The sequence below is a fragment of the Camellia sinensis genome, chromosome 6 (assembly GCF_055761805.1).
Source record: "Camellia sinensis isolate YWXY chromosome 6, ASM5576180v1, whole genome shotgun sequence".
Lineage (NCBI taxonomy): Eukaryota > Viridiplantae > Streptophyta > Magnoliopsida > Ericales > Theaceae > Camellia > Camellia sinensis.
This window is the reverse complement of record NC_138966.1, coordinates 144,696,875-144,768,963: the sequence shown is the minus strand read 5'-3', so window position 1 is coordinate 144,768,963 and position 72,089 is coordinate 144,696,875. Positions and strand designations below refer to the sequence as shown.

The 72,089-nt window shown below is 36.7% G+C and overlaps 4 protein-coding genes across 4 annotated transcripts; 2 read left to right on the top strand and 2 right to left on the bottom strand.

Moving 5' to 3' along the window:
* Nucleotides 1–12,394: 12,394 nt before the first annotated feature.
* Nucleotides 12,395–27,257, top strand: FTA (farnesyltransferase A). Its single transcript, XM_028228959.2, has 5 exons — nucleotides 12,395–12,838; nucleotides 22,642–22,751; nucleotides 25,534–25,654; nucleotides 25,845–25,940; nucleotides 26,600–27,257. The coding sequence occupies exons 1-5, from the start codon at nucleotides 12,605–12,607 to the stop codon at nucleotides 27,029–27,031; spliced, it is 993 nt and encodes a 330-aa protein (XP_028084760.1). The 5' UTR covers nucleotides 12,395–12,604; the 3' UTR covers nucleotides 27,032–27,257.
* Nucleotides 27,258–32,528: 5,271 nt separating this feature from the next.
* On the top strand, nucleotides 32,529–33,885 carry RBL13 (RHOMBOID-like protein 13). Its single transcript, XM_028228958.2, has one exon. The coding sequence runs from the start codon at nucleotides 32,675–32,677 to the stop codon at nucleotides 33,488–33,490; it is 816 nt and encodes a 271-aa protein (XP_028084759.2). The 5' UTR covers nucleotides 32,529–32,674; the 3' UTR covers nucleotides 33,491–33,885.
* Nucleotides 33,886–38,709: 4,824 nt separating this feature from the next.
* LOC114285876 (ENHANCED DISEASE RESISTANCE-like protein (DUF1336)) lies at nucleotides 38,710–43,846 on the bottom strand. The gene is made up of 3 exons (XM_028228957.2): nucleotides 43,688–43,846; nucleotides 41,450–42,414; nucleotides 38,710–39,034 (listed from the first exon to the last, which is right to left on the bottom strand). The coding sequence occupies exons 2-3, from the start codon at nucleotides 42,396–42,398 to the stop codon at nucleotides 38,982–38,984; spliced, it is 1,002 nt and encodes a 333-aa protein (XP_028084758.2). The 5' UTR covers nucleotides 42,399–42,414; nucleotides 43,688–43,846; the 3' UTR covers nucleotides 38,710–38,981.
* A 1,939-nt stretch (nucleotides 43,847–45,785) lies between these two features.
* On the bottom strand, nucleotides 45,786–61,863 carry LOC114285875 (putative disease resistance protein RF9). Its single transcript, XM_028228956.2, has 2 exons — nucleotides 59,679–61,863; nucleotides 45,786–49,046 (listed from the first exon to the last, which is right to left on the bottom strand). Exons 1-2 carry the CDS (start codon nucleotides 61,775–61,777, stop codon nucleotides 46,061–46,063), a joined length of 5,085 nt encoding a protein of 1,694 aa, XP_028084757.2. The 5' UTR covers nucleotides 61,778–61,863; the 3' UTR covers nucleotides 45,786–46,060.
* Between the last annotated feature and the right edge of the window lie 10,226 nt (nucleotides 61,864–72,089).

Sequence of the window (72,089 nt, the reverse complement as noted above, 5' to 3'; positions counted from 1 at the left end):
GCATGTTTTTCACGCTCGAGCGGTTGCGCTCGAGCGGGTATGTTGGCGCTCGAACGGGTAGTGCTTTGTTTGTGAAAGTTCTAGGAGGGGGGAATCTATACTCGAGCGGACTGGTTTTTCGCGCTCGAGCGGATGTACTTTATTCTTGTGTCTTGGCGCTCGAGTGGGCATTCTTGCGCTCGAGCGGACCCAGTTTTTTATTCTTGACACTCGAGCATTGCGTTTTCCGCTCAAGCGGACCTGTCGTATATCAGAAGGCAGTTGGGCATTTTTAAATCACTTTTTACAACTTCTCTCTCTCTCTTACTTTTCAAAAACGCCATTTGAGACCTTCTCTCTCTAAAACCCCCACTTCTCTCTCAGTATTGATCTAGCTAGGGAAATCTCTCACCTTTTGGCCTTTGTAAAAAAGGTGTTGATCGTCGAGGGCTACACTTTGATCCAAAAATTTCGGGATTTGGAGCATCTTCATTTTTGTAATCTCCTTCGTTGGGTTTCATCTTTTGAGGTAGAGATTCCTACTCACTCTTATGGGTTTTGACCTAGATATTGAGTATTTTGTATAAATAGTTTTGGGTTTTGGAAACTAGGGTTTCAAATGTATATTTTTGAAAAGAGGGTTTTGATTATTTTGGACCATAAACATGTATTTGGGTTTCAAAATGAGTAGGTTGATGTTGTTGGTAATATATGGACTCTTGGAGTCAATATTGAGAACAAAGGGGAATTATGCCATGTTTTGGTATATTTGGGTCATTAGTGTAATTAATGACATTTGGTGAGAAATTGTGGAATTGAGTTGAATATAATGAAATTGGCTTATTATGAGATGGATTAGTGAAGTCGGATTTATTAATCGCTTACTTTGGAAAATATGGATATTTTATCTGTTGGTACTTTTATTATCTGTTTAGAAATAATTGCTTTGGGCTACCGGTGGAGGGTAGTTTTGATTGTTGTAGACAATGCATGATGATTAGGCAAACTAAAACTAATCAATTGGATGTGTCATAGAGTATGACGGTTGAAAGAATACATTAACTTTATGTATTAATTTATTATGTATATGACCTTTGTGTATATACGTTGTGTGTGGGGGGGGGAAGAGATAGGGGATGTACTCCACGATTTAAGGGAAGATATGGGATGGACCTCTAAACCGGATATTGTTTGGGAGGAGATAAGGGATGGACTCCGTTGATACAGCTCATATGCTTATCAATTAATGTGTTGATATAGCTCATATGCTTATCTATGGAAGTGTTGATATAGCTCATATGCTTATCTATCGAAGTGTTGATATAGCTAATATGCTTGTCTATTGTGAAATGGGAAATGTTTAATATGAGTCACTACCTCATGTAAAGTGTTAGCCAGGTTCTGAGCCGTTGCTGTGAATTGTGAATTTGATAAGATATGGAAAGTGAAATGAAATATGGACACTGTGGTCATGAAATGAAAGTGGTATATGAATTGGTTTATATAAGTCAAACATTTATCAATTGCTAATGTCTTAGTTACTGCTCATATTATATTTAGCATATCTCTACTGGGCGTTGGCTCACCCTATATGGAACATTATTTTCAAGTGCAGGTAGCATGCCACCTCCAAGGACATAGTTTGGATGGTTATGAGAGTTGAAGACTCTTTTTGATTATTTTGTTTGTATTACATGTATATCAAGCCAAGAGCTTATTTTGTATAGAGTTAGTACTCTTCTTTTTGTAACCAAGTGCTGACTTGGAAAGCTGTAAGCCCGTAGGACATTTGCTTTTATTGTTAACATGTAATATTGTTGTAAGAACTACTCTGATGAATAGAAAGGTGTTGATTTCTCTTATATCATTGCATGTCTAAAATGATGGGTTTTATGTATTATTTTGAGGGCGTGACAAACAGCTTATACAAAGTTAATAATTGAGGGTTAATACCGGTTGTTCAGGGTGAGTCCTGTTTTTTAATAATTTTTACGTAAATTGTGTCGCAAAACCCTAAGATGGCACGAGACTTATTTGAACTCTTATCGGTATTTGGTTTTTGAATAAGAGTGAATGTGCGTGTCACACCCTTAACTTGCCCCTAACAGTCTGGGTATGACCTATTCGGAAATAGACACTTAACCTATTATATATAACCTGAGGGGCCTGACTGGAAGCGTTAGATGGTCAAAGATGACCTCAAAATGTATCCATTGAGCTACTATCATCATGCCAGGATCACACAACAACTGGTAATTAAACATACAAAAGATATGCATCTGAGACTGAGTTATTTACATACAGTTATACAGCACTAATTCTAAGATTGGGCAACTAGCAAAATATAAGTACATTCCAACTTTAGTCGGTAGTCGGTACGAGTACAAGCCAAAATCCACAAAACTCTAATAAGTACACGGCTTTCCCAAATGCCTGGGCATACTTAAGTTGACAAAAGGTAGATGATATCGATGTTAGGACTGATATCCAAGTGGGTTACCTACAGAATTAAACAAGATTACAGAGTGAGACAAGCTCAGTGAATAGCAGTACTTAAATAGTTTAATACCCAATTTAAATGGTAATACATCATACTGTATTCATAAAAACAGAATCCATACAGTTAATCTGATGCGGTATCACTTTCAGAACGGCCTTGGGCCCAGTTATAACAGAATGGCCTATTGGCCCAGAAATTTACAGAACAGCCTTTCGGCTTAACAGAACGGCCTTTCGGCCCAGAAGCATACAGATGTACAAATTTCCTTCAATGTTCACATTTTTATTGAGTTCACTCTATACACATGTTAATGTAGTAATCTATGGAAAATCGAATGTTAATAGCATTAGATATTAATAGTAGACAGATGTACATTTAATGTACTATTACTCACAGTGCCGAGGCGGAGCACTCGTTTCTCCCAGAGTGTGTCCTACACACATACAAGATCACAAATTAGTTCTCTTTTCTTTATTCAATCATTCTCTGATTCGCTTAACTTCGACTGAATTTATAGATATCAAAATGGTATTAAATACAGATTCCGATAATATTAGAGGGTCCAACACGCAAAATGGAGCATCCTGAAATTTCCAGCCTGGGCCGCACGTGCGACTGTGAGCCCCGCACGTGCGGCAAACTCTCCCGCACGTGCGGTAGGATGGTCCCGCACGTGCCTTTTAAGCAGAACCAAAACTCCAAATTTTCCCATTTTCCCGTACGTGCGGCTGTGACTCCCGCACATGCGGCAGTTGTTCCCGCACGTGCGGCCGTGACTCTCCGCACGTGCGGAGATTCTGCATATTTTCAGTCTAAAATTTCTATTAAAACCCCATTTTTTGTAGATGATCACAAGGCTCCCAATAGGTCTAAAAATTATGGAAATAAAATTGCATTCACATACATCAATCTAAGGTAAATAAGATCATTAACTTTAAGTTCAACAATATAAGTTAATTCCATAATATTCCATCTTTACATACACATACCCACACATATGATCATAAAGGTGGATGTAATTTGATAATTGAGAGAACAAGATGTATCTTCTCACTAGATCACTCAAATTAAAGAAAAAGAAATGAATGATGAGATTATCATGTTAATTCTTCAACCTCTACACTTAAAACTTCCATTACAACTCTAAATCACATAACACCAAAGGGATTTCTACCCAAAGCAAGAAAAGGATGAAATTAGATGGATTAATCTCACCTTGGACTTCAATCTCAGAAGAGCTTCTCAATTTTCCTAAATTCTCTTCCTTGTTGATCTTCTCCAACCCTCTCTTCTCAACCCTTCTCTTGGGAGATATTTTAAACAAGGTTCTTGACTCAATATGTAAGGAACACAAGTATATAGGTATACTTAAAGGCATATAAAGACAAAATTTAATCGTTTAAACATCCCAAATTGAAATTTGACAGAAAATCTCATTATAGCTTAAAAATCATGCCAAGTTCAAATCTTAAATCAATTTCAGACAACTAAGCCTCTAAGGCTTCCAATTTCAGATTTAAGCATTCTAAATGTGATAGATAATGTTCTTATCAAACAGATAGGAATCCATATTTCCAAGTTTCACTTAGTTCAACGAAATTTCACATAGCATTTCTCAATAAACATTCAAAAGCACAGAATAGAGGACTGAAAAGATACCAAAATCGTATACGAGGGTCGGGTTATTACACTCTCCCCCCCTTAAATAAGTTTGGTCCTCAAAACTTGTTTTACCTTAGGGCGGAAACAGATGCGGATATTGGTGTTGCATTTCCTCTTCCTTCTCCCAAGTCGCTTTGGTTCCGTAATGGTCTTGCCATTCTACTTTCACCATTGGAATTTCTCGATTCCGTAACTGTTTCACTTGTCGGTCTAGGATTCGGATTGGTTTCTCTTCATATGTTAATTTATCATCCAGAATAATCTGATGATAATCTATGACATGTGACGGGTCTAGAAGATATCCTCGGAGCATAGAGGCATGAAACACATTATGCACTTGACTCATAATTGGCGGAAGGGCAACTCGGTAAGCCACTGGACCCACTATTTCCAAAACTTGGAAGGAGCCAACATATCGGGGCGTTAACTTACCCCTTTTTCTGAATCTTGGATGTCCTTTCATCGGAGTAACTTTCACAAAAACATGACCATCCACCTCGAATTCCAAATCCCTTAGTCGATTGTCCGCATAACTCTTCTGCCTGCTTTGAGCAGTTTTCAATCTTTCCCGAATAATTTTGACCTTCTCTGTTGTTAACTGAACAATTTCAGGCCCTAGTAATGATCTATCTCCAATTTCAGCCCAACACACAAGAGAACGACACGGTCTGCCATACAGAGCCTCATAAGGTGCCATCTCAATACTCGAATGGTAACTATTGTTGTATGCGAACTCTATCAGTGGTAGGTGGGTTTCCCAACTTTCTTGGAAATCCAAAACACACATTCGGAGCATATCCTCTAACGTCTGTATCGTCCTCTCGGATTGTCCGTCTGTCTGAGGGTGGAAGGCAGTACTAAACTTTAATTCTGTACCCATTGCACTTTGTAGACTTTGCCAGAACCTTGAAACAAACTTTGGATCTCTGTCTGACACAATTGAGACCGGAACACCATGGAGTCTTACAATTTCATTCACGTAAATTACAGCGAGTTTGTCTACATTGTACTGGGTCTTCACCGGCAGAAAGTGTGCAGATTTAGTCAATCGGTCTACGATGACCCATATAGAATTCATATCTCGGGGAGTTCGTGGCAAGCCTACAACAAAATCTATAGTCAGATGTTCCCATTTCCATTCTGGAATCGGAAAGGATTGTAGCAATCCCGCTGGTCTCTGGTGTTTTGCCTTTACTTGCTGACATTGTAAACATTTAGCGACGAATTCTGCAATCTCCTTTTTCATATTTGGCCACCAGAAAGTTTGTTTCAGATTCCGGTACATTTTAGTGCTTCCTGGATGCATTGAAAACCTTGAGGCATGTGCTTCTTCCATCAGCTTTCATTTAAGTTCTAGCACATTAGGGACACATACGCGGTTTTGAAATATAAGTACAAAATCCACCAAGTAAACCCCGGTTTCGATTTTGCCTCCATTTCATCACGTATCTTCTTTAGAGCTCCATATTCCATTTGGCGTAATTTAATCTCCTCAAGTAATGTTGGTTGGGCCATCACTACTGCCACTATTGCCTCCTGACCATGTATCACCAAGTCAACCTCCATCTTATTCAGCTCACTTACCAACTCCTTTTGTTCCGTCAGTATACTTGCCAAATTCCCCACATTTTTTCGGCTAAGTGCATCTGCTACCGCGTTGGCTTTACCAGGATGATAATGGATTTGCAAATCGTAATCTTTAATAAGCTCCAACCACCGCCGCTGGCGCATATTCAGTTCCTTTTGGGTAAAAAGGTATTTGAGGCTTTTATGATCGGTATAAACTTCGCAAGTAGTCCCATAAAGATAGTGCCGCCATATTTTCAGAGCAAAAACTACTACAGCTAGTTCCAGATCATGTGTGGGATAACTCTTCTCATGGGGTTTAAGTTGTCGGGAGGCATAAGCTATCACTCTTCCATTTTGCATAAGCACATAACCAAGTCCCTTATGTGAAGCATCACTATAAATCACAAAACCCTCAGTACCAGACGGTAGAGCAAGGACCGGAGTGGTGGTCAACTTCATTTTTAATTCTTGGAAAGCAGATTCCCGTGGTTCTGACCATTCAAATGCAACTCCCTTTTTAGTCAACTGTGTGAGTGGTATAGCAATCTTAGAGAAGTCTTGAACGAATCTCTTGTAATATCCGGCTAACCCCATAAAGCTACGTACTTTGGTCACGTTCGTAGGAGTTGGCCAATTCATGATTGCCTCAATCTTGTGTGGATCGACAAAAACTCCTTCCTTTGTTATTACATGCCCCAAATACGCCACCTCATGTAGCCAGAATTCACATTTCTTGAGCTTCACGTATAACTTCTTTTCTCGGAGGGTTTGAAGAATTAAGCGAAGATGGTCCTCATGTGCTCTTGTAGTCTCCGAGTAAATAAGAATATCATCGATAAAGACCACCACAAATTAATCTAAATAGGGCTTAAAGATGCGATTTATCAAATCCATGAAGGCCGCTGGTGCGTTAGTGACTCCATAGGGCATAACCAGAAATTCGTAGTGACCATATCGAGTTCGAAATGCTGTTTTCTCAACATCATCAGTTTTAATTTTTAATTGATGGTATCCAGACCGTAGGTCAATTTTCGAGAAGACTTGTGCTCCTTGTAGCTGGTCAAACAAGTCGTCAATCTGTGGCAGTGGGTACTTATTCTTAATTGTTACCTTATTAAGTTCCCTGTAATCGATGCAAAGTCAGAGTGTTCCATCCTTCTTTTTCACAAACAGAACCGGTGCACCCCATGGAGAGACACTCGGACGGATAAACCCCTTATCCAATAGATCTTGCAACTGAGTCTTCAATTCTCTCATCTCAGCTGGTGACATCCGGTATGGAGTTTTAGAAATGAGTTGAGTTACCGGGACTACTTCAATTGTAAACTCAATTTCGCGATCCACTAACTCTCCTGGCAATGCTTCCGGAAAAACATCCGGAAACTCACAAACAACTGGAATCTTATCAGTGTTCTCATTCAGTGCTTGCCCTTCCAATACACTACACAAATATCCCCGGCATCCCTTCTGGATTAATTTACACGCCCTTGCCGCAGAAATCAGATACGGTGGAGAAGTCACCCCATATCCCTGAAAAGTGGATTCCAACTGCCCCGGAGGATGGAAACTGATCTGTTTAGTTAGACAATCTATGGTGGCCCCATATTCACCCAACCAATCCATTCCCAGAATAATGTCAAACAAGTTCATATCAAGAGGTAACATATTAGCATATACACGGACATCCCCAATTAGAAGTTCACAAGCAGAATATACAGAGGTACAGATCATAGAGTTTCCCATAGGTGAAGATACACACAACACTTAAGTCAATTCTTCTTCAGGTTTATCTAAATGCTTCGCAAATAATTTTGACACAAAAGAACAGGTAGAGCCAGAATCAAATAATAAATAAGCAAAATGATCGTGGACCGTGAATGTACTTGACACCACTGTTGTTGCATTCTGAACATCTCCTGGAACTAACGCAAATACCCTTCCTTGTCTCGCCATATCCTTATTGTTAACAGGTTTAGTAGCTGTCTTGGCGTTAGGAGCTGGTGTAGACCTCGCTGAACTTGTGGCGGCCTTATTACCATTTTGTTGATTCCTTTGCGGACAATCTTTTATCAAATGACCCGTTTTACCACATCGGAAGCATGCTCCAGACAATCGGTGACAAACTCCACAATGCCTCCATCCACATTCTGGACACACAGGAGCGGAATTGTGAGTAGATGTGGTAGTGCTAGAGGTCCCTGAATTTTGCTTCTTGTTTGGTGGAGTAATTGACTCCTTGAACCATTGGTTGTTCTGTCTTTTTCCTTTCCATTCAGAAATTCGAGTCTGAGCGGCAATATTGCCTTCTGCTATAACAGCTCTTTCTAACACATCAACGTAGGTAGGCAATTTCAACACATTCACTCGGTCCAAAATAGTACCCCGCAATCCCCCCTCGAATTTTCGCGCCTTCTTATATTCTGTATCTATCATGTGAGGTGCAAACCAGGCTAGTTCGCGAATTGGGCTTCATATTCGGCAACAGTTTTATTTCCTTGTCTCAATGTTTCAAATTCGGTCACCTTCTTGTCTCGCATACTCTGGGGAAAATATTTATCATAAAACAGCTCCAAGAATCTGTCCAATGTTAACCCCTGGTGCATTGTTCTTGTAAGCATCCACCACCTTCGGGCTTCATCTTCAAGAGTGAAAGCAGCAAGCTGCACCTTTTGGACTTTAGTACAAGGAAAGACTTCAAATAACTTTTCGATTCCTAACACCCATACCTCAGCCTTCATTGGTTCGATTCCTCCTTTAAATGATGGTGGTTTCATCTTTTTAAACTCCTTTGTAAGTATAATGGTGCGGTCCTCAGCGTGAAAATCTTGCACTACAGGTGGAGGTATCGGTGGTGGTGGCGGCTGTGACTGTTGTTGTTGTTGCTGTTGCTGTTGTCGTAACGTCTCCGCCATTTCCATAATCATCCTTTCCATTCTATCCAACCGTGCTGAGGTAGCTTCTTCCGGATCTTCTGTCCTTGTTCGCACAATTTTCTACAAGACAAAAAATTACAACATACACAGAAGACACAAGAACATGGTTCATGATCATTAGCGTTAGCAAAATACATATGACGTTGCTATCAATCGTTCATTCACGCATGATGCCTAAATCTTGCTAGACATCCTAGAGCTCAATGGACCCGTGTGTGAGATAGCAACTCATGCTCTGATACCACTTGTCACACCCTTAACTTGACCCTAACAGTCTGGGTATGACCTATTCGGAAACAGACACTTAACCTATTATATATAACCTGAGGGGCCTGACTGGAAGCGTTAGATGGTCAAAGATGCCCTCAAAATGTATCCATCGAGCTACTATCATCATGCCAGGATCACACAACAACCGGTAATTAAACATACAAAAGATATGCATCTGAGACTGAGTTATTTACATACAGTTATACAGCACCAATTCTAAGATTGGGCAACTAGCAAAATAGTAAGTACATTCCAACTTTAGTCGGTAGTCGGTACGAGTACAAGCCAAAATCCACAAAACTCTAATAAGTGCACGGCTTCCCTAAATGCCTGGGCATACTTAAGTTGACAAAAGGTAGATGATATCGATGTTAGGACTGACCTCCAAGTGGGTTACCTACAGAATTAAACAAGATTACAGAGTGAGACAAGCTCAGTGAATAACAGTACTTAAACAGTTTAATACCCAATTTAAATCGTAATACATCATACTGTATTCATAAAAATAGAATCCATACAGTTAATCTGATGCGGTATCACTTTCAGAACGGCCTTGGGCCCAGTTATAACAGAATGGCCTATTGGCCCAGAAATTTACAGAACAGCCTTTCGACTCAGAAATTTACAGAACAGCCTTTCGGCCCAACAGAACAGCCTTTCGGCTTAACAGAACAGCCTTTCGGCCCAGAAGCATACAGATGTACAAATTTCCTTCAATGTTCACATTTCTATCGAGTTCACTCTATACACATGTTAATGTAGTAATCTATGGAAAACCGAATGTTAATAGCATTAGATATTAACAGTAGACAGATGTACATTTAATGTACTATTACTCACAGTGTCGAGGCGGAGCACTCGTTTCTCCCAGAGTGTGTCCTACACACATACAAGATCACAAATTAGTTCTCTTTTCTTTATTCAATCATTCTCTGATTCGCTTAACTTCGACTGAATTTATAGATATCAAAATGGTATTAAATACAGATTCTGATAATATTAGAGGGTCCAACACGTAAAACGGAGCATCCCGAAATTTCCAGCCTGGGCCACACGTGCGGTTGTGAGCCCCGCATGTGCGGCAAACTCTCCCGCACGTGCGGCAGAATGGTCCCGCACGTGCCTTTTAAGCAGAACCAAAACTCTAAATTTTCCCATTTTCCCCCACGTGCGGCCGTGACTCCTGCACGTGCGGTAGTTGTTCCCGCACGTGCGGCCGTGACTCTCCGCACGTGCGGAGATTCTGCATATTTTCAGTCTGAAATTTCTATTAAAACCCCATTTTTTGTAGATGATCACAAGGCTCCCAATAGGTCTAAAAATTATGGAAATAAAATTGCATTCACATACATCAATCTAAGGTAAATAAGATCATTAACTTTAAGTTCAACAATATAAGTTAATTCCATAATATTCCATCTTTACATACACATACCCACACACATGATCATAAAGGTGGATGTAATTTGATAATTGAGAGAACAAGATGTGTCTTCTCACTAGATCACTCAAATTAAAGAAAAAGAAATGAATGATGAGATTATCATGTTAATTCTTCAACCTCTACATTTAAAACTTCCATTACAACTCTAAATCACATAACACCAAAGGGATTTCTATCCAAAGCAAGAAAAGGATGAAATTAGATGGATTAATCTCACATTGGACTTCAATCTCAGAAGAGCTTCTCAATTTTCCTAAATTCTCTTCCTTGTTGATCTTCTCCAACCCTCTCTTCTCAACCCTTCTCTTGGGAGATATTTTAAACAAGGTTCTTGACTCAATATGTAAGGAACACAAGTATATAGGTATACTTAAAGGCATATAAAGACAAAATTTAATCGTTTAAACATCCCAAATTGAAATTTGACAGAAAATCTCATTATAGCTTAAAAATCATGCCAAGTTCAAATCTTAAATCAATTTCAGACAACTAAGCCTCTAAGGCTTCCAATTTCAGATTTAAGCATTCTAAATGTGATAGATAATGTTCTTATCAAACAGATAGGAATCCATATTTCCAAGTTTCACTTAGTTCAACGAAATTTCACATAGCATTTCTCAATAAACATTCAAAAGCACAGAATAGAGGACTGAAAAGATACCAAAATCGTATACGAGGGTCGGGTTATTACAGTGCGGGTGGCACACAAGGAGATTACATACTCCTGGTAGACCTTTCCCTTGGGCCAGACCATGGATGGCACAAGTTTGGGTATGTAACTCAATGTGAGGGTATCTTTGGTAGTTCTTTAATATTTGACCAAGGGGGGGTTTCCAAATTAACCGTGGCCATGACTTAGTGGTTAGTAAGAAAATTTATTTGGTGAGATTTTGAGTGTCACCTAAACTATTAAAATTGTCAAAATTATTATAATGGTTGTTACATTTATCATGCTATTGAATTTTATTATTATTTTAATTGTCATGATTTGATTATTTTCTTTTAAAAATAATGGTAGGTTGGTTATGTTTTCTTATTGTGTTGCAAAACTCATGACATATATTTTGTTGCTCTGGCGTTTCATGCCAGATTATGTCGAAGAAGGGACTGAGGCTGAATTTGGAGCTGCTGCTAATATTGAACCTTAGCTAACTTAAAGTCAATACTCTATCGAAATAAAATTTTGTTATCCTTGGTGTTAATAATAGCGAATGTTATAAAGTTGTTGTAATATTTTATGCGGACCCGTAATTTAGTTGTTAAGTTTTGACTATGTGAAAATCTAAATTTCCCTAATTAGTTATTAAAATTTTTATTTAGTAAGTTATTTGTTATTTAAATTTTTTGATGTTCCAAAAGAAAAATTGGGGCGTCACATAAGTTAAAAACTGAAAACGAAATGGTTATCAAACAAATCTCAGATGGTAAAAATGTCGTAAAATTAACAAATAATTAAATAAGTTACCAACGTAAGAAATGACTTATCAAAATATTCTTAAGCTATATATGGTTTGATTTTTAGAATTTTTTTTAAAAATTAAAAATTAATTTGGTTAAGAACTAAAAAATAAAAAATAAAAAATAATTATCATTTTTATATAATTTTTATCTTTCGAGTGTAATAAACATAAATTTCAGGAGGTGTCAGTGTAATTTTTATCTTACGTTGGTTTTTAAACAAAATTTTTTAAATTTGACTAACAAAATTTTTTGTCAATGATTTTTTGGCAACTAATACTAATTGAGGGGGTAATTTATAATACTACTTTAAATCTTGGGAAGGGAATTGTAATTTTTAAAATGTGAGGGGTGTCAATGTAATTTATCCAGTGAAGGCAAAATTGGTATTTAAAAAAATTAAATTTCTGAAGGAAACAATTTGTAATGAAACTTTAAACTTCAGGAAAAGGGATATAACTTCCAAAAAGTGAGGGAGGAACTGTAATAAATATCAATCTCAGGGGTGCCAATATAATTTATCCAAATTAGTACTTTGCAAGAAGGATATAAAAAGTAAAATAATAATTTTCAGGGGATAAAAAGTAAAATAAAAAAAAATAATAATAAAAATTGACAAAAAGTGCAACGAAAAGAAATCTAAAATTGTCACTGGTATCAGATCTGAGTAGTCCGATCAGTGATCACTTCATCTCCCTGTCTCTCTCTCTTTCTCTCTCTCTTTCTCTCTCTCTATATATATATACACCTAAACTAAACCCTTGATTCCTCATCCGATTGGACTCAGATATGGACTCGGACGAAGAAGACCATAGAGTCCCCTTGAGCCGGAGACCGGAGTGGTCCGACGTGACTCCGGTCCGCCAAAACGACGGTCCAAACCCGGTCGTCCCGATCGCCTACAGAGAAGAGTTCGCCGAGACCATGGACTACTTCCGAGCCGTCTACTTGGCCGACGAACGCTCTCCTCGCTCCCTCCAACTCACCTCCGAAGCCATCCACATGAACCCGGGCAACTACACTGTAATCTTCCTCTCTCTATCTTGAATTTTCTCTAGGAAACGTGGGAAGTTTTATTTTGTGGAAACAAGCAGGGCTGAGGTGAATTGGGTTTTAAATAGGGACCCTTTTTATTCTAAATTGTGTTGCTTTATGTTGTGATGAAGTATTTTAGATCTTAGTTTTAGTTTTGAAGTGCTATGATTTACTGGAAATTTATTTGGGTTCTTGTTTATTTTTCTGTAGAGACAACAGTAGTTAGGGTTTAAATTTTACTGCTTTATAGTACGATCAAGTTGTTTAGAAGATGTCATTACTAATATCAAGTTTCTTACTTTTAGAAATAAAGCATAATTTGTGGATCTCATATTTATTTTCAATCTGATTGCAACATTGTAGTGTCAAAAGATGCCCTTGCCAACATTTTAGTGTCAAAATACTCATCTTTGGGGGATGCTCCATTCCAAGTGGAGATACCTCGGTCCAACCGAGTAGCAGTCTAGGCCATACCTTGGGATGCCCATGTTTGTGCTCGTCACATGGTGCTGTTGGCTGGGAGTTAAGGTGCCGAACGCATCATGATTCTTAGGCCATGCTAATGGGGTAACATATCCTTTAGATGCTGGAATAAGGCAATGTTACTTCTCATCCTCAGCAGGGCAATGCCATTCTCGGTACATCATGTTCTCCCTTGGAATTTAACTTACCAAGCAACCATACTTGGTGGTATGTGTGCCCTAGGCTCATAAACCCAATCATTGATTTATAAGAGGACATGTCATGTGGAGAATTCGCCACTAGGGTTTGTTTTCTTCCATTGTGAAGGTGATGTGGCATGTATGAGACTTGCCATGTGGCGACACTTAATTAGATACCAGTACATTTTTTAAAATCTTTTTAGGTGTCATGAGATTAAGCCAGATCCATTAGAATTAGGCTGGCTAAAGTTAACCCCTATCTTTTTATAAAATTAACTTATGTGTAATCATGATGAAGAGCTTATGCCCACCGAAACTTGATTGCAACTCTTTTGTAAAATTTTTCTTACGCACCATTAGATATTTTTGATTAGTAAGCATCATTAATTATGTCGGGTGCAATTGAATTGTTCCATCTAAATTTAAAACCCCAAATATATCCATCAAACAAATTAAACCTAAAATTCTTTAAATACCTTTATCTTCTATTAACATGTGAAAATCAAGTTCACTGCCGAGATATTCAAGCTCAACAGTTCATGTAACCCACGACCAACTTGACACTACAAAAAAAAAAAAAAAAAACACTTTTAGCGACCTTTTTTTAGTCACCAAAAGTGTAATATTGGTTGCTGAAAGTATCCACGACATCAACAAAATTGGTCGCTAAAGTCTTGTCACTAAATGCTTTGGCGACCAAATAATTTTTGGTTGCCTTATAAATAAATTGGCGACCAAATATTTTCGTTGCCCAAAGACTGAAATTTCGTCGCCATAAATTAACATTTAGTCGCTAAAAGTAGCTTTCAGCAAATGACTTGTTAAGTTTTAGCGACATATAAATGCGTCGCTAAAAATATCGTTTAGTGACTAAAAGAATTGGTTGTTGAATGTTAAAACTTTTGACGATCAATCAAGTTTTGGGTCGCTAAAAAAATTATTCACACAGACTTTCAGTAACATAAATAAAATGTCACAAAAAGTAAATTTACAACTGAAAACCCTGTCACCAAAAATTCATTATTTATAATTTTTTTTAAACAATTTTCCTGTTCAGTATATAATTCATAAACTTATAAATTTAGGCAAAATATAATTCAAATTAACATGCTTGTGCAAAGTATCTAAAATATAAACTTAATTCAAAAGTAGTAGTATTTTAAATATAAACAAAATATCAAATCCAAAGCATCCAATTTTAGTACTAATCCCTTACAATTCCAAACTTCAAACATGTATTTCCGAAAAACCTTCTAAGCTTGCAAATTCATAACAAAAAATTTATGACAAAATATATCCAAAAATTCAAAATGTAATCATTTGATGCTCCCCGAACTATATTCCATCTATTGTCAATCTGTCAAACATATGAAAAAAATTACAATGTTAAAATGTTAATAATAAAGTTCTTGGTTTGAAAACATTGGTTTCACATTTTAGATGAACAAATTAGGAGCAAATTTTCCTACGGTGAATTACAAGATTTCAATGTACCAAAATCAAAAAGTAACATATGATTCATCAGTTAAACTTGACATATATGAACTAATTACAAGCAATATCTGTACAAGTTTATAAGTCAGTTGCATATTGTCCAACCAAAATCTAGCTCAAATTATGTCATAATGGAATACTGATCAAATCTAATTTCAAAGTTCCAAAACAAGAGCAAATATCAATTGAGTAGGAGCTACCACTGGAATGAGATTTCATCCAAAGAGCCACCTTTTCTTTCATGACTAAATTGAAATCAAAAGGACCTAAATCTTAAACCTGAGGTTGCTTTCACTTGCATTAAGGTCAAAAAGTTGCTCAAATAAAAACTAGAATGAATATGAATGCTTGGTTACCATTTTTCAAAAATACTTTTCAGAAAATTCTACTTTCTTATTTTCCGTGTTTTTTTTTTGTTTTTACTAAATTTTTTTAATATTTTGAGCAATTTTTTTAATTTTTAGACATACCTAACATAAATATACCTAAACAGTAAAAAAAATTTGAAAAAAACCTTTTAAAAATTCACTAAATACCAAAAATACAAAAAAAATACGAGAATTCAGTACATTTTTTGTATTTTTATGTATTTATTAATTTTTAAAAATATTTTTTTGCAAATTTTTTACTTTTTAGATACATCTAAGTAAGGTGCATCTAAAAAAATAAAAAAAATGTTTAAAATTTTAAAAATATTCACTAAAAATAAAAAAACACGAAAACCAAAAAACTCAGTTTTCAAAAAACTTAATTCAAAAAACTCAAACCAAACACACTGAATAGTTTGCTAGCATTGTGCCCACAAATCATACTTTACTGCCGATGATATGTTCTGATAATTAGTTGATATTGCAAAAGCAAATTATGAGATGTGTGACATTTCTAGTATGGCATTATAGTGTTCTTGGGAAACATAACAAGAGTTTTTTTACTTTGACTACTTCTTAGTGAAGAAACATTGGGATAATGAGATTAAAACACATCTTTGGTCTCTAGATCGTGTCCACAAAACATTACTCTCAATTTGCTTTTGTGAATTTTGTATTAAAAGTTAAAAATTTTAAATGTTTGAAAGATTCATAAAGAAAGATTTTGTTGCACAAGTCTATAGTAGGTTATTCTTTAGTTATATACACACATGCATATATTATATATATATATGTCTTGCGGTGTTTTTGGCTTATCTGCGTCCTAATGTTTTAGAAGTTCTTCTGTGGTATACATATCCTTGATCTGCATCTATACTTCAAGGAACTGCTTCTTCCGCCATATCATACCCACCAAATTATGCATGCTTGTTTGGCTGGAAAGAAATAATAGAGTCTTCACCAAATATCAATATTTTCCTGTGAAAGTGAAACTATTTCGTTTCACAATTAAGAAATAGAAAAAAGCAATCCTCCATTGTGAAAAAGTATTGATTAGTTGAATGGATTAGATGAGAAAAAATTGAATGGAAATCACATCTAGTTTTTTTTTTTTTTTTTTTTTTTTTTTTTAAATTTAAAAAAAAAACTAAGATAAACTAATTAAACTCATTCAATTTCTTTAATAGATGTGATTTTCATTCAATTTTTTTGTCATCTAATCCATTCAATTAATCAAAACTTTAAATGTGAAATGACAGTCTCACTTTTACAGCAAAGTATTGATATTTGGCTGGGTTGTATTGTAGCAGCACTTGTTTCACTTTTTTTTTTTACCAAATCAACTACCCAAATAGTGGGCTTCTTACTTTCACAGCAGGATGCTATGACAGCACCTACCGCAATCCCTACTAAAATATACCTTTTACTCAATTACGCATATGTAATTTATTAACAAGTTGTATTAACAATAATAACTGATAAACAAGAATTATTCAAGTAAAGCATGCAATGTAGAGTAAAGGGCGAAAAGAATCATATACTAAGTGGTGACATAGATATGTAAATTAGAATTGCTGTACAAATTATGGTCTTCAAATTGTTACATATTAGTTTAGTTATTTTTGTAAAAACATATTCATTTATTTTAGCAATTTGACTTATTTATTTGTTGAGTTAGACATGGAATTGAGATTTTTAAGCAAAACAGAGCAGCCACCCCCCAATTAGCATATTTGGTCTTATCTTATTTATATTTCAAATAGTTCCTTGGATCATCTAATTGTTTGTCATATCATGAATGCTCAAAACATTGGGATTCCATCTTTTTATGTACATATGTGTTATGATACATTCACAGTAGTAAAAAGAAACTAAGAATACAATAAGTGAATGCTCTAATAGCCACAAATTTAATAAAAAAAAGTGTCAAAATTCTCAAAATAAATTAAAAATGCCTTAACAAATAGTCAAATATTACCTGATGTAGTAATTGCCCCCAACAAACAAGCGTAACTTTTTTATCTCTCTGCATTAACTGATAACCTATAATCCTGGCAATTGTAAATCAAAGTTTAAATTAAAATTGCACTATACACAAAATTAATGGAGAGTTATGGGCATGAAATGAATGCCAAATAACATATAAGGATACTCATGTCCTGTCTTCAATTTTTTTAATTTTCTACCTTATTTGTCCTACTTCCTTGCCATGGATATGTGCAAAATAAACAATTCGACTACACATCTAAATAAATGATTGTACTTCTAATCTAGACAACAATTGAATCAAGTATTCCAAACCTAAGCGCGCCAAAAGCATGTTTCTAATTTCGTCAGTTTAGTGTCATGCACATAGATTGGAAACTTGGATTGAAGCAAAAATAAATATCAATTAAAGCAATGGCATGGCAGCATAAATTATCAATTAAAGCAATATCAGTTTAGTGTCATGCACCATCATACGTAAGCACACCATCTTCCCACAACTCCTTCACTCTATACAAGACCCAAGTTTAAGCCACCACCGTCACCCCCCCCCACACACACACATATATATGAATACTTTTCTTAATATATATATATATTATATTGATTTTTATCAATCAAGAAAATTGTTAATGGATGATATTTTCAATCCCTTCCATAAAAAATGGAATCTTTTTTTGATCAGCAAAAAAATCTTTATTGATGAAAAAAACATACATTTCATATGAGATTACATCAATAGACATGAAAGAAGAAAAAGAGGAACAAAGCACAATGTTGGAGTTGAATCAAGATCCCTTTCTTTATTAATCAAATGTATACAAACTAGAATTGAACCGTGACTGGTTGTTCTTGGATTGGAAAAGTTTTGGGTTGATCTTGAATTCATGGGTGAAATGAAAACACATAAGAGGTAGAGAGCGAAAGCAGTGTTTGAGAAATTGAGACAGAGAGCCAAAAATAGAACAAAATACACCACAAGCTCAAGAGAAACCAAACAACAAACAAAAAATTAGATTGACATACAGTACATATCCAATTCAAATACTTACTGTTTCTAAAGTTGAATAAGCCTTTTGAGTTGAATTACCCCATGAAACAAAAACAAGCATATTATGTCAGCCTCTCCACTATCAAATCATCTTCTATAAAATTAGTAGAGAGGAAGTTACTGAGAAAGATTTAAGCCCGAGAGGTCCAATGGAAATTCAAGAGGATGATATTGAAAGAGATCTTAAAGAAAAAAACCCACATCTATGACTACACATATGCATATATAACTATGAAAAGACAAAAATAAATAAGATAAAATCGAGAGGACAAAATCACAAAAGCAGCTCGAGTAAAAAATGAAAACCAATTTAACTTTAGTCATTGCATTCTCAAACACAAAACAAATACATTTCAATGGCTTTGACTTTCTGCAAACCATAGGCACAAAACTTAAGGATAAAAAAAAGCAAAAGAATAAGAACCTAATTAAAATCAAAGCCCTCAATGCAGACAAGTCAACATTTGCACCATTACCAGTGACAATCAATAACTCAAGCTAAAATCAGTTGATCAACCAAATCAATACATAGTAAGTCTTCAAGCAACCAGAAATTTTATTTTTATTTTTATTATGAATCTAAATTTGTATTGGAAAAAATTAAAGCATACAGACTGCAACAACAAAACGACTACAATGACAAACTGTATAGATTTACAGATTGTCAGGTCAATGAATAGCCAACCAAGACGCACCAATAAACTACCATTTTACTGCCAATATATGTTGAGGGGGAAAATTCAAAAAGAAAAAGAAACCATAACTACAAAGATCTACTGCTAGTGTCAATAAAGATCCAGAACATGTTTTTCCCTAATAACTCAAAAAATATGCTTATACAAGTGTTACATATACCACAAGATCTTAGCATTTTTTTTAAAGTAACTAAAGTATTTCCATACCACTATTTGAGGAAGACAAGATGTTGATCTTAACATAAAAAAAAGCTTTCAAATCTCTTCACAAAGTGTTCCATTCTCTAAGATACCTAAGATGACTAACCATGTGAATCATGAACCTTAAGCTGTTGACATACATCAACAAATGGATATAGTTAAGTTTGACGCATATTTCAACAAAATCTAATCATGGTGCATTAACGATCTCTCGCATATTTGAATGTCTTAAGAGGGAGGAGGTAATCTACATTAGCAGATCCCCTATTTACAACATAAAACAGAATGAAAGTAATCACACATGCAATTATAGTTGAAGCTTTGCTGATTTGGAGTCACTAATAGACATATAGTTTATCTAGGTCACACAACAGATATAATAAATATCAAAAATAAAATAAAAATTAGTTTATTTCACCTCTGTAACTTTAAAAATTAGTTTTAAAGAAAATACATTTAGAGTATCATTTGGCCCAGAGGAGAGAAGAGGGCATCGACCCAAAGAGAAGGTCGTTATCTATTGCCGCCTAGCGTTGCTGTGCCGTTGGCATCTGACGGTGCGAGAAAGCAAGAGAGAGGGAGAGGGGGAGGGACTACATTCAACATATCAGAGACAAAGAAGAGAAGACGGCATCGACCTAAAAAGAGGGTCGGAATCTGCTGTCGTGCAGCGCTGTTGTCGCCCAACGCTCCCGTGCCTTTCGCATTCGGTGGCGCGGCAGAGCAAGAGGGAGAGGGGGAGGGAGCGCGAAGAAGAAGAAGAGAAGAAGACATTACCTGGACCTGTGTGTGCGGTTTCAGATGGAGTGAGAAAGTGAGAAGGAAAAGACTTGTGTGTGCCGCTTATTCACTCAGCCAACTATTTTTGGCAATAAAAAATTTAGGGAAAGACAAATAATTTATTGGTAACCAAATTAATTTGGTTGCCATAAATATTATTCAGATTTTTGGCGACCAAGTAATGCTTGTCGCCAAATAAATATAATTAGTGACTAAAATTTCCGTCGCTAAAAATTAATTTGATCGCCAAAAATTGTTTAGTGCTCCCGTGCAAAAATGCACTTCAATAGCGACCAAAACTTTAAATTCGTCGCAAAAGTTCAGTTTTTAGTGACCATAAACATTCTGTCGCCAATGATGTATCTTTGGCAACTAAATTTTTGTTTGGTTGCTAAAAAGCGTCGCCAAAAATGCTTTTTGTTGTAGTGTGATTATGATTATTTTGTTGGCAAAAAAATTACATGTATATAGTTTTAATTTAGGATGATAAAATTGGCATCCCATATATAGACGCACTTTCCAAATTAGTTCATTTGGAACCAATGCAAATAAAAGGATTTAGTGTCAATCTTTCATGTAGGCATATTAACTTTCGTAATTCACATTTCCTTCTACAATTTTAACTTCCATCATACTTATCATTGATCACTTAAATGTTTCTAATTGATGCTTTGTTTTCATTGAAACCCCTAAAAGACCTTATCATGTGCTTTCTGTAGGTCACTAGTACAACATAGAGGTTTTTCTCATATTGCCTATGTTTTTAGTCAATTGCCCAACTAGGATATTAGCTTCCTTATAAAACATCAAATCGATTGCTTCATATGTTGTTTGACATCTAAATCTTCAGTCCATCACCTTCCCAAGTTTCATTCTGTGACTTTTAGGCCATGTTTGTTTGGGTGGACATGAGCTTGGGATTGGGCTAATAGTCCAATAAAATTATTAATTCAATGTTTGGTTAAACAATTAAAGTACGGACTAATCATTTTAAACTTGACTATTAGTTAAGATAGGATACATAATCCAACGGATTCGTAATCCTAGGACTATTAGTCATGGGAATGCTAATCCAGTCCGCCCAAACAAACATGGCCTTAGTTCATATGTCAAATAGTTAGTGTAGCTTTGGATATCATTTTTATCCTTATGCGGACTTTATCATAATGCTTTTGGTAATACATTAGGTATCTTTAATAGTATGTAAAATCTTGTTAAATTTTTTAGTTAGACATGCTACTCCATCACAAGCCAAACATTTTAATGCCTCAACAAGAATTCAATGTGATGCGAAATCTTTCCTATTTTCATTGTTTACCCTTTAGTATGTCAACTATTTTAATCTTTTACCAAAATATTATTACTAGAGGCATTTTGTTGCTTACCACACCCTTCCTCATCTCTGGGTGCCTAGGTATCCACCATAACCTGTTCCTTTTTTGAGCCTTGCCCTTAAGGATATGCCATCCTAAGGTGCTGCTAAATGGAAGGTGCTTTTAAATGGAATGATCTTATCAATGTTTACAGATGATAAATCATAGATAGAACCTCTGAATCTAACCAACTTGGTGCTATAATATAGCTTTGTATTATCGACTATGTTCACGAGTTGGAGATACGCACACTAATCACTGACATCCACTATAGGATAAACCACCTCTCAGTTGTCTCGATTGATTACTAAATGATTCTAAACTTGGCTTACATGAATTTAAGTTTTTAACTAATTAACTTTTGAAAATGAGTTTCCGTTGTTCCTTTACCTCATCCTATTCTATTAATTGTCTTTGATTCTTCTTCTCAAGTCACTTATTGTAGTATTTACATTTCTTTCTTATTGTAGCAAGTTTGTATGTTTATGTATATTCTTTTCACTTCCTTTGTATTATCCTAATATCTAAATCACCACATCCTTTGTCTTTCATGTTGTTCTATTAGGTTTTTTTTTCCCTTCTAATTTATGCATTTTGGTATTTTGGTTATTCTTTCATGAGGTAAAGCTTTATGAAAGGCTTTCTTGGCATTAGGTAGAAAAAATCGAAATTTCATGTGGAAGAATCACTTTTGAATAAAATAAAAAATTAAATGTAACATGAACAAATATCATTGGAGGAGAATCTAAATGCTATTAATACTAGTAATATTGACAAAAGTTTCTCCTATGGATAATAAGAGATAAGTTTTCGGGTGATAATTGAGGAACAGTAAAGGTTAGATTTAACTTTTATATAGTTTGAGTGGAAATACTATTGGGGGAAAAAGAAAAGGAAGACTAGAAAAAAGGAAAAATGAGAAAATAAAAAAGTAATAGAGAACATGCTTGCCAAGACTAAGGTTTGGAGCATTACACATGGTTAATCTATATGTTGCTTCAACAAGAAAATATATACTTCATTCATTGAAAGTTTTCTCATAATGAAGACAAGCATATGCTAAGCTTTATTTTTCTTGTCCTTAAAGTCATCTAGATTTTTAGATTTAGTAATTTGTTGTGTGCATAATTAGTTTAGTGGATTTTAAGGAGGTCAGGCTAAACCTTTATCATGTTTTGCAGGTATGGCAGTTTAGGCGTCTAATACTTGAGGCACTGAATGCTGACTTACATGATGAACTGGATTTTATTGAACTTATTGCCAATGATAACTCAAAAAACTACCAGATATGGTGAGCTACAGCTTTCGAATAATTAATTTTTCTTTTTCTTTTTCCCTAATTATTTATTTATTTATTTATTAAAAACCAATGCTTAAGTACAGATAACAGGGGTGATACAATGGATGAATTAAAACTTTTTTTTGATAGTTACATTTAATAAAGAGAAGAGTTGATAAGAATTTCAAAAACAATAGGTTAGCATCATGAGCTTATTATTTGTGAATAGACTTATTTTGTAGTTTGATTTAGACTAGCAGATGTTTTTAAGTAGATACCAGAATTTTTCCACCAGCCTTGTAGGCCAAGTGGTATTTGGGTGGCTTCTCAACCTTGATATTAGTGGCTCGAGTCCCTTTGTTATCTTGCCTAGTGATGTGATGAATATCTAATGTTAATTTTGGTGGGAAAAGTGTACTCTTCTCTGCTTCACAAAAAAGGAAGACAGGGATTTAATGAGTTGAAGATTTTTATTTATTTATTTGTTTTTTAAAATTAAGTTGTATAATTAGGTATTTTTGTTAGTTTCCTTAGTTTTATGGTAATCTCTTTGGGAGGAGGGTGCTTGAAAGCCACTTGTAAGAAGCTTGTCACCTACTTTTTGATGTGGTGGCTGCACATAAATCCATGCGTCGCTTGTCATAGAGTTGTTGCATGTAAGCCATGTGCCACTAGTTTGTTATCGAGTGCTTGCATGTTTGCCACTTGTAATCTGCTTATTATTTTGTAGCTTTTTTTATTTCAAGGTACTTTTTAGGAAGTAACCTACTTAGCTACTTATTTATAGGGCAGCAATCACACTTTAGAAGGAATTTTTGAGAAATTGAAATTTCAAATTTTGGTATTTTGTTGTAGCCTATGAAGCACGGACACGTGACACGTCACAGACACGCGGACACGCAAATTTTTAAAAAATGGGAGACACGACGCTAGGGACACGTTTAATATATATAATTAATTTTATTTATTATGTCATAAAATTATAAAAAAATCATTAAAAGGTAATAAAATATACAAATAACACTATTAAAATTATTAAAAATAAACATTTAATTGATTCAACATCACAAAAAAAATATACTCAAAGGAAAAAAAAAAAAAAAAGACAGAGAGAGAGACGGATCACTCACTATAAAAGTAAAACATAACTCACTATATAAAAGAAAAAAGAAAAGAAAAGAAAAGAAAAACTAAAATCAGACAGAGAGGGTGAGAGAGAGAGAGAGAGACAACGACTGAGAAGAAGAAGAAGAAGATGATCGAAGAAGAAGAGCAACGTGTACCTTAACAAGCGACGACGAGACACGAGTAACGACCGACGAGGAGAGACGACCAACGAGGAGCGACGACCGACGAGGAGCGAAGACGAACGACGAGCGACAGGTCTCTCTTTCTCTCCCTTTCTCTTCTGTTCTCCCTTTCTATTCTATTCGAATCAAATTAGGGCAGATATTGCTCTGTTTTTACTTATTTACAAATCACCCTCCAAAAAGTTTTGTAAATTGTGAACTTACCCCCAAATGTGTCCCAAAAGTGTCTATAACATGTCCGGAACGTGTCCGGATGTAAAAAATTAAAAAAAAAAATGGAACACTCTCTGCTGCGTGTCGGACATGTGTCCGACGCGTGTCCGTGTTCGACACTGGTAAGGAGCTCTCGGAGAGGTGTCCGTGCTTCATAGTAGCCTTACTTTGTTACTCTGTAGGGATTGGTTTTGAGCCCATAGGTTGTGGAATTCGAGCGCTGCTTGGTGGATTTTGCATAAACCATTCCTAAAATCTGATTTTTGCATAATTCAGCTTAGATAAGTGTGTTTTTTGGTCTACCTTTGATTGTAGTTGTTGGAACCTCTAACAAAACTACAACACGTAACCAAGAAATAACTAACAAAATAAATAAACTGCAGGTTTTGTTAATTTTTAGAAAACATCATACATGAAAGTGGTCCTAAGGAAAATAAAAAAAGAATGAATTTTCCCGTAAGGCATTTGGTTTATGGGAACATTTGTGAAAAAGTAAGACCTCAACTTACCTGTGATGTGTAATCCTATATATGGTTGCAACTTGTCGGAAGAGTGGCCATGTTTGGTTTGGTTTGCTTTTCAGAATTTTTTTTCTGAATTTTGTTTCTAAAAAACTAAAAATTAATTTGGTGAAAGAAATAAAAAAATAAAAAATACTTATCATTTTTACATTATTTTATTTTTGGGAGGCTAGAAATAATTTTTAAAAAATTAAAAATATCTTTTTGATATTTATTTTTATCAAATTAATTTTCATTTTTTCAAAAAAAATTTTAAAAAAACTTTTTGAAAAAGTAACCAAACAAGGCCAATATTTCCTTCAAGAAAGTAGCTATGGAAAGACCCACACTTGTGTCAAACAAAACACATGATATGAAAGAAATGGTTCTTGTTTTTCTCTTCTTGTTGTTTCCTGATAATCAAATACAACCCTAGTAAAATGGCCTATTGCAATGCTGCACATTTTATGCAAGATAATAGAGATGTGATGTGCTTATGTGTTCAAGTCAGTAGGTTGAGATCCAATCAATGTTTGTAACTGTATTCCATGCCATGGATGTCGTCATGTATTTGTTAGCATGTTCGGTGGTGATGCCATTGGTAATTACAAGTGGTTATGTGCTTTTTTTTTTTTTTTTTTTTTTTTTTTTTTGGGGGGGGGGGGGGGGGGGGGGGCGGTGTAAACTTCTGATTTGATTTTAAGATTTCAACCTTTAGATGAATGCATGTATGTGTTGCTCCATTATTCTGAACAAAATTGATTGCTGCAGGCATCATAGGCGGTGGGTTGCTGAGAAACTTGGAACTGATGCCATGAGTACGGAACTTGAGTTCACCAAGAAGATTTTTTTCATAGATGCGAAGAATTATCATGCCTGGTCCCATCGGCAGGTAGTCTGTGTTCTGTTCCTTCTGTTATGCTAGAAAACCCGTCATCATGTTTCCAGTTCTTGGAACTTTAAATTACTTTTCCTTTGCCTCAATGAGCGGAAAGTTTTTCTTTACCTTGGGCACACCGGTTTTAATTTTGGAATACATTTATTAGTGAAACTGGAGAGTGAAAATGAGTGTTTCCATGCAGTGGGTTCTTCAGGCACTTGGAGGGTGGGAAGATGAACTTGACTATTGTCAGCAGCTTCTTGAAGATGACATTTTCAACAATTCTGCTTGGAATCAGGTATAAATGAAACTTTTGAGTACCGGACACATTTGGTAAAGTAGTAATCGTAGTAAAAAAGAGTTTGGTAATTGCCAGTCCATTACGGTACTTTTAGTTTCTCGGGACAAATACTTAACAAGTGAAGAGTTAATGGAGAAAAGTTGACAACCACAATTGGCTTGAATATCATTGGTGGGAACTTAATGGTTTTGATTAGCTTCATTGGACAAAATTTTCCCAAATTTGTAAAACATACAGAGTTGTCGCAAAGTTTACGGTTGATTTATGTGACTTGATATTGTTATTCGATTGTCAACTTTGTCATAAATATTACAAATAATTTTGCTCATTTCCCAGCTCCTGAATTTTTCTTAATTATTCCAACATGATTGAGTGTTTTTTCTCATATTGTTTCTGAATTATTTCTTTTGTTTCTTCTTTAGCTTCCCCCCTCTTTATTCCTTAATTGTTCTTGAACTTTAGCTAAAAAGTTGCCACCATCACCGGCTTGTGACCTTTCTTGTATTACTTTGTCAAGAAATAGAAATAGAATTCTATGATATAGATATGTACGTATACAAGTTTTGTATGAATGCACGCATTGATTTAGTTTTGGCACAAAAAATTGTTGCCCACTCATACTTATAAAGAGAGTAATTTTTTTTTGGTTTTTACAGAGATATTTTGTTGTCACAAAATCACCCCTCCTTGGAGGCCTGGAGGCCATGCGAGAGTCGGAAGTACGTTATGCAGTGGAAGCCATTATAGCCAAACCCGAGAATGAAAGCCCATGGAGATACCTTCGAGGCCTTTACAAAGACAATGCAGAGTCTTGGATCAACGATTCTCAAATCTCTTCAGTATGTTTGAAGGTTTTGAATTCACAAATCAACTATATCTTTGCTCTGAGCATGCTTTTGGATCTTCTCTGCCATGGTTTTCAACCGGGCCAAGAGTTCAAAGTTGCTATCAATGCTTTGACCTCAGAGTCGGATTCACCAGATTCAGAGTTCGCAAAAACAGTTTGTTCTCTCTTGGAACGTGTAGATCCAATGAGATCAAATTACTGGAAGTGGCGCAAGAGAACGCTTCCTGCTCAAGCAGTTTAACTCCGAATTGGGATATGGATTTTTGCTAGTTTAATTTGTTGACTGGTATGATGACTTTCTGTATCTTGGATTCAGTTACCTTGGGCAATGCCGAAAGTGTAATGTTGTATTATGGTTTTTCTTTATTTCCAGTGGTTTGTATGTTACTTACTTAGAGAGACATTCACACACACACATGCACGCACGCAAAAAATAAAATAAAAAAATTAAAGATTTTAGCTTGAAATGCCTTCTGCACAACAGTTGTTTTTATGAAGATCACGGAGTCATATTATGGATAATTTGCGATAGCCACTCCCCCTCTCTCTCTCTCTCTCTCTCTCTCTCTCTCTCTCTCTCATTTTATTTTATTTTATTTTTTTCCATAATGAATAGGGTTTATGTTTAACAGGCTTTTTGAATTGGTCTTACCTGTGGTAAAGTTTTCAGTTATTTTTTACTTGAGAAAATTTGAATCATTCAATAATGTTCTAGACCCCTTTCCCCTCACTTCCTTTGACTCCCTGTCAACATGATTGGCTAGTTTTTCATTTACTTTTTTCTTTTTTTTCTTTTCCTCCAATCATCACCCGCCACGTGTGTGTAGGGTGGTGGGGGTGGTGATTGGAGGGGGTCTCAATCATGACCCTATATTAAATTATTTAAAATGAATGATAGATATTGGTACCATAAGAGTCATGCATTGATCCAATGACAATAAAAATTCTGAAGCTGCCATTGTACATAATAACACAACTTTCAACTCAAGCCTCAAAGACAAAAGACAACTTGCATGTAAACATGAAAATAAAACACACATGTATTAACATGGTCTCAGTCTAACTTCCCTTTATAACAAATTAAACTAAGCTTCCTCTCTCACTCAAGCAAGACAGGCTAGTCTAACTTAAGTTACATTGGAATATATTCTAATCCTACTATTTGAATATCTGAAAAATAAAAATCTGATTTAAGCTGATTGTCTCTCACTTACGCTCACACATTAATTATTCATAGAAATAGTTTATAAACACAGAAACCAATCACATAAGCAGATTAATTTCTGTACAAATAGAAAGACTGTTACCCATAACGTCATGGGTTGAGGTATTGCTGATCTTTGTGTGCCCATGGTGCAAAACATCTTACAATGAACAAAGTTGGCCCACCCACAGTGAACCTGTAAACCCTAACTCCAATCTTTCTCTTATACATCTCTCCACGTACCGGTAAAAAAACTTTCATGGCCACCTCATTGAGCCCTTTCAAAGACTTCTTCATCTTCTCCTTGAAACCGGTATTTTTCCTCTCAGAGAAATGGTAACTGGTCAAAAATGCCCGCCTTGCATGCCAATAATCACGTCCATAATCATCTTCCATGGGGCTAGTTATCGGCTGCCATGCATTAATGGTGTGCCGGAAAGATCCACTGAGAGGTGTGGCAGGATCAGGCCAACTGAAGATGGTGATCGGACTGACTGCAGTGCTTGGCATGGCTAATGGTTTCATGAGATGTGGAAGAAACATATTGTGCATCTATATATATGTGAGTAGAAGTTAATTAACGGTAGGTTGGTTTTTTTATATTAATTATAGGTTAGTGGTTGAACCATAGTGGAAATATGTTTAAGAAGGGTGGGTAGTTTTGGTTGCATCTGTGTGACTCATTTCTATTTGCACAAGATATTTTCTAAGTACATTTTTTTAAAAAATTGTTGCTATTAATTACTGTGTTCCTCAAATAATTTTTTAAAATAATCTCATCTTCCATTCTCACAACTCATTATCTTCCACATTAACTCTAATCGCGCACGTTGGCAAGGAAGGGTTGGGTACGGGGTGGAGGAGGAGAGGAGGCTAACGGTTGGGTAGGGGGTGGTGGTGGAGGAGGAGAGGGGCCTAGGCAGGGACGCAGGAAAAGAAAAAAAAGTGGCAAAGCTAAGCTAGGGGTTCAGGAATGTTAATAATAAAATTTTAAAACTTGAAATAAGAGTCATTTTGTTTTAATATAATATTATTGATTTTACATCAATATTTAAATACATTCATATGAGGGGATTCTGTTTGATTTTATAATTGTTTTATGTGTTTTTGGTATTTTTTTAAAAAAGAAAATTGTAAATTTTTTTAATTTATATTGCATTAATCTTATTTATTTGAGATTATGAATGTTTAATTTAATTGGACGAGCTTTAAATATAATTATGTAGCACATGGGTGATTGGTGTACAATATCCCCCACCAACCCAAGCTTTACTAGCCAAAGAAACTAAAGAGAAGATAAAAGGGATTTCACCAAAAGGAATTATGACTACTTCTCGACGTCATTGTTATGGTTCCATTGTCTGTTATATTTTTCTCTATCTTTTCTTATCCACGGGAAAATATTGGCCCTGTTTGGCAAGTTGAATTTTAACTTTTTTTTTTTTTTTGTTAACATCTATAAAAAGATAAAAATAAGTTAAAATAGTTAATAAAACAAAATGTCATATCAAATTCATAATTATTTCATTTTTTTTTCTCACAAATATCACATCTAACTACAAAAAAATCCAACTATCTTTCCAAATACAAAAATTTTAACCTACTAAAATAGCCAAAAACTAAAATAATCTACTAAAATAACTAACTTCTCAAACGAAGCCATTGTCCTTTGGGAAAAATTATTAAATAATTCGGTATTTATGTGATACTCTCTATAAATTAAAAACTACAACTCATATTAAGTGAGTTATTCCTTATTTCTTAATTACTAAATAAGAATGAGGCATTATGTTTCATCAATAAGATTTTTTGCTGCATCATTGATTTAAATCACTACATAAATAATGTCACGTGATACTCTTATCATTTGGAATAGTTGTATACGTTTTCATTGTAATAGTGTCATGTGAGAAACATTATTAAATATTTTCAGAATATCATATAACATTACCCACTTACTTACTTTATACGCTGGATAATAGGAAATCCTAGTATTAAGTCAGCATCTTAGATGTAGAAAGAGCATGCTCAAAATCGGTTGGGTAGTTGAACTTGTTTGTAGGTAAAAGTTAGTAATAACAAGTTTTATAAATTCTCAAACTTAGGACTATCCTCAATTTTCCACGATCTACCTATAATTAAAAATATATGTAATTCCTACTTGTTTATTTTTATACCAAACATTAGGGGTTCTGCTGAGTTCTTCAGCTTTGGATTCAACAATTATATTAAGGTCTCGTTTGCTCATATTTATAATGTAAACATGTTTATAATTTAGAGAAATTCTATCACACGCAACCCTTGAAAGAGGTGTACATATTTACTTTTAATTATGTCATTTTCTTCTTTAGCGGTGTTATTTGGGCATGTGAAACCTATCACATGGCTCAATTCGATGATATGAATTGTTCATTTTTTAGACTACAATGCGTAGATCATTTATAAAAAGAATTAGGTTGATCCGATAATTGAAACCACATTAATTTATTGCATTTGTCTTAAAAAAATGGATAGTTTAACTTTCAAAAAAAGAAAAAAACTTGCAAATAATATTTGTTGTTTAATTTTTTTTTTTTGCAATTAAATGTCAAACTAATGTTGCTGTATTATTTTTCTATTTATATGCTAACGAGTTACTTATGAAATGTTATGTGAATTAAAATTTTAAGAAAACCCAATTAGGTCAAACTTGTGAGATTTATTGTATTTTTATTTTTTAAATTTCAAGAGTCTTGTAATTTGCCCTTTTTAAAAAAAGTCTTCTATATTATATATATAAACATTTTAAAAATATTTTTCTTTTCTTTAGACATTATTTTTTTGGGTTTGACTTTAGGCTTTGCTTCTCATTCAAAAGGTCCACGCATCTCTGGCTTGTTTGTAATCCATCTTTATAAATATCTAGGGTATTTCTGTAATTTTGCTTCACTTAAAAAAATAATTACATTACTTATGTTTCTATTTAAATCATTAGTCTTTCTCACTATACCCATTTTTTTAATGCCCATTTAAAAACAAAATTACAAATTAGTAGAACGTAGAAAAAAAAAAAGGTATTCAAAATATTAAAAAATCATTTTAAATTGCAATACAACTGGAAAGAAGTAAGATAATTATAAACCACTAACATCTATCCTTTAATTGATCAAACTGTCATTCTCTTTCCTTTTTCCCTATGTAACTCCAAGTGATAGCCAATACTACGATACTTTTACTTGCCACTCCGAACCACCTACTACCAGTCTCTACTATCTTAGTCCTTTTATCTCTTCCACTATTTAGTCCATCCCGACATCAACCTCTCCGCTTTACAACCCCCCAAAACTTTAGTCATTGCAGCCACTCAAATCTGTTTTTAGTCACAACCTCACACTTTCTTATAGCCATTATTATAAAGTGTGCTCAATACAAGTCTAATATATATACAGATGCAAATGTTAATTGTGTCTGGTGTGAGTGCAAATATACTTATCACATGCACCACACATGTATTGCACTTATATTTGTGAATATTTTACATTTACATTAAGTACATTTAACAATAACGATACGAAAGATATGGGGTTGTGAAGGGGAGAAGTTAGAGGGTCTAGTATGGTTGTGGTAGTTAGGGTTTGGAGATATGGTGTTGTTGGGTGGAGAGGATGATAATGAAGAGAACATTTTGCAGTAGCAATGGCACGAATGTGGGATCGTGAGGGCAAAAGGATAGGGAACTAAAGTGCTTGCAATGGTTAAGGTATAAAAAAAAGAGCTGTGAGGTGGAGAAGATAGTGGCGATAACAAGAAATTGTGGAACAAATATAAGAATGACATAGAAGGGCTAGGATAGTGATAGTTAGCCGGAAGTAACTAACGTTAGCGATTTCCTAAAAAAGAAAAGAGTAGATGATGAAAAAAGAGAAGGAATAATTTGATCAATTCAAGAGGATAAACTCCATTCCTTTAAAAGTTTTTATTTACTTATTTATTATTATTATAAATTATTTTTCCTTATTTGTGAAGTTACATGTATATATCTCAAATAAATAAAAATATTTTTTTTATTACAAAAATAAGGAAAATAGGGTTGTAAATAAAATCACCCTCGCATGACATAACCACACAACGGACCTTTCTTCCCTGTTTGGTACAGAAGGAACTAGAAAATCAAGCGTTCACGAAGAACTCTGATCAACTTGAAGCTAAAAGGTGCGAAATTTCTGTCTTCAAACCCTAATTCCGTTGATTCTATTGTCTCTTAGAAACCTTAATCTGTATTTTTTTAACCGCGAAACCTCTATGTTTTTCCCCTTCCAAATCTGTCGGTGCCTGCTGTTTGAATGCAAAAGTTGGGTATAGAATAGGGGTTTTACTTGTAAATAGGAAATCTCCATTAATTTGCCCAAAATTGAAGAGATAGAAAGTCAATTGATTGATTTTTGAAGAACCCAATTCCCTGTTTGGTGTTCTGGGATGGTGAGATGTGCAAATTTGACATTTTCTCAAGGTGAATTTTTGATCAGTGGTTGCTTGTAGTAGATTTGCATCTCTGTTGGACTAGTGAATCTTGAAACTGGGTTTTAGCTGTTTATGGTTTTGCATTCATCAGAAGGTGTTCTAGGGCTTTCAAAGCTCTTGATTTCTTTGAGCTTTGGTTATTGCTTCTAGTAGTTTGTGTTTGTTTGAAAAGGGTTCTAGATGGGGAAGCCATTGTTTTATGAGATCTTGGAAAAACCAGCTACAAGTTGTATTATTGGAATTTGTTCTGCACTTTGGTTCTATATACAGAAGAAAAATATTGGGTATTCTCATGTCGGCTTGAGTTATGAAACCGCCCTTGAAGGGCATTATTGGAGGATAATAACATCGGCATTTTCCCATATAAGTGTCCTTCATCTTGTTTTCAATATGAGTGCACTTTGGAGTCTTGGAGTTGTAGAGAAGCTAGGGTACATGGGACTAGGGATGGAGTTTTATCTTCAGTACACACTAGTCCTGGTAGTGTTATCAGGTTTGCTAGTCTTGGGGGCTTACCATGTTTTAATTAAAAAATTCAAGCTAGAGTATTTCCGGAGAGTGACAGCTGTTGGGTATTCCTGTGTAGTTTTTGGTTGGATGACCATTCTTTCAGTGAAGCAACCCTCATCGAAGCTGGACCTTTTTGGGTTTCTTTCTCTTCCAATCAGTTTTGCACCATTTGAATCACTTATATTTACTTCAATAATTGTTCCACAGGCAAGTTTTGTGGGCCACTTCTCTGGAATTATTGTTGGGTATGCCATTGCTTGGGGTTTGATCCATGGTGTAAACAATTATTGGGCAGTTTCTATGTTGGGATGGATTGTACTTGTGTTTGTGTTGAGTTTGAAGCGGTCTGGTGCATTTGATTTCAACTTTCTTGAGGTTGAATCCGTTACAGATGCATCCTTGCCTTCTGTTCGGTTTCTTGCCTCGGGAAATGGTAGAACCTTGCAGATGAGTTCACTACCAGCTGTGGGTGCTGATATTGTGTAGCTCATGATCAAACAATGATATTGCTTGTGGGAAATGTACTTGACTTGGGCTAATCCTGTATTTACCTGTGCATTTTCTTTCCCAAACCGGTTTGCTGTGCTTGGAACAAAGTGGATTTGAATGAATCATTAATGCCATATATCCCAAGATAGCTATACAATCTTTAGTTGCTGCTTTATCGATTAATTAAATTGTTGGATCCATGTCATTCTTACATCTGACAGTATGTAAGGTTGCTACTAGTTATTATTGTTCTCCAATCCTTCATTTATTGTGCTAGAGAAGTGTTTTTCCTGATGCGTAGGATCTTATGGTCCTGACAAGTTCAATGGCAATTGTTTGTTCCACCGACCTTTCCTAAATGAAATGAGAATTTTGAATTGGTTTATTGCATTGACAATGCTGTTCTAACTTGGTATTTTATGGTCTTAAAAATGAAGGCTAAGACTAATTTGATTGAATGTTAATTTATTCCTTTTCCTTTTTAACTATTTGCATTTAAGAAGTTCAATTGACTTTCTCTGTAATACAAGTTATTGATATGTGGGAGCTGTTGCTCATGACATTAAATGTTGCTAGATAAATTATAAGAGCATAAAAAATCATTTATTAACTGTTTCTCATGGTCATGGAATTTTTTAATTTTTCTTGGTTTAAATCTTAATAGCATAAAGTGCATATTGAAGTGAGTTTTCATATTTGAAGTTTCATCCCAGTAGATCTCTTAGCCTTGTTGAAATAGTCCTTAGTTGATTGAGGCAAATGCTCAAATGCAGATACTAAATTAGCTGTCTTCGACTACTCTTGAAGAACCTAATCACTTCTAGAGCATTCTGTTACAGAAGTCTGAAACAATTTTATGACTAATTTAGATTAGCATTGTTGATGTGGTGGTTGTTGGATTGCAACTGACAATTGACTATTATAGTTATTAGGATAACTGCATTTAGGTGACATATATAAGACAGAACCCGGTAAATCTAGCTATCAAGGGTTTGAATTTTGCCTTGTAACAAAAACGCTTTAATGAATCTCAACTTCCTTCAAGAGTGTTGGGTACTGGTCACTTCATGCTTCATAGATTTGCAGATCTTGTATAAGTGCTTCACCAGTAGGAATGGCAACGGGGCGGGGCGGGGTCGGGGATCACCCTCCCCGTCCCCGATCCCCGATGGCCAAAACTTTCCCGTCCCCGGCCCTGATCCCCGACGGAGAACCTATCACGGTCCCCATCCCCGTCTCCAACGGGGATCGGGTTTTCTCGACCTCGAAAATTCCCCGATCCAACTCTGTTTCAACATTCAACACCATCAACAACAACTTTCAACATCCTCAAAAAATCATACACAGAGACACACACACACACATACTTACATGTATACATTCACACAAAGACACACACATACATTGTACATACACACAGACACACCATACATGTATACAGAGAGAGAAAGGGAAAGGGGACGATGGAGATTGGCTGATCTGAGATCTCTGGAGCGAACGGCGGACAGCGACTGAGGGCAGGGCAGCGATCTGAGATCTCTGGAGCGAACGACGGAGGTGAAGCGACAGTCGAGAGGTGGACAGCGACTCTGTGCTAAGGAGGCGGAGAGGAGAGGTGCGAGACTCTCGGCGGTCGAGAGGTTTGCAAATCGCAGCGAGAGTGAGAGAGAGGAGAGGAGGTGCGAGAGTGAGAGAATAAAGGGAAGAGAGAGAGAGAGAGAGAGAGATAGAGAGATAGACCAGAACATGAACGTATAATATATATTAAGGGGTATATATAGTAACTTTAATTCGGGGGACTAACGGGGCCGGGGACGGGGGTGAAAAACATATCACCGTTCCCGGCCCGAAAGTCATCGGGAATTTATTTTTGAGTACCATTTCCGGCCTGTTGGGGATATTTTTCGGGAAAAAATCACTCTAATCGGGGTGGGGGGTCGGGTCCCGTCAGGCCAGTTTCAAATTGCCATCCTTATTCACCAGTTGGAGGCAAGCACTCCCTCACCAACTAGGACAATGGCATAAATTGATTTCACTGGAAATGACATTGGGATGTCCCACTGGGACTAAAATAGCCATATAAGACAAAATAGGTTATTTTAGCCAAATAGGACAAAATATTACATCCAATCCATAATCATTTTATTTTTTCTTTCACAAAAGTCAAACAAGTCAAAAAGTTTATCTTAAACGAAGCTTTTTAGTCCTAAGTTAAAATAGTCAAAAAGTCAAAAAACAAAAAAGTCAACTTACATCCCAAACGAATGCTGAAATGAAGAGTTCACCTTTTTGTTAAATGATTGAGAAATTCTTTTAAGCTGAGTTGTTTGAATCTATTAGATAGTTGGCTGTTGTATAACTCCATTAGCAGCGCATGTAAATGGACTTAAATAAGTCTCTTCGTCTTGTATCATAGATTTGATTTTGAAGGGTTTTGTGCAATTATTATAAGTGAATGGTCATTTGATAAAGAAGATTAAAGTCTGACATTCCATTCTATATTCATTCTTGTAAACTATACATTAGACCCTTTCTTGATTCCATTGTAAGTCTTCCTTTCTGGTAGGTGGGCTATAGAATGCCATCATTGTTCAAGAAGTGATGACGGTTGTACCACCTTAGCTCCAAAAAAAAAAGAAAAAAGGGAAAATTACAAATGAGAGTCATAAAATAATTGCGCTATGGATGATTTTTTATTATTATTATTATATATATATATATATAGATAACTTTGTCAAGAAGACTTGTATTCCCATGAACATTGAAAAGTAATTTTTCAAAAAAAATGGATAAAAGTGAGAACATGCTCATTATAACTTTATTTAAAATTAAAAAAAAGAAAGTGCAAAGAAAGTGCCTATGACATTTGACAAGTTTGAATGAGGTTTTAATTTTCTCACAGGTTGGTTCAAGATTATCATAAATTGCATCACTAGTGTAGAGTTCTCTATCTTTTCTTATCAGATGGGGTACAAAACCCATCAATTATTTTAAATTCCTCATTTTTTAGCTTCTTTTTTTATTTTTTTTATAATTATAATAATAATTTCAAATGAAATTATTAAAAAAGGCATTAATAATTTCACGACATTTCATCTCACAATTAAGCTTACACATTCACTACTTCATGAGTTAGGATTTATGAGAGCATCCACCTCCATCACCATCCATCCATCCTCCTCAAATCTTACATTCAAAACATGCCCGCTCTCAAAATCTTGAAAATTATTTGGCGACAATATTCAGGCAATAACGGTGACAATCATTTGATTATTTATACTTTTCCGGCAATGACGATGAGTAGAAGTTTTTCCGATAATCACAACTTCATGAGATGAGAGAAGTATAAGAATAAAAGTTTAGAGGAGATTCATAACTTTGATGGTGTTCTTAGTTCAGAGGAGATTGGCCTTCTTGTGAAAAAAATGACAAAAAATAATAAAAAATGTGTGTTATTTTTTCGGGACTGAACTCCTAAATATATGACCGAAATTCGAGAACACGTGTTTGAACATTGTTCATTTGTTTGGGAATAAGTAATCGAACATTTTTTATTTGTTTGAGAACAAATTATCGAAACTCGTGGAGATCGTAGAACCTACAATAGGAAAATTTTGAATCATCAACAAAAAAAACCCTACAGTTATTTTTTCAGGTCACGAACAAGTATATAAAGTGGTAATCACTTTTGTGGATTTTGTTAGGGTTTTGGAGAGGCTTTTTGGGGTGTGTGGGTGTGCGGGTGTGCATTCAATTGAATGGGTGAAATGTTTTGAAGAATAATTTTGATATTATTTGAGAGGGGAGAAAAAAATTTTAAGAGTTTTAAAATTTGTACGTGAAGATCTAAAGAAATAAATTTTTTTTACAAATTTTAAAATAATTAATAAAGTGTTAATAGCAGTACTCATTAAAAAAAAAATAGTGCTTTGATGGAAAATGATTTCATCCTTAAATATCTCTCTCTCCTTTCATATTTCAATACAAATTTCTTGTAACTTGTCAATCGTATTTTCATATTTCAATACAAATTTCTTGTTACTTGTCAATCATATTTTCATATTTCAATACAAATTTCTTGTTATTTATCATCTAGTGTTTCAATTTAGTCCCTTTTAGTCACACTTAAAAATTAAAAAATAATTTATACGGCATTAAGTATTTTACCCCTCAAATTTTATTCAAATTTCAGTATGATTCTTTATGTTTCAATTTTAACTTAAATTTTAAATAAATAGTTGGATGATGGAATAATCTTTTTAAAGCAAGAGTTAAAATTTGAAGGCTTAATTATTACAATTAAAAAGTGAGAGATTACATAAAAATTTAAAAATTATAATTTAACCTTAGGGGAAAGAAACTGCTTTTCCATTTCTAACAACATTTTCCCTTCACAAAATCTAATTTTTTAGTATTCACAAACAGTGCAACAAAAGGGCATATTCTCAATTGGAGTTTAACAACGGCTTTTTTAGATACAACAATGATTCATCCCCCCTTTTTCTCCCACCCCCTTTGACCCCCTCTCTCTCTTATTGGTTACTTTTTCTTTTTCTTTTTCTTTTTTTTCCTGCTCCTCCAATCACCACCCGCCACGTGACAAAGGGGGTGAGAGGGTGACCCCCAAAAGGGGTCCCAAGCATTATTCTTTTAGATATGTTTTTATTCTTTTAAAATAAAAAAAATGATATATTTAGTAATTATTAAAAAATTGCTTTTTCTTTTTTAATTAATGAGAAAGTGGTCAAAACAAATAAGCTTTTACTTTTTAGTTTATTTAGCTAAAGAAAAAAAACAGCTTTTTAGCACATGCCAAAAGGGACTCAAGTTAATCAATTCACCACCCAAGTAATTGCAAAGTTTATTGGGGAAATTGTAAATACATGGATTAGTTACAAAATAATTACACTCCAAATGATAATTTTTATTTTTTGTGCAACTCCGACACACAAGAAGAGTTTCACCAAGTACAAGAATAAATTTGTACCATGCACACAGGAGAATTATACCATCATGAAAATGTAATTTTTTTTGGTCACTACTCCACTTAAAAGCAATTTTCCCAAGTTTATTCAACAAGATGAGAGGGAGAAATAAATAAATAAATTTGGAACGGGATGACAGAGAAGAAAACCCCAAAAATTTGGGCAGGATGAGAGGGCACGTCGATCGAATCAATCATTCAAGCAGAGTTAAAAATAAATAAATAAATAAACTTTCTAAGCAATTTGTATATATTTTAATTAAAAACATAGAAATCTTCTAAAATTCACAAATGGCGTTTTTTTTTTGGGGGGGGGGGGGGGGGGTGAATAACAAATGGCATTAGTTCTAATAAAAATATACAGAAGACAACAGGCATATGAAAAAGAGATTCATGGCTGCCTTGATTCGTACACAACCCTCACATAATAAAAATAAATGAAAAAGAAGTTCCCAATTCAATCAATTTTGGAGTGTATATATATAACAATCTTCAACACCAAGATCAACTTTCTCTGATTGCAAGAGAGGAACTGTCATCATTGGCATCTGGTTGATCTGCACATATTATGACAAATCATTTGTAACTTCTCTTCAAAAAGTACCACAAATTTAAAATAACAATTTTCAGCAAGTTCCAACAAAATGACTCGTATACACCTGAATTTTAGTGTCCAACTTTTTTTAATTTATATTTATATTAAGAATGGCACCAATGGGGTGCCACCCGAATACACAAAAGGAAAAGCAGACAGCCCTAATGTATCTATACAGAAGCTTATACACAAAAAGACTGAAAAATTTAAAAATTAGTTACCGCCAACCAAGCATGGAGCATCAATACCTTTTTTTTTTTTTTTTTTTTTTGGGGGGGGGGGGGGGGGGGGGGGGTAAGGTAATATGAATATATCAACAAAACAAAATTTACAAGAGTTCAACTAGGGTATACCCCAGCACTTCTTACAGCAAAAAAAAGTAATCAAATCCTATGAAATAAACTGCTAGAAAAAATTTGCAACATGAAGCTATAAGTTATGTATACCGAACAAGATTGAAAATGTTATTCAGGTAGTTAACCAATAATTAATTGAAAGATAGCAGTATATGCAAAAAAACATAGATGGCGGCATATCCCCTTTCTCCATACAGATGCAGCTATGTCACAACCAATCAAAGTCAAACACTCAACAAGGAAAACACAAACCATCTAACACAAGCTCCTTAAAACTGGGGAAAAAACAAACTAATGGGCACCATTATTGGGAAAATAAGCAAAACCAGAACCACTTAAGCAAATTCCCCCGTTCAGCTATTGCTTCATGATCTTATTAGAGATAATCCAAGCTAGGCACAATTGTCGGTTAAATAAAGATATTTTTTTATTTTCCTTCAAGAACTAATCTTGGCTTTCAAATCATCTACAATCATCTTGATTGTGTGTGCAGTTTCTCTCCTGTTAAAGATAGTTTATACATGGCTTTTGAAATTCTTCTTCCTGTTGTTCTGCACTATAGAAGTTCAGCATCCCATTGTTGAGACCTTCTACTAAACCTCATTCCTCCTCATAGTCTATGCCAAATAGAATTAGAATAGGAGCATTTAAAAACAAAATGTTGCTGAGATTCATCAGATTGATTGCAGAAAAAACAAACAAGCTTGCTCCATCTCTATTCCCCATTCAATCAACCGGTCTTTGGAAGCAAATCTTCCAGCACACAGAAGCCACAAAATGAAGGCACACTTGAGGATGTTTTGGGGAAACCAAACAATGGGGTACCCCTAGGCCACTTTCAGTCACCATGGTAAATGATATCATCAGTTTTAGCCCTAAGTCTCCAACAGACTTGACCCAAGTTGTAAATAACTGTATCTCCTTATTTTTTGGAAAGTCGCCCGAATGGATGCCAATTATCCAACCAAAGAAATGTATCTAGATCATCCCCCACTATGTCCTTAATGACTGGTTGTCCCATCCTTCTTCTCTGTCATTTTTATGTATTGGTATTTCAAGTTCTGATTTCAAATCCTCTTAAAACCCTCCTTTTTTATTTAAAAATGTTCCCTTCTCATCCAGAATTCTACGCAGCAGTATAATTTCATTGTGCTTTGAGAAATCTGCCTAGCAGTAGATCTATTAGCAATTTCAGTGTCTAATTCCAGCAGTAGTGCTTGCTCAAGAATATCAAAATTTTGGATTAGTAAGGATTTTTTTAGAATTGTTTGAAAATTATCAAAACTTAAACCCAACTCAACAAAGCTTTTCCCCAACTATTCAGACAAATACATGAATCCTCTTTCACAATTCTGCTCAATCAAGAGTCATAATCTCAGTCAAACAGCAAGTTAACAAACCTTTCTTTCTTTCTACCTTTTTTTTCCACAAAAAAAAAAAAAAAAAATTCTCAACCAAAGTAAGTTATGGTTTCCCTTGTTACCTAGCATCACTCTTCCTAACTGGGTAACTTATTGGTCTTTGCTGCACATGACAAACTATTTTAATCAATGTTTACTCGTTTTATCTTTCAATAGATGCTGATTCTATCATCTTACTAATTCATTCTTTCCTAATCTTGTCACATTCACTTTTGCATCCTCATCTCAACTACATTCAGTTTGCGAATTATCTGGCAATTACATAGAGAGGAAAAATATATTTGGGCAATTTTGGTGGCCTAAGCCTTTGTCCAGTTTGATGCAAGATAGAAAACAAGAATAGTTATGTATCTATCAATGATGTCATATAAGGCATGTTCCATCAATGCTTGTAATTATTTATACATATTATGAAGTTAATTAGGTATTTATTTATTTTGAAGGCCATGGTATGAACAGAATGGTACCACATTTTAAAGACCATAGAGTTCTATCAATAATGTGTAGGTCCCAAAATATTGAAATTATGTACCAAACAAGAAAATACCTAATAACCTTCAAATCATCAAATTTGAAGAATTGTTTAATAGCAGTACTTACCAATCCTTATCTCTTTTCCACTATGTTCATTATCAACAACTCCATTGACATGTGCTGAGCTAGAGACAGAGCTGCTTTCCTGAGCACTTGGAAGAAGGTTGGAGAAGCCTTGCCCAATTGACTTCCATAACCGTCCAGACAGAGATGATTGTAAATTATGAGCACTGGCATCAGATGATAGCTCAACTGGCCTAGCCGCAGCAGCGCTCAGCTCAGAGAATCTCACAGCTCCTAAAATTTGTTCTGGAAGTTCTGATTCAGTTTGGCTCTCAATGAGAAAAGCTAGATCAACAGTAAGTGTTGTTATGTAACCAAAAGCCAAATGAACAATTGCATTCGCAACCATAGAAGATCCAATATCAATATCTACTTCTATGAAATTCTCTGCCACACAGTACTGGCAAGTAAGTGCTCTGCCAATTAAACATATACCTCGCTCCCCAACTGCTGTTCTGACAATCCAAGGTCCTTTAACAATGTTAGCAATCAATTTAAGCCTTGAATTCCTAAACCCATCGTCCCCTTTCAAGAACCGGTCCATCAAAGATCCCTCGGGGATAGGTTCCAAGGCTACGAAATATGCAATGGCACTGTAATTATCCTTGCTTGGGACTTGTAGATTGAATGCCCAAACAAAAGGCTTCTTACCTGTCGGAAATTCATCCTCAAGAGCCTTCCTAATGCAGTTTTTGGGATTCTTTAAGGCCTCTGAAATCTTTGTAGGACCTCTGACCCAATCAAAACCAAGTGGCTTTAGAAGATACTCACCGCCAGGAATTTTAACCCTGGTCAAGAAATACTCCGGACCACGGACCATAAAAATGTTTCCGGATGGGGTTGCCCAACCATTTGGACAATTATCTGGTTCAAGAAATGGAACAGCTCCTTCGGCCTTCACTCTCTTAATCCATCCGTTCTCGTTATCATTATCAGTAACAGGGTTGGCCATAAGCAATCAAAGTCACCTGTTCAGCAACAATCTAATATTTAGTTACTATAAAAAGCCAAATAAATAAACCGCAGAAGCATTTTTGTCTCAGAAGTGAAGCCGTGGCCCCTCAAGAAATCATTAATTTGACAAATACAACTACCCAATTGTGAAAGCACCTCAACAATGGGCTTAGCATTAAAACATTGTTCCAGAGACCAAGCTCTTTCCCAAATGATGTTAACTCCTACTAGCCTAGGTCCCACTCCAGCTCTATATTACATGGATTTGAATACGAGTATTAGGTGCAGGTGCAGTTACATGCCTAAGCGTTGGATCTATCCTAAACCTAAATCTTACAATATTACGATATGCAACCAAAAGTTGGGTATGGGTATAAGGACACATGTTAAGCACTTACATATACTGAATGTTGTATAAATATCCTTATATATGGTGTTGTAAATTATTTACAAATTTAGAGGATAATGTGAAATTCATATAAGAAGTTAGAAATATTTTTTTACTAAGACATATGAAAGTCTTCTTCATACATCACACATAGTTAGAGGATTTAAGTGTCTAAATTGAATATGGGTGTAACACATATATCACACACCTGTACCATTGTCATATCATATCCAGCAGACAAGAGTACACAGGAGGAATTAGAAGAGTCCATATAACAAAGCATCCAGCTATGTCAGTTTCTAGTGTCACTGATGAGCACAAACACAATCTATCCTTCCCCAAAACCACCCAAATTGAACAAAAAGGAATTACATATAGCAGTTGTGAGTTTTGGGTTTTTAAACTGTATTATAAGGATCAAAGCACTCAATTTCCTAGAAAATTCTTGCTTAAAAGAACAATCCTTTCTTGATAAGTAAAATTCATCAAATAGCTCCAATGGGACACAACCCGAAACCTTAGAAAATTTTCTCTGCAGATATTTTCTCTCTCGCCAAACAAAGAACAAATATTTGCACTAGAACAAGCCAGTAATCCCTTCTAAATTCTCAATCTTCATTAACAATAAGTAAATTTATCAAATTTTAATCTATTGCCCAGAAAAAGAATTGATGCTGAGTTCATTAACAGCTCACGATACACAGATCAGCAAAAATTTGGAATCCAAAGCTGAATCAAACACGCAGAAAAATGTACAAACCAATCAAATAACCACAAATTACAGAAAACCCACGAAAGCAAAAGAATTTTAACAATAAACCCATGAAAGTAAAATATATATATATATATATATTTAATGACGAATCAAGTTTTTTTTTTTTTAAAGAAAAAAAACTGACCTTTTTCTCTCTGGAAAAGCGGGATTTGAAGTGGGTTTGAGATCAGAGAATTACGGTTTGGCTCTATTTTATGCTAAGATGAGGAAAGTATACGTGTACAAAACGCAAGAAGCATTAACGAGGAATCGTTCTTCTTCACCTGTTCTGATTCGAAGACATATTTTATATTTATTTAGGGTAATTACACTTTTTATTATTATAATTTAATTTAAATTTTATTTTAGTCTTTATTAAGTATTTTAATTTGAACAATTTTTAATCCTTACATTTTAAGTTCAATTTCACTTTGATTTTTTTAATTTATATTTTTGTTAATTTTGTCTACATTTAAGTCTTTAAAAATTGATAAATGTTTCAAAATTAATGATTTTAATTTTCAAATTATTCAATTTGTTTTTTGTAATTTTAATTTGGTATTTTTTGTTTAAATTGGAGAATAAAATTAATAATTTTAAGGCATTTATCAATTTTCTGACTATTGTTTAGTCCTTAAAAAGTGTAAAAATTAAACTATTCAATTTCAAACTATAGAAATTAAAATAAAATTTCAATAAAACTATAGAAGTAAAAAATGTAATTAATCTATTTATTTCTTATTACAATATTCAATATGGATATTGAAAAACAGTTGTGGCCCTTAAAATATGTACTATAATTTTAATTATAATGATATGATAGATAATTTTTTAATTTACTGCAATCTCAGTTATATATATAAAAAAAAATATTCAAAATTATGTAAGATCTCATTGTAAATGATTTTTAAGGATTTAAATTATGAGTTTATAATAATTTACATATATTTACTTTCATATGTCGAATAGTGGATATATCCCTTTCTATGTGTTTGTTTAGTAAACCAACCAGTCCAAATCACGCACCGACAATACATACATAGAGTTGTTTTGTTTTGATTGATTCTTTAATCGGTTACGAAGGACTTGAGTAATCAGTTTAATTAAACAAAAATGAGCAAGACCTGATGACTATTAATAGCTCTAAACTGGTGTGGGTCTCACATGATGAAATGTTTTGCTCTTGTGTTTTTTTTTTTTTTTTTAGAATTTTCATCTCATTAGTGGTCAATTAGTGCTCCCAAATTAGTGGGATGAATCATTGTTGTTAATTAAATTTGAGATTTAGAAGGGGGCACATTTCAAGTCTGAAGTTTTGCCCACTAGGCTCATGTTGTGTTATGGTATATATCTTTTAAAATGTATATATTATATGTATTTTTATGATAAATATTATATGAAATTTTTGGTAATAGTAATAATAATTTGTGATTTAGAAATAAAATTGTGTATTCTTGTGGTCAAAACATTTTCTAATCATAAAATGTGTAATAGTACCATAAAATACATAATATTATCACAAAAATATATAACTTAATTTTTAAATTATAAATTATTGGAACTCTTATCATAAAAATACATAGCATATCTTACAAAAATATGTAACAAAATACATATAATACACACTCTTGGAGAGATGGACACTATAAAATTTCCATTTGGAACACATTTTGAAACATAATCACATGATATGTAAGCCATGTGATTATTAAGCATATACCACTCGATTTATCCTGCAAACGTTGTGATCTGGATAACATTAACAAATCGAAATTATTTGGGACAAGTGAGAAAACAAGAGTACGAAGAAAGATGATCTCCAAACAAGTGATGTAGGGAAGTAATTAAGGTTTCATCATCAATTCCCATCTTGAGTTGGCCGAACAAATGGAAGACAAAGGCTCTGTTTGGTTTAGTGTTGAGAATCAATTTTGAAAATAATATTTGAAAAGAGTTTGAAATTTTAAAACTTGTTTAGTTGTGGATTTTGAAAATAGTTTTGGAATGATTTGTAATTTTTGTTGTAATTAAATAGATGGGTGTGAGAAAAATTAATTGATTAATATATAGGATGTAAGTGAAAAAAAGAGAGAAAACAATTTTGAAAACAATTTTTCAAAAATTTTAAACCAAACAAGTTTTTTGAATTTTTCATTTCAAAAATTGATTTGAAAATGTAACCAAACACAACCAAAGTAAATTACAACAAAAATTGAGGACTACATAACAAATTTGGAGTTGTGTTTATGTGCAACGCACTGAAATAACATCATCTCCATTAAAACTACAAGAAACAAAACAAGCTACACACGACTAGTTGAGCCTACAAGCTCACAAACATTAAGTTTAGGATTACAGAAATCAAACACAAAACAGGCTCACAAACAATAAGTTTAGGAATACATAAATCAAACACAAAACAGGCCATGAAAACAAATTAATGGATAGGATTCATACGAGCAGTCGTAGAAATGCCACCATAACACATCGACATGCCACTTGAAAAGCAGCACCAAAGTTAGTCATTGAAGCAGAAGCTCCCTTGCATGTTCACTGAAAGCTGAGGCTTTGCATGATCATTGAAAGCTGAGCAAGTTTCTTTCAAAATTGTATCTGGTTCAACCTTTAGACAGCAAGAGATAGCTCTGTTTCTCCAAAGCCAAGTTTTTTCCATGAGAATTACTGCAAAAAGCACAAAATTTGACTTGCTTGGAGGAGAAACTCCAAATATCAAGGATGGAGTGAGAATATGGTTGATCCAATCTGGGAATGATAAGTGAGAGAAATCATCTGTCCTAATACTCAACTTGGCAAACCAAATCATCTTGATGGGTTTGCATAAGAAGAACAGATGGACTGCAGATTCAGGTTCCGCTCCGCAGAAGGGACATTCAGAGGAGTCTACTTGGATTTTTGCTGAGACTAACCTCTTCAGGAAGATTTTCTGTCTCTCATGGATTGTGGAGTTCAACAGTTCCATATTTAGTGGTATTTCACCATCATCAACCAAAACATCATCAATATAGACATGAAGAACATGTGCAATTTTATCCCAATCCTCACCTTGGTTAACCGTAATCCTATCTGTGAACTGCTTGGGCATATCTGTTAACTTCAACTTCTGGAGGGTACTCAAATCTCGCAATCCATCAGGAAGCATCTTCAACTTTGTACAGGATCTAATCTCCAAATCTATGAGATTTGGAAGCGCTCCTTTTGCCACTTTCCATTCCTCCAGCTGTTCCAGTTTCCAGAGTGCAAGGACTTGAAGCTGAAGAAAGCCTCCTGAAGCGCAAAGCATATGCTTTCCTATGAAAGATTTTGAGAATAACCTAAGAATTCTCAGGTTTGGAAGGTTTTTCAATGTCCGCATGGGGTCCTCTTTTAGTCCTGATGCTGACAAAGTAAGGTCAGTTAAGGCCCAAGGTAATCCATACACAAGAAATTTTTCCTCTATCAAACCAAGCAAATATATACTAGACAGATTTGTGTGAGCAGACAAAGGCTTTAAGGGTAGAAACCAAGGCTGACCATGTTTATCAAACGATTTCAGCCTTAAATATTGAAGCTGAGTTAGTTTTTGAACCCAGTCAGCCACTGCTTCTAGTTGGGACAACATTGCCTCTCGCCTAGATGACATTATCCGACTTGTCACTCCCAATCTCTTCAGATTGATCAACCTGTCCAGCTCAAACTTCACTGGACTGTCTTCGTCAATGAAAACACTCCATAATGTTTGGAGGTTTGTCAGAGAGTAGAATTCTGGTCGAGGAACAAATCTACATCGATAACTCTCATCCAAGTATAAGTGTCGCAGTAGTTCCATCTTCCAGATTGAAGGAGGGAGAGTGCTGATGGAAGTATGTTTTAAATCCAGTGTCTGGAGATTCAGCAATTCACTTATGAATGATGGAAGTTCCTCTAGGTAAGTCCATCTCAGGCCAAGGTACCTCAACAGGACTAGTTCACCGACTGACTTGGGCAACTCAGGTCTAAATACACGTTCAAGATCGAGCACACGCATTGACAAAAAATACCCACAAGAAATATATCGGTCAAGAAACCCCCCTAATTCTTCTCCAGGTTGAGATCCCTCACGAATATCAAATGACCGAAAAGAGATGACGTGTTTATGAACGGGTAATAAAGGAGTAGAAAGATTTGTGATCTCACCATCAGTATGATCAAAGCTGACATCTGTTTGATCAGAAATGTGGGCAAGATGACGAATTTTACAAGTCTGTGGAGATATCTTGGAACCCTTTCTTGTGTAGCTTTTAGGGGATACAGCTTTCTTTGCTTCTAATGACCAGAGTTCTCTAATTGCATGAGGTAGGCGACATTTCTTAACAGCCCCATTCAGCTTCCTTTTTGTTACTTGAACCATGTTCCTGTCTAACAACTCTGTCAAATACCTCTCACCTACAGATTCAGGAGGATCTTCATCCCCTCTCCTTTGATGCACTACACCCTCAGCCACCCACAACACAATCAATCTTCGCACGGAGATCTCAAACCCTGCAGGAAATCGTCTGAGATAAGAGATGCAGCGCTTCAAGTACAAGGGCAGGACTTTGATTGCTTCCAGTGTCTTTAGCCAGGGTTTTTGGCCATTATTAAGATTCTTAAGCACACTCAACCACGCACTGGATTCTACACCCAAAAATTGTTTCCTCAGTTCTACAATCGCCCAAGGCAAGCCCCCACATCTTGTGACCATTTTTTTGCTCTGTTCCAGCAGTCCATCAGGAATTGTCAAAGTTTGGATAAATAAAGCCCAACTATCATCATCACTTAGTAATTGCAGTTTGTGAGGAACACTCTTTGGGTTAGCATGAGTAGGTACGCTACTATCACGTGTAGTAAGAATAATTCTGCTACCATGCAAAGTGCTTGGGAATTCTTTTAACAGTCTATCCCAGACTTCAGTTGTCCTCATATCATCCAGGACTAGGAGATACCGAGTAGATACTAAGACTTCATTTAGCATCTGCATCGGTTCATCCACAATTTGTTTCCCTTTCTGTTCTTGGAGCCCCATTAGTACTTCTTCTTTCAGATCTGCTACTACAATCGGTTTCCTATTCTGTTCTTGAATCCCCATCAGAACCTGTTCTTCTATGCCCTTAAGGAGTGCTTCAATATTGCAGTATGAAGATGCAGATACCCAAGCCCGGCAAGGAAAATGGTACAAAACAGCATTATTGCTATAAATCGACCTTGCAAGGGTTGTCTTCCCAATGCCTTCCATACCCACAATTGGAATGACGAGGCAATTTTTGTCGTTTGTGAGCAACTGAGCCAGCACTGCTTGTACATTAGACGAAAAGCCAGTGATGTTCGGTTGTTTGATGACAAAAGTAGGTGGAGTATGATGTGGGCTTCTACTTATAGTGGCCAACTCCTCTCTTCTTTTGATATGCTCAGTGTCATATTTCAACATTCTTTCAGAGGCATTTTGAATTTCCATCATGATGAATCCGATCTTGCATTCCATCAACAGCCTGTAGAATTGGGAAACAGTGAGAACGTTAAATTGATCTATGAAGAATATAGTAGTAGGAATGAATCAATCCTGTGCCTCAGCAAAAGGACTGGTAGTAATGAAATGAAAGTTGATGATAGAGAAATGAGTAGATCAAATCCCATGTTTGATTGGATTGACAACAAAAACATATGTAAAATAGGGAAATGATCTCTTGTTCAGGATTCACATTAAATGATTGCTGCCTAGAACTTGAGCATTTAAATCATTGAAACGTAACACTCCGTTTGTTTCAGTAGAAAGCATTTTCCAAAAAAAAAACATTTTCTGTAAGAAACTATTTCCTATGTTTGGTTACGTTCTTCAGACTAACATACTAATAGTTGTATTAGTGGTGGTGCTGGTAGCAGCAGCGGTAGGGTGGATGTGGAGGTGATGGTGTAATACCCCTGTTCCGTAATATGCCAATTGGTCCTTAAACTGAGTATGATTATGTGTTTACCATGATTTTATGTGCCATTATGTGAATATATGTGATTTTGAAGTTTTATCTGTTCACCGTAGGAATATCTGTTTGAATAATCAGCTTTGGAAATTTAATTGAGGGCCTTATCGGCCATAGAACCCGAAATTGATTACGCCATTGTGATTGGCATAATTTTTAGAGCCTGCGGTGAAATTTAATCGAAAAATTGATTCGGGCCAGATTAAATTGAATTATTTAATGGCATTGTGCTCAAATTGTTTAATATCTTAAATGTGGCTAGTGGGGTTTCTTGTATTTGAGCACTACACTCCTCATTCTCTCATATACCTTCATCTTTGGCTGATCAAACTCTAAGAAAGGGGGGGAGGTCGGCTGTTAGAGAGAGTGAGGGAGAAAGTTGTGCAATTTTTGGCCCAAGGCTACGAATTTGAAGTCCAACTCAAGAACTGACCATAGATTGAGCTTCTAGGTAAGTGATTGTTTATGAATTCTTGAGTTTGAACTTGTGATTTTGTGAATTAAAGGTTAATTGGTGATCAAGAACAAGAGTTGTACTCTAGTTGATGGGATTGAAGTTAAAATGCACATGCATGTATAGAATCACCATGGTTTTGCATAATCAAGCATGTATATGAGTGTTAAATCCTACATGCAAGCATGTTTTTGTTGTGTTCCATGAGAATGAACACCATTTGCATTGATTGGAACAGAAATGGAGTCAAGAATTGACATGCATGCATGATTGATGAAGATATAAAACTTAAATGCATGAATTTAATGTATTGGAAGTAAGTTTGGTATAAGTTGGGTTTGCATGTGATTGATTCATGGGAATTGAGTTTCAATATGTGGTAATTTAGTGTCTATATCATGTTAGTACACATATATATGAAGTTTGAGCCGAAATCATGCATTTGGGGCCCTTGAATTCGATGTTGGAACTCAAGAACACAGTTCTGGGTTTTCCAGAATTTCGATGTCCGCTCGAGCGGGGTAATGGCCGCTCGAGCGGGAAAATCGTGCTCCCAGCATTTTTGCAGAGTTGGATGTCCGCTCGAGCGGGGCATATCACGCTCGAGCGTGGAATTTTGTAGACAGGCCTTCCGCTCGAGCGCCCTATTTAACGCTCGAGCGTAATTTTCATGCAACCAGTACTTTTGCAGGCCTTAAGGGTCCGCTCGAGCGGATAAGTCGACGCTCGAGCGGGGACCCTATTTTCTGAAATTTTGTTATGCGTTCTGTGTTTCGTTTTCCGTTCTCTTTCACTTGTAAGTACTCTTAGGCATATGTTAAACCTTGTAAATGAGTTATTGAGATAGAAATAAAGCCTAAAGAGGAATATGTGAATTAAAGAACGGATTGAACTGTTAGTGACCCTTTTGTACTCATGAAATGTGTAGGATCAAGCTCAAGGGCGCATCCACAAACCGATCACTGTGAGTAATATCAATATTTGAAAGCTTGTCAAATGTCCAATTGTTATTCCCCTATAAACTCTATAAGTTGTTAATTGGGATTGTGGACAAAAGTCCGACAGGAGTAAATGAATGGACCGAAGGTCGTTTTGATAGGAATGGACCGAAGGTCGTTTTGGTATAAATGGACCGAAGGTCGTTTGATAAGAACGAATGGACCGAAGGTCGTTTTGATGTAAATGAATGGACCAAGGGTCATTTCGATAAGAATGAATGGACCAAAGGTCGTTTTGATGGAAATGAATGGACCAAAGGTCGTTTTGACATGAATGAGTGGGCCGAAGGCCGTTTTGGTATGAAAGAGTGGGCCAAAGGCCGTTTTGACATAAAAGAGTGGGCCAAGGGCCGTTTCGACATAAGTGAATGGGCCGAAGGCCGTTTCGCCATGAATGGAAATCCGAATGGGCCGAAGGCCAGAATGTTTAGAACTACAGTTACTTGTTTTGAATTTCGTATAGCTATATATATATTCGTTAAATAGAAGTAAGAATTGGGCCCAAGGCCGTTTAGAGCATGTTGTTCTACGTATTGTTATGTAACTGCTATATTCGATATTATTCACTGGGCTATCGCTCACGCTCATTCATGTGTTTGTAGGTGAGCCAAGGGAAGTCCAAACCCAGCCCCAGTGAAGTCTGCTAGGATAAATCCGAGTTTTGAGGAAGTCAGCCTTGCGTCTCACTCTTGGGACCTACCCTTGCCTTTAGCTATGTATTTATGTTTCGTCTTGCCGGCAGGGACTTTATGTAATCATGTAAATGGTCTGTCATAGGTTGACTCGTTTTGGATGATCCTGTTTGTAATGAATTCTGTGAAACTGTACTTTTGAACTGTGGGTTATTAACGTAACTAAATGTGGTCTGTTATGTGCATATAAGCACGGCTCTATGGACAAAGTTTTTATTTATTGCTTCCGTTTGGCCCCTTTTCTCTGACAAGATATGTCTGTTTTGGTCTGAGGCCGTAGGTAATCCCAGGATTACTGGCCGGTTATGTCCTTAACCCATAGGGGCGGGTTCGGGTCATGACAGAGTGGTATCAGAGCACGAGTTAATAACTCACACACTTGTCCAAAAGAGCAATAAGCGTCTAGATAAGATCTAGGATGCATTCATGTGATAAGTACGAGTTTGGAAGCATTGATTATATGCTTAAATGTTTTGTTATGAATAATTATATGCGTAAGTTGTGAACTACTTGCATTGCAAATCATCTGGAAATATGTGCTCCTTAGTGTATGCGTACTTGTGTACCTTTTGTATGAAATATAATGCAAGTTTAATCAGATGGTGAGGACCAGAGGTGATGAGTTAGAGGAATCCTCTACTGCCAGACTGGACAGAATGGAAAGACTGATCCAGGAAATGGCAGAAGCTTTGAGACAGCAACAGGAGTGGCAACAACAGTGGCAGCAACCACACCCGCCACCTCCACCTCCGGCACCACCTGTGCCAGATAATCAAAATGATGATCGGATAATCGCTCTCACCAAGGAATTCAAGAAAATGAAACCACCACAGTTCCATGGTGGACTAGATCCCTTAAAAGCCGAAGCTTGGGTACTTGGGATTGAAAAACTGTTTGAGGTGTTTCCGTGCTCGGATACACAGAAAGTGCTTCTAGCCACCTTTATGCTAGAAGATGAAGCGAGAAGATGGTGGATGTTGATGAGGGAAAACCACAGAGATATTGATTGGGCGAAATTTTTGGAAATCTTCTATGACAAGTACTTCCCGCAATGTGTCCGGGATAGGAAAGTGGCAGAGTTCATGGAACTCAAACAAGACAGTATGACTGTAGCTGAGTATGAGGCCAAATTTACTGAGTTGGCCAGGTTTGCACCACACGTAATTGACACTGATTATAAGAAGGCAAGGCATTTTGAAGGTGGGCTCCGAAGTGACATCCTAGAGCGAGTGAATGTCCTGAAGTTGGAAACCTACATCGGGGTGCTTGACCGGGCCATCATATCAGAGGCTAATATAGCTAGACAAGCTAAGCCAGCAACCGAATGGAGAGGCAACAAAAGACAAGGCTTCTTTTCGAAGAAGAAATTTCTGAAAAAGCAAAACACGGGCTCCTCAACTACCTCAAGTTCTTCCCGAGACACGGCTCCCATGTGCAACACTTGTAGCAAAAGGCACCGTGGAGTCTGTTACCGTGCATCGGGAGCCTGTTTTAAGTGTGGGAAACAAGGGCATATAGCTCGAGATTGTAATCAGAATAGTGGGAAGGTAGCTGCTAGCTCCACTGCATCGATCCCAAAGCCGGGAAACACTTTGAGATCTGCTACTACTGGGGATACAGTGAGACAAGGGAGAGTTTTTGCACTCGTTCCGGGCGATACGCGGAATGCCAATACCGTTGTCTCAGGTACTATTTCAATATGTAATCAGGATGCCTTTGTATTAATTGATTCTGGATCAACGCACTCATTTGTGACATATGCATTTGCATCTAGACTGAAAAGACCCCTAGAATTGTTGCCATATTTGTTATGTGTGTCTGCTCCATCGGGGGAATCTGTGTTATGTGACTATATATATCGGTTTTGTGACATGCATATTGAGGATGCTACCCTATATGTAGATTTGTTGCCCTTAAACTTTAGACACTTCGATGTAATTTTGGGCATGGATTGGTTGACCAAATATTGTGCCACTATAGATTGTGTGACAAAGAGGGTTGTGTTTAGACCCCCAGAACAGAAAGAGATAGTGTTTGTAGGAAATGGGGTAGTGCCTCCACCATATTTGATATCTGCAATGAAAGCATGCAAATTGATCAGGAAGGGGTGCCAGGGTTATTTGTGTTATGTATTGACTGAACAATCCGTGAATGTTGAATTGAATAAAATTCCTATCGTTAGAGAATTTCCAGACGTGTTTCCGAATGAACTACCAGGGGAAGTGGTAGACAGAGAAATAGAGTTTACTATTGAGACTGTACCAGGCACCCAGCCTATTTCTAAAACTCCCTACAGAATGGCTACTGCCGAAATGAAAGAATTAAAGGAACAGTTGCAAGACCTTCTTGATAAAGGGTTTATCCGGCCTAGCGCTTCGCCTTGGGGTGCACCAGTGTTATTTGTAAAGAAGAAGGATGGTACTCTGCGCCTGTGTATTGATTACCGGGAATTGAACAAGGTAACGGTAAAGAACAAATATCCCCTACCCCGTATTGATGACTTATTTGACCAGTTGCAGGGATCACAGGTGTTTTCTAAGATTGATTTGAGATCCGGGTATCATCAGCTGAAGGTTAAAGCAGAGGATGTTGAGAAAACCGCATTCAGAACGAGGTATGGTCATTTTGAGTTTCTTGTTATGCCATTTGGAGTGACTAATGCTCCGGCAGCATTTATGGACCTAATGAATAGAACTTTTAAAGCCTACCTTGACGAGTTTGTTGTAGTCTTCATCGATGATATTTTGATATACTCTAAAGATAGACTTGAACATGAACATCATTTGAGGACTGTTTTACAAATACTTCGGGAAAGGAAATTATTTGCTAAACTAAAGAAATGTGAGTTTTGGTTGGATGAGGTTGTTTTCTTAGGGCATGTGATCAACAAGGAGGGAATTTCAGTGGACCCGCAGAAAATAGAAGCAATTGTGAATTGGCCTACACCAACTAATGTGACAGAAGTTCGCAGTTTCATGGGTTTGGCAGGGTACTACAGGAGGTTTGTAAAGGACTTTTCGAAATTAGCCGTGCCTCTTACCCAATTGACACGTAAAGGACAACCATTTGAGTGGAATAGTGAAAGAGAATCAGCCTTTCATGAATTGAAGACAAGATTGACCACTGCACCAATTTTGACACTACCTTCAGGTACGGAAAATTTTGTGATTTTCAGTGACGCATCTTATAAGGGTTTGGGTTGTGTGTTAATGCAGAACGGAAAGGTTATTGCTTACGCCTCCCGACAGTTGAAGCCACATGAGAAGAATTATCCAACACATGACCTAGAATTGGCCGCGGTTGTTTTTGCTTTGAAAATCTGGCGGCATTACTTGTATGGGGCAAAGTGTGAAGTCTACACGGATCATAAGAGCCTGAAATACTTCTTCACGCAGAAAGAGTTGAATATGCGTCAGAGAAGATGGCTAGAGCTAATAAAAGACTATGATCTGGAGATTCAGTATCATCCCGGGAAAGCTAATACAGTGGCGGATGCCTTGAGCAGAAAATCAACAGGGAGTATGGCTTGTTTGCTTACTGAACAAAGGGAGATTTTGCAAGACTTTGAAAAGTCTGAAATTGAAGTGGTGGTATGTGAACAGGGCGGATTGATAGCCGCTATTACAGCCGAACCGGCAATTGTTGATGAGATCAAGCAGAAACAGAAAGAAGATGAGTTCCTCAGAAAGGTGATTGATGAATTTGAAGTAAGCCCAAAGGCAGAGTTCAGTGTCGAGAATGGAATGTTGAAATTTCGGAACCGAATATGTGTCCCAGATATCCCGGAGCTAAGGAGAAGGGTTTTAGATGAAGCCCACAGATTTGTATTTGCTATGCATCCGGGTAATAATAAAATGTATCGGGATTTGAAACAAACCTACTGGTGGCCTAAAATGAAGAAAGAGATTGCAGAATATGTGTCCAAGTGCCTCCAGTGTCAGCAAGTTAAGGCTGAACATCAGAAACCAGGCGGTCTACTTCAACCTCTCCCTATTCCTGAATGGAAGTGGGAACATGTGACTATGGATTTTGTTGTTGGCCTACCTCGGACTTCCCGAGGTATGGACTCTGTTTGGGTTGTGGTTGACAGACTGACCAAATCTGCACATTTTCTGCCTGTCAAAACTACGTTTACTGCTTATAGATTGGCCACTATTTATGTTGATGAAATTGTCCGGTTACACGGAGTTCCGGTGTCCATTGTGTCAGATAGGGACCCGAAATTTGTATCTAGATTGTGGAAGAGTTTGCAGGAAGCTATGGGAACAGAACTAAGGTTCAGTACTGCATTCCACCCGCAGACAGATGGGCAGTCAGAACGAACGATACGGACTTTGGAAGATATGCTTCGCATGTGTGCTTTGGATTTTCAGGGGAGTTGGGAAGACTATTTGCCGCTTGCAGAGTTTGCTTATAATAACAGCTTCCACTCCAGCATCGGTATGGCACCATACGAGGCTTTGTATGGTAGGAGGTGTAGATCACCTATTTGTTGGACAGAGGTCGGGGACAGAGCTTTACTTGGGCCTGAAATTGTACAAGACACCTCTGAAAAGATCAAAACTATTCGACAAAGGCTCAAAACAGCTCAAGACCGACAAAAGAGTTACGCAGACGTTCGGAGAAGACCTCTTGAGTATGAGGTCAGCGACCATGTGTTCGTTCGTGTTTCTCCAATGAAAGGTCAAGTCAGGTTTGGGAACAAGGGCAAGTTGTCGCCCCGATACATTGGGCCGTTCCAGATTTTGGAAAGACTTGGTCCAGTTGCCTACAGGGTTGCTTTGCCCCCGGGATTTGAGCAAATCCACAATGTGTTTCATGTGTCAATGTTGAGGGGTTACCTCCGAGACCCGTTGCATGTGATTGACTTTCACCGGGTCGCTATTGATGAAAATATGGAATATGCTGAATGGCCGGAAAGAGTTGTTGACCGACAAGTGAAAGAATTGAGAAACAAATCCATTCCAATGGTGAAAGTGGAATGGAAGGAACACTACGGGACAGATGCTACATGGGAAAAAGAGGAGGAAATGCGTCTACGCTATCCACACTTGTTTTCCGACGAAGGTAAATTAAGTTTGGAGGACCAAACTTCCTAAAGGGGGGAAGACTGTAATACCCCTGTTCCGTAATATGCCAATTGGTCCTTAAACTGAGTATGATTATGTGTTTACCATGATTTTATGTGCCATTATGTGAATATATGTGATTTTGAAGTTTTATCTGTTCACCGTAGGAATATCTGTTTGAATAATCAGCTTTGGAAATTTAATTGAGGGCCTTATCGGCCATAGAACCCGAAATTGATTACGCCATTGTGATTGGCATAATTTTTAGAGCCTGCGGTGAAATTTAATCGAAAAATTGATTCGGGCCAGATTAAATTGAATTATTTAATGGCATTGTGCTCAAATTGTTTAATATCTTAAATGTGGCTAGTGGGGTTTCTTGTATTTGAGCACTACACTCCTCATTCTCTCATATACCTTCATCTTTGGCTGATCAAACTCTAAGAAAGGGGGGGAGGTCGGCTGTTAGAGAGAGTGAGGGAGAAAGTTGTGCAATTTTTGGCCCAAGGCTACGAATTTGAAGTCCAACTCAAGAACTGACCATAGATTGAGCTTCTAGGTAAGTGATTGTTTATGAATTCTTGAGTTTGAACTTGTGATTTTGTGAATTAAAGGTTAATTGGTGATCAAGAACAAGAGTTGTACTCTAGTTGATGGGATTGAAGTTAAAATGCACATGCATGTATAGAATCACCATGGTTTTGCATAATCAAGCATGTATATGAGTGTTAAATCCTACATGCAAGCATGTTTTTGTTGTGTTCCATGAGAATGAACACCATTTGCATTGATTGGAACAGAAATGGAGTCAAGAATTGACATGCATGCATGATTGATGAAGATATGAAACTTAAATGCATGAATTTAATGTATTGGAAGTAAGTTTGGTATAAGTTGGGTTTGCATGTGATTGATTCATGGGAATTGAGTTTCAATATGTGGTAATTTAGTGTCTATATCATGTTAGTACACATATATATGAAGTTTGAGCCGAAATCATGCATTTGGGGCCCTTGAATTCGATGTTGGAACTCAAGAACACAGTTCTGGGTTTTCCAGAATTTCGATGTCCGCTCGAGCGGGGTAATGGCCGCTCGAGCGGGAAAATCGTGCTCCCAGCATTTTTGCAGAGTTGGATGTCCGCTCGAGCGGGGCATATCACGCTCGAGCGTGGAATTTTGTAGACAGGCCTTCCGCTCGAGCGCCCTATTTAACGCTCGAGCGTAATTTTCATGCAACCAGTACTTTTGCAGGCCTTAAGGGTCCGCTCGAGCGGATAAGTCGACGCTCGAGCGGGGACCCTATTTTCTGAAATTTTGTTATGCGTTCTGTGTTTCGTTTTCCGTTCTCTTTCACTTGTAAGTACTCTTAGGCATATGTTAAACCTTGTAAATGAGTTATTGAGATAGAAATAAAGCCTAAAGAGGAATATGTGAATTAAAGAACGGATTGAACTGTTAGTGACCCTTTTGTACTCATGAAATGTGTAGGATCAAGCTCAAGGGCGCATCCACAAACCGATCACTGTGAGTAATATCAATATTTGAAAGCTTGTCAAATGTCCAATTGTTATTCCCCTATAAACTCTATAAGTTGTTAATTGGGATTGTGGACAAAAGTCCGACAGGAGTAAATGAATGGACCGAAGGTCGTTTTGATAGGAATGGACCGAAGGTCGTTTTGGTATAAATGGACCGAAGGTCGTTTGATAAGAACGAATGGACCGAAGGTCGTTTTGATGTAAATGAATGGACCAAGGGTCATTTCGATAAGAATGAATGGACCAAAGGTCGTTTTGATGGAAATGAATGGACCAAAGGTCGTTTTGACATGAATGAGTGGGCCGAAGGCCGTTTTGGTATGAAAGAGTGGGCCAAAGGCCGTTTTGACATAAAAGAGTGGGCCAAGGGCCGTTTCGACATAAGTGAATGGGCCGAAGGCCGTTTCGCCATGAATGGAAATCCGAATGGGCCGAAGGCCAGAATGTTTAGAACTACAGTTACTTGTTTTGAATTTCGTATAGCTATATATATATTCGTTAAATAGAAGTAAGAATTGGGCCCAAGGCCGTTTAGAGCATGTTGTTCTACGTATTGTTATGTAACTGCTATATTCGATATTATTCACTGGGCTATCGCTCACGCTCATTCATGTGTTTGTAGGTGAGCCAAGGGAAGTCCAAACCCAGCCCCAGTGAAGTCTGCTAGGATAAATCCGAGTTTTGAGGAAGTCAGCCTTGCGTCTCACTCTTGGGACCTACCCTTGCCTTTAGCTATGTATTTATGTTTCGTCTTGCCGGCAGGGACTTTATGTAATCATGTAAATGGTCTGTCATAGGTTGACTCGTTTTGGATGATCCTGTTTGTAATGAATTCTGTGAAACTGTACTTTTGAACTGTGGGTTATTAACGTAACTAAATGTGGTCTGTTATGTGCATATAAGCACGGCTCTATGGACAAAGTTTTTATTTATTGCTTCCGTTTGGCCCCTTTTCTCTGACAAGATATGTCTGTTTTGGTCTGAGGCCGTAGGTAATCCCAGGATTACTGGCCGGTTATGTCCTTAACCCATAGGGGCGGGTTCGGGTCATGACAGATGGGGTGGCGGCGGTAGTGGTGGCAGTGTCCATGGTGGTGGAGGTGGAGGAGGTGGTGGCAGCAGCAATGATGGTGGTCGTGGCAGTGGTGATGTGGCGGTGGAGGTGATGGCAGTGGTGGTAGTGTGGGGGCATTGGTAAGACTTAAGTTCAAAAAACAGTTTCTATCTTTCAAAAGTGAAAAACATTTTCCACCCAACTAACCTTCTTTTTCGTTGACCATGAAAAATATTTTCCATTAGACTTTCATTTTTTATTGTACCAAACGCACAAAAAATGTGGACAATGTTTTATGGAAAATTATTTCGCCCCAGACAAACATAGCATAAATCATACCTACTGAAGAAGCTCCACCTTCTGCTTTTAGTTGCTTCATTGTAGTAGTTGATAGCAGACTGTGCATCCTGATGAACATTGTGCATTTCCTTCACCCAAGCATTCAGTCTTCTATCTTGTATTTTGATCCCCCTTGCATCCTCAAATAGAGCATCCATAAGACTTAAGTCTCTTTTGATTGACTCAACATTTTCTTCAAGTGGATCAGCTAGCAGATTACCATTCAACAGTAATATATTGCGTAGAATAATAGAAAGATTTTGAAATGTGAATCCTCCCAATTTCCCCGCATGCAAGGAGACAGGCTGAGCTCCCTCCAGATCATTAATATTACTAGTTTCAGTAATCTCATAAATTTCTGGTTGGATTTCAACTGCAGAGCTTGGGCCTTTCCTTCCTTTAATGCCTCCAACATCATAGATCCTCTTTCTTTTTGAAAGTTGATGGATATGATTCTTGATCCTGTCAACTTCCCTTAGAACCAAATATTGAGCAAAGAAACACCTTCTGAAAGAAACCATCCCTTTCTGTTCTACGTTTTCAGCATAGGAGTCACTGAACTTCTGTGCATCTCTAGCAACATCTTTCATTTCCTCGACCCAAACCATCAGTCTTTTGTCTTGTTTTTCCATTGATTCCACATCCTCAAACAAAGCACTCATTAGTTTCAGCTCATTTCTGATTGACTCAACCTTCTCTTCCAAATTTGTAGATGGCCGCAGTTTGAGTCTTGAACTTCTGATATTGTGATTTTCAACGGCATCAGCAGAGGTAGATAATACATGCTGCTGTTGGCTTGGATTCTCAGCATATGAGTCTTTTCTTGCTTCAATTTTTCCAATGTCATAGGTCCACTTTCTGTCGGAGATATCAATAAGTTTATTGTTGATCTGTTTGATCTTTGTTGCGATTGTTGATTGATCTCTCAATTTCCTGAAAATCGAAAGATGCCTACTGAAAATTGCTTCTGCTTTGGCTCTTTCAACAAACTTTTCCAGATCCTTAGCATCACGGTCAATAATTTCTGTGATATCCTTCAACCAAACCTCTACCCTCTTGTCTAGGTCTTCCATGGGGCCAATATCTTTAAGTAAGGCCTGCATAAGCTCCACATCTCTCCTGATTGACTCTAGTTCATCACCCAACGCCAATCGCTGAAATGAAGCTAGGAGAGTGCCAATCTTAGAGAGTTTTTCTATGGGACAAGAGATTATTCTCTTCCAGGTTGAGGCCAGCGTTTGTTGTCCTTCAAAGTCTCCAACACTGTATCTCCATTTTCTATCATAGAGACGTGGAATTCTAACATTGATCCACTCCATGTCCTTTGAAAGCTTGAAATCTTTGAGACGGAAGAAGGGAACCTTGAAAATCCACAGTTTTCCGAGGTGTTGTCTTTTGTTAATGAAGGATTCAAAGATATGTTGTGCTAAGTCTGACGCATCTTTGACTTCCTTCACCCAAGCTTTTGTTCTTTCATCTATTTGTTTGAAATCATTGATGAGAATACCAAGCAGTTTTCTAAATTCATCTCTGGTGCTTTCCATATCTCGTATCACTCTCCTGTTGATAAGCAACTTTTGACTCAGCATGGCGTTGATTTTGTCTAGAACGGAAACAACAGCTGTGATGGCATCGTCGACTTGGGTGATTTTGTCTTCATGGGTGATTTGAGCTGCTTCTTGAGAAGAGGATGGCCCCGCTTGAGAATTTAGTTTAGGCTTTCCTTCGGAGACAACCCTGAGCCGGACCTGGATCTTGCGCACCTTCCTTTGAATATTAACACTACGAATAATAAATTTGAAAAGCCCTACCCTCTGATACCAACCTGGTCTGTTTTGAAACATGTCAACGACTTCCTCAATCTCCAGGAAAATTTCCTCAGCTATATCTCCCCATTTCTTTTCATATTCAACTAGTTCTACCTGAGCTTCCACATCTTCCAACGAAGATTGCAACAACCTCAATTCTTCGTCAAAACTTTTCACCTGGTCGGTAATGCCAATCTTTTGCATATATATGTCTTCAAATAACTTCTTACGTAAAACTCGAAAGAACGCTTCAAAGAACACTTCAAAGAACCTTGAAAATAACAACTCCATCAGAACCCTACTTAGAAAGAACACCTCCAACGTTGACCTAACAAAGGGTGGGTTCAGCAACCGGGAGGGGTTGGAGGTGGCGGCCGGTGGTTAAGGATAGGTTCAAGTTAGGACTATTATATAAAATCAAATTTTTTAGTCAAATTTAAAACCAAATTAAATAAAATATATAAAAAAAATTAAGAGTGGTTGGAAACGATTGGATTGACCAAAAAAGGCACAAAGCATCTTTGATTCCATTGATCCAATCCACCAGCTCTCTCCTCCCTCTTCGGTGTCGTGTGGTGTCGTACGGGATCGATTCTGATTAATGTTGTTTGGCTTCCTCTCTTCCTAAAACAAAAAAATAAAAAAAGGAGAGGCAGAGAAACAGCAGGGAATCCTTGGCAGCTGATTCTTCTTCTTCTTGTTTATGTGCTTTCGATTTCTTTCCTTGCAATGGCCGTATTGGAGTTACGAAGACCTCGTACTCGTAGTATTGAATGACACTTGTGAGAGAGAGATCAGCCATGCTGGCCAAAGGCAATTCTAAGAAATGCTCAAATCTATTTTACGCTGCTATTAGATACAGTCTTATTTTGTATATTAGTTAGCTCATCTCTACTCTATCCCTTAAAATTTTGATTAAAAGTCTTAATTTGATACCAAACACTACAATAGACAAACTTAAATTTAAGCATGAATTTTAGTAGAAACTTCACTAATGATAGGATTGTAAAATTTGAAAGCTAGAAATTGATCTTCAAATGTTTGAGGTAAACATTTGAGTCTCCATTGATTTGATTTGGGTTAAAAAAAAAAAGAAAGTAGAACATATAAATTCTAGTGGCACACCTACATTCACACAATTTGTTCCGCAATGCATATAATTACTGATCAAAGTTTCAATTGTGTACATTCAGACAGAACAAATTGTGTGGATGAATCTTTAATCAAAATTTTGAGTATTTTACCTGAATTTAAGTTAAATATAAATTTGAATCAAGGGTTGGAGATGTGCCCGTCCAACGGGAGGTAACCAGGACAAGCACGTGCCCCTTCTCAATTTTATTTTATCTTATAATTACATTAGTTTAGTAAATTTGCAAATTATTTTTGTTTATTCTTGAGAAATTATAATTATGTCCACTCTAAATCGTTTAAGATCCCTTTAAAATTAATTTTTTTAAAAGCCCTTTTTTATTTTTGCCATCGCTTGGCATAAGAACTTTGAACACAGAAATGTGTGTTCACTTTCTGTTTTTCTTACCTTACAAAATTAAAGTGTTTGGACCCATTGATTGGAGTGTAGTATTTGTTTTGAGTTTTCAAATTATAATTTCATACCTACTTTTGAAAACCCCTTTTTAGAGGGGAAAATTTGGCTAATCTGGTCGTCCTCCTGAACATCCGACCAGTTGACCGGAACAGTTTTCGATTTTTTTTTTATACCTGTTATTTTTATATTTTAAATAAAAAAATATTTCCAAAGTTTTTTAATTTTTTTTTTATGAGTTTTGAATAGGATTTTGGATTGTGTGTTTAGTTATGAGTTGTAAGTTTTTGAATTAAATATCGTATGTCACATCATTCATTTCAAACTCAATTCAAAACTTTTTTCAAAACTCATAACCAAACAAATTTTTCATACTCAAATCATAATTTCAAAATTCACAAATTCAAAATACAGCTCTATTCTTAAATCATATTTAGAAATCTCTACCAAACGCTGTCTAAATTTTTTAGTTTAGCACATTTAATTTTTCTTAAAAGCACTTCTTATTTTTTCATAGCACAAATTACACATAGGTTGCCTATTGTGTTAATTTGATCCTATAGTTTTAGTTGCATCAATTTTGCCCTTTATTTTTTCAAATTATGCCAATTTAATCTAATGGGTAACACCCATTAACCTGTTACAGAAAGATAATAATCCGACGATGGTTTGTCCACCTGAGGGCACTCCGACAATCAAGTCAGTAATTATCTCTCAAAGATAGCCAATAGTGCTTAACTCACTAGTCAGAGCATAAAAAGCATACCTTAGATCCACAAAGGTGCCTGTAATAACACGACCCTCGTACATGTTTTCTGATATATTTTCAGTCCTTGTTTTGTGCTTTTAAATGTTTACTGTAAAATCCCATGAGAAATTAAGATTAAGTAAACGAACTCCATGTTTTAGGGTGTCTATCTGTTTCGCAAGACCATTATCTGTCATTATTAACACATTTGAATCAGAAATTGGAGGCCTTAACGGCTTAATTATCTGAAATTGATTATATATCTGTGATCAGTATAATTTTTATGTAATATTAAGCATGTTTACGAAATTTCAATTTCAGAATGATTAAACGATTGGATTTCGTCCTATTCACCTTTATATCTATCTATGAATTTGCCTTCAAACACTTGATTTGGGGATTCATTTTCGTGGCTATCTCCTGGAGAGGATAAGAAAATAAGAGAAGAAGGAAGAAAGGGGAAAGCAACAAGGAGGTGAGCTGGGGAAAAATTAGAAGGGTTTGGAGAGAAATTGAAGCTCAAGGTATGGGTGATTTACTTTCATTAACTCCTCTCTTGTTAAGGGATGAAGAATTTCTTGGATGTTCAAACAAATTAAGGTTATGTATGTGTGTGTGTGGCACCCAAAGAATTGAATAAGTGTTTCTTCATGTTGTTGATGTGTTATTTTGAACCTTGTAAGGGAAATTGCATTTCATTCCTCTTTGATATACTTGAACAACAAGATATGAACATGGCTATGTATGTAAAAATCAAGTTTTGTTTATGGGTTATAAAGTAAAGATCTAGTTCATGTCCACATGGGTTGTGATTATGGTTGTAGGTGATTTTTAAGCTTCATTCTTGTGTGAAATTCATCTAAGTGGAATCATTTCTATGTATTGGCCAAGGTAGATTTTATTTGACTTGGATTCAAGGATGGAAATTGAAAAAGTTGTGACTTGATTAAGCTTCTAATCATGTGTATTTTGTGTTGCTCAAGTTCCAATTTATGCTATGGTGATGTTAGGTTAATATATTGCATGAATTTCATCCCGGTTTGCATGTAAATTGACTTAGTGATGTTGAAATTTGGGTTGGAACCGAGTTACCCCAAAACAGGGGTCACCACTGCACGTGCGGAGGTCATGGCCGCACGTGCGGCCAAAGAAGAAAAAACTGGGAATGCATACTGTCTACGGTCGCTCGAGCGGAGGAGGAGGACCGCACGTGCGGTGCATGGCCGCTCGAGCGGAGGGTCCGGCCGCACGTGTGGCCCGGGCTAGAAAAGTGGTTCGCTTAGTTTTGCATGCTTGACTCTCTGGTATTTTTAGAATATTTTTCTGATGATTTTAAGATGGTTGTAAATTCATGCAAAGTGTAATGATACAGGAAATGACTTAAGAAAGAAAAGGGAACTAATGTGCAAGTTTTAAATGTGTGCAGGACACACTCCGGGAGGAAGTAACACGTCATCTCAACACTGTGAGTAGTAGTACGTTTTACTTACAGCTAACGAATGGCATTAGCATTCTATTGTACATGTTGATTATGCACTTATGCTAATGATTAAAGAAATGTAAATGTATGAGCACCTAACCTATTCATATGTTTCAAAGGCCTCGTGCCACATGTTTCAAGGGCCTCGTGCCACCACGTTTCAAGGGCTTATAGCCATATGTCTATGTTGCAGGATTGGGCCTAAGGTCGTTATGTACTTAGCACAGAATCGGACTAACCATGTGAACCTTGCATCTTTATATGCATTGATGTGTTTTATGTTTCAAGTTAAACATCGTTTATTATGTATTACTATTCATTGAGCCCGACTCACTCTCTGCTATGTCTGTTTCTGTAGGTCATCAATCAGGTGGTCAGTCCTAGCCATAACGCCGCTTTCTTTTGTCAGCCTTTACGTGTCCAGGTACTATACAAAGCCATTCGTTTTGTGAAGTTGTTAAGATGTTGGCTTGCTATTCAAGTGTCCATCTAAGGCTGATGTACATAACTTTCATGTTTTTTTTTGTATACGCCCAATCATAGGGCTGGGACTATAAATGTGTATGTATATAACCGGTGCTCCGGGTTATAGTTTGGGACTTTATCTATCCACTATGATGCATGTGATGTATGAGATCCTGGCATGTAGAAGTAGCTTAATGGAGTTTATTTGTATCATTATTTTTATATTTCGTGCTTCCGATGAGGCCCCGTATGTTATATTACCAGGTTACATGTCAGTTTCTAAATAGGTCATGCCCAAACTTTTATGGGCGGGTTAGGGGTGTGACAAGTGGTATCAGAGCACGAGTTGCTATCTCACACACGGATCCATTGAGCCTTAGGGTGTCTAGAAAAGCTTTAGGCATTTTGCATGACATCCTGAAAGTATATGAGAAGATCGATGGCAACGTTATATGAACTCTGATAATGCTAACAATTTGAATTATGTCTATGGTATATAAATGATTGTTGTGTAGATCATGGTGAGAACAAGGGCAGAAGAGCAGGAAGATGCTACTGCTACACGGTTGGACAGGATGGAGAGAATGATTATGGAAATGACGGAGACCTTACGGCAACAGAGCAACAGCCACAACAGCAACAACAACCACAGGAACAACCGCCACCGCCACCGGTACCTCCACCGGTAGTACCAGAGTTTCATACTGAAGACCGGACTATTACCCTCACTAAGGAGTTTAAAAAGATGAAACCACCATCTTTCAAAGGAGGAATAGAACCGATGAAAGCTGAGGTATGGGTGTTGGGCATAGAAAAATTATTCGAAGTTTTCCCTTGCACCGAAGCTCAAAAGGTGCAACTGGCTGCCTTCACTCTTGAGGACAAGGCACGAAGATGGTGGATGCTTACGAGGATTATACACCAAGGATTGACGTGGGACTAATTCTTGGAATTATTTTATGATAAGTATTTCCCTCAAAGCATGCGGGATAAAAAGGTGACTGAATTCAAAACTCTCAGACAAGGGAACAAGACTGTTGCTGAATATGAGGCCTAATTTGCAGAGCTAGCCCGGTTTGCACCGCACATGGTGGACACGGATTATAAGAAGGCACGGAAATTTGAAGGGGGATTACGGGGGGCAATTCTAGATCGAGTCAATATGTTGAAGTTGCCTACCTATGTAGACGTGCTGGAGATGGCTGTTATAGCTGAAGAAAACCTTGCTGCTCAGAACCGGATCTCCGAGTGGAAAGGAAAAAGACAGAATAATCAATGGTCAAAGGGGTCAAGTATTCCACCGAACAAGAAACAAAATTCAGGGACATCAAATACTTTTGCCCCTAGTCAGGGTACAATTCCTGTTTGTTCGGAATGTGGAAAGAAGCATCATGGGACGTGCCAATAGAAGTCTGGAGCCTGTTATCAGTGTGGCAAAATGGGTCATTTGATCAAGGATTGCCCTCAGAGGAATTAACGAAATGGCAATAGGACTGCTACCAGTTCAGCGGGGTCTGCACCAACCGCCAACACCAAGTCAGTTGCTAAACCTACGAACAATAAAGACACAGCGAGACAAGGCAGAGTGTTTGCATGGGTTCCGGGAGATGTACAACATGCGGCAACAGTTGTATCAGGTACATTTATTGTTCATGGTCACTCTGCTCATATATTGTTTGATTCTGGCTCTACCCATTCCTTTGTGTCAAAAGTATTTGCGCAAAACTTAGATAAAACTGAAGAAAAATTGTCTTATATGCTATGTGTGTCTTCACCTTTGGGAGACTCTATGCTTTGCACTTCTGTCTATTTTGGTTGTGAACTTGAGCTTGGGGATATTCGGGTATATGCCAATCTGTTACCTCTTAACATGACTTATTTTGATATTATTCTGAGAATGGATTGGTTGGGTGAATATGGTGCAACTACAGATTGTTTGACGAAACAAATCAGTTTCCACCCTCCAGGACAATCAGAGTCTATCTTTCAGGGACATGGCGTAACTCCTCCACCTTATTTGATTTCCGCAGCAAAGGCTTATAAATTAATTCAGAAAGGGTGTTAGGGGTATTTATGCAGTGTTTTAGAGGGGCAAGTGGTGAATGGGAATACCGACAAGATCCCAGTTGTCTGTGAATTTCCAGACGTCTTTCCAGAAGAATTACCAGGGCAGCTGACAGGCCGTGAAATTGAGTTTACCATTGAAGTGGCACCGGGAACTCAACCCATTTCGAAGACTCCGTATAGAATGTCACCAGTCGAGATAAAAGAATTAAAAATGCAGTTGCAAGATTTACTGGACAAAGGATTCATCCGTCCGAGTGTATCTCCGTGGGGTGCACCAGTTTTGTTTGTAAAGAAGAAGGATGGAACACTCCGGCTTTGTATCGATTACAGGGACCTTAATAAAGTCACAATCAAGAATAAGTATCCATTGTCAAGAATCGATGACCTATTTGATCAGCTTCAGGGGGCACAAGTCTTTTCCAAGATTGATCTACGGTCTGGATACCATCAATTAAAGGTCAAGGCTGATGATGTTGAGAAGACAGTTTTTCGAACCCGGTACGGTCATTATGAATTTTTGGTCATGCCTTTCGGAGTCACTAACGCACCAGCAGCTTTTATAGATCTGATGAACCGTGTCTTTAAGCCTTATTTGGATGAATTTGTGGTGGTCTTTATTGATGATATTCTCATTTATTCAAAGAATGTAGAAGCGCACGAGAATCATCTCCGCTTGATCCTTCAAACCCTCCGGGAAAAGAAACTGTATGCAAAGTTGAAGAAATGTGAATTCTGGCTACTAGAGGTAGCATTTCTGGGGCATATCATCACAAAGGAAGGAGTTTCTGTCGACCCACACAAGATTGAGGCAATCGTAAATTGGCCAACTCCCACTAATGTGACTGAAGTGCGTAGTTTTATGGGGTTAGCTGGCTATTACAGGAGATTTGTTCAAGATTTTTCCAAAATTGCTGTGCCACTTACACAACTGACTCGAAAGGGAGTTGCATTTGAATGGTCAGAGGAGCGGGAATCTGCTTTCCAGGAATTGAAGACAAAGTTGACAACAGCACCAGTTTTGGCCTTACCATCCGGTACAGAAGGATTTGTAATCTACAGTGATGGTTCTCATAAAGGACTTGGTTGTGTACTTATGAAAAATGGGAGAGTTATTGCTTATGCCTTTCGTCAGCTGAAACCCCATGAGAAGAATTATCCCACGCATAATCTTGAGCTAGCAGCAGTAGTTTTTGCTTTGAAGATGTGGAGACACTATTTGTATGGCACTACCTGCGAAGTATATACTGACCACAAGAGTCTCAAGTACCTTTTTACTCAAAGAGAGTTGAATATGCGGCAGTGATGGTGGTTAGAACTTCTTAAAGATTACGATTTGTAGATTCATTACCATCCTGGTAAAGCCAACACAGTTGCAGATACGCTCAGTCGGAAAAGTATGGGGACTTTGGCAAGTTTGATTACAGGGCAAAAGGAATTAGCAATTGAATTGGATAAGATGGGAGTAGACTTGGTGCTACATGGACAGGAAGCTTTAATGGCAGCAGTGATGACCCAACCAACCTTACTTGAGGACATTAAATTGCATCAGATAGAAGATGAAGCTCTAAGAAGGATATGTGATGAGTTAAGAACTAAGCCGAAATCGGGATTCAGTTTGGTAGATTCAGTGCTCAAATTTCAAAATCGAGTATGTGTCCCCAATGTGTTGAACCTTAAGCAAAAACTGATGTAAGACGCACATACCTCAAGGTTTTCAATGCATCCAGGGAGTACTAAAATGTACCGAGATTTGAAGCAAAATTTTTGGTGGCCAAGTATGAAGAAGGAGATCGCGGAGTTCGTCTCTAAATGTTTGTAATGCCAGCAAGTAAAAGCAGAGCATCAAAGACCTGCCGGTTTGTTGCAACCTCTTCCCATCTCAGAATGGAAATGAGAACATTTGACCATGGATTTTATTGTGGGGTTACCACGGACTCCTCGGGGTATGAATTCAATATGGGTCATTGTGGACCGATTAACTAAGCCCGCCCACTTCCTACCAGTAAAAACTCAGTATAATGCAGATAAATTGGCGGTGATTTATGTGAATGAAATTGTGAAGCTTCATGGTGTCCCGGTCTCAATTGTGTTAGATAGGGATCCTAAGTTTGTTTCCAGATTCTGGCAGAGTTTACAAGAAGCAATGGGTACAGAATTAAAGTTCAGCACAACTTTCCACCCTCAGACCGATGGTCAATCTGAGAGAACGATACAGACTCTAGAGGATATGCTCCGAATGTGTGTGCTAGATTTTCAAGAAAGTTGGGAAACCCATCTACCGTTGGTAGAATTTGCGTACAATAATAGCTACCATTTAGGTATAGATATGGCACCCTATGAAGCTTTATATGGACGACCATGTCGTTCTCCCGTGTGTTGGGCTGAAGTTGGAGATAAATCCTTGCTAGGGCCTGAAATTGTTCAGTTGACAACTGAAAAGATTAAAACTATTCGGGAAAGATTGAAAGCTGCGCAAAGTAGACAGAAGAATTATGCAAACAACCAACGAAGGGACTTGGAATTTGAGGCGGATAGTCATGTCTTTGTGAAGATCACTCCAATGAAAGGCCACCAAAGGTTCGGAAAAAGGGGTAAGTTGACACCCCGTTATATTGGTCCCTTCCAAATTCTGGAAAGAGTAGGTCCAGTAGCTTATCGGGTTGCTCTTCCGCCAAATATGAGTCAAGTGCATAACGTGTTTCATGTCTCCATGCTTCGCGGATATCTTCCAGATCTGTCACATGTCATTGATTACCACCAAATTGAGTTGGATGACAAGTTAATTTTAATTTACAAGGAAAAACCAATCCGCATTTTGGACCCACAAGTGAAACACTTGCGAAACTGAGAAATTCTAATGGTAAAAGTGGAATGGCAAGAACATTACGGAACCGACGCAACGTGGGAATGAGAGGAGGAAATGCAACACCAGTACCCACATTTGTTTCTGCCCTAAGGTACAACAAGTTTGGAGGACCAAACTTATTTAGGGGGGGAGAGTGTAATAACCCGACCCTCGTACATGTTTTCTGATATATTTTCAGTCCTTGTTTTGTGCTTTTAAATGTTTACTGTAAAATCCCATGAGAAATTAAGATTAAGTAAACGAACTTCATGTTTTAGGGTGTCTATCTGTTTCGCAAGACCATTATCTGTCATTATTAACACATTTGAATCAGAAATTGGAGGCCTTAACGGCTTAATTATCTGAAATTGATTATATATCTGTGATCAGCATAATTTTTAAGTAATATTAAGCATGTTTACGAAATTTCAATTTCGGAATGATTAAACGATTGGATTTTGTCCTATTCACCTTTATATCTATCTATGAATTTGCCTTCAAACACTTGATTTGGGGATTCATTTTCGTGGCTATCTCCTGGAGAGGATAAGAAAATAAGAGAAGAAGGAAGAAAATGGGAAAGCAACAAGGAGGTGAGTTGGGGCAAAATTAGAAGGGTTTGGAGAGAAATTAAAGCTCAAGGTATGGGTGATTTACTTTCATTAACTCCTCTCTTGTTAAGGGATGAAGAATTTCTTGGATGTTCAAACAAATTAAGGTTGTGTATGTGTGTGTGTGGCACCCAAAGAATTGAATAAGTGTTTCTTCATGTTGTTGATGTGTTATTTTGAACCTTGTAAGGGAAATCGCATTTCATTTCTCCTTGATATACTTGAACAACAAGATATGAACATGGCTATCTAGTTCATGTCCACATGGGTTGTGATTATGGTTGTAGGTGATTTTTAAGCTTCATTCTTGTGTGAAATTCATCTAAGTGGAATCATTTCTATGTATTGGCCAAGGTAGATTTTATTTGACTTGAATTCAAGAATGGAAATTGAAAAAGTTGTGACTTGATTAAGCTTCTAATCATGTGTATTTTGTGTTGCTCAAGTTCCAATTTATGCTATGGTGATGTTAGGTTAATATATTGCATGAATTTCATCCTGGTTTGCATGTAAATTGACTTAGTGATGTTGAAATTTGGGTTGGAACCGAGCTGCCCCAAAACAGGGGTCACCACCGCACGTGCGGAGGTCATGGCCGCACGTGCGGCCAAAGAAGAAAAAATTGGGAATGCATACTGTCTACGGCCGCTCGAGCGGAGGGGGAGGACCGCACGTGCGGTGCATGGCCGCTCGAGCGGAGGGTCCGGCTGCACGTGTGGCCCGGGCTGGAAAAGTGGTTCGCTTAGTTTTGCATGCTTGACTCTCTGGTATTTTTAGAATATTTTTCTGATGATTTTAAGATGGTTGTAAATTTATGCAAAGTGTAATGATTCAGGAAATG

What these genes read in the sequence shown, in the direction of transcription:
- FTA (XM_028228959.2), top strand. Translation starts at nt 12,605, where the DNA reads ATGGACTCGGACGAAGAAGACCATAGAGTCCCCTTGAGCCGGAGACCG. An exon ending in ATGCCTGGTCCCATCGGCAG is followed by an intron (nt 25,655 to 25,844) that starts GTAGTCTGTGTT and finishes GTTTCCATGCAG; the next exon opens with TGGGTTCTTCAGGCACTTGG. An exon ending in ACAATTCTGCTTGGAATCAG is followed by an intron (nt 25,941 to 26,599) that starts GTATAAATGAAA and finishes TGGTTTTTACAG; the next exon opens with AGATATTTTGTTGTCACAAA.
- RBL13 (XM_028228958.2), top strand. Translation starts at nt 32,675, where the DNA reads ATGGGGAAGCCATTGTTTTATGAGATCTTGGAAAAACCAGCTACAAGT.
- LOC114285876 (XM_028228957.2), bottom strand. Translation starts at nt 42,398, where the DNA reads ATGGCCAACCCTGTTACTGATAATGATAACGAGAACGGATGGATTAAG. An exon ending in TGGAAAAGAGATAAGGATTG is followed by an intron (nt 39,035 to 41,449) that starts GTAAGTACTGCT and finishes TAATATGTGCAG; the next exon opens with ATCAACCAGATGCCAATGAT.
- LOC114285875 (XM_028228956.2), bottom strand. Translation starts at nt 61,777, where the DNA reads ATGGAGTTGTTATTTTCAAGGTTCTTTGAAGTGTTCTTTGAAGCGTTC. An exon ending in AGGTGGAGCTTCTTCAGTAG is followed by an intron (nt 49,047 to 59,678) that starts GTATGATTTATG and finishes CCAATTCTACAG; the next exon opens with GCTGTTGATGGAATGCAAGA.